The sequence below is a fragment of the Pezoporus flaviventris genome, unplaced genomic scaffold, assembly GCF_033815535.1.
Source record: "Pezoporus flaviventris isolate CSIRO_AGI_PZ_B2104156 unplaced genomic scaffold, CSIRO_AGI_Pfla_v1 ptg000025l, whole genome shotgun sequence".
NCBI classification, from domain to species: Eukaryota; Metazoa; Chordata; class Aves; order Psittaciformes; family Psittacidae; genus Pezoporus; species Pezoporus flaviventris.
The window spans coordinates 1010075-1082163 of record NW_026892573.1 but is presented as its reverse complement, the minus strand read 5'-3'; the positions used below and the strand labels follow the sequence as shown (position 1 = coordinate 1082163).

Sequence of the window (72089 nt, the reverse complement as noted above, 5' to 3'; positions counted from 1 at the left end):
ATTACTAATCACAGTATGTCTGCTTACATACTTCCATATACATTTGAAGTACTATGTATACAAAGCCCCTGAACGCTTTCTAGCTCCTAAGTAGCATAATCCTGATCACAAGATGGATTGTTTGCAGAACACTAGGGTTGGAAATCATCATGGATTACAGTGAATCGTTCATGGCCAATGCAAGAACTGAAATGAGTGGTTAAAAATTAAGCAGTTAATAATCAACAACTGCCTGAAATGCTATTTTGAAGTGAACAATTGTATGCTATTGATTCATTTAAAACACTTGGGACTAAGAAAAGAATACTTTTCTCAAATAGTTGAACTTTTGTCAATGTACTGGTTTGCCTTGTTTCTCACATTTGGCTGATATATGGTTTCTTTTAATACAAGGATTTTTCTTGTCTGGGCATATCATAATAGAAAACTAAAAGCTGACTAAAGCTCTGAAGAACTCTTGAATAAGGTCTTTCTAAAAGCAGGCTATTTTATAAAAAAAACTGAGTAGAATTTTCATACCAGATGTATCATACATGCACAATCAGAAGGAACACAGAACAGAGACAAATTTGAATAAGAGACATGAAATCAATGAAGAAAATTGTGCTCCTTGACCAAGAAGCCAAAATATTATTACAATAAAGGTAACACCGTATGTAATAACAAGTAGATCCTAATTGCATATAACTCCAAAGATTTTTATATCACATCTGCCATTGGGTTGCAGGACAACATTCTTGGGGTCAGATGGATGTTATCAGGACATGATGTGGTCCGCTGAGTTCAAGTGGAAAAATATTGCAAACCCATTGCTGTAAATTGGCAATAAAAGCAGCAGACCTGTCCAGACTAGAGAAGAAATTACCTATAAAAGTCTACTAAAATGTCTGGAAAACACAGAACTACATTTTTCAAAGTAAAGGAAATGCAATTAAATATAAGCAAAATGTCCTGAAAGTATAATCAGAAATGTGTTTTGAATGCCACAAGATTGCACTTTGGGGCAATTAATTATTTATTAAGAGTAACTAACAATAAATGAACATGGAATATCTGATACTGAAGCCGCTCTCTGGTGGTATCATAGTACCAAATGTTTCCCATAACAGCAACCCAGCCACATCATTTAGTGGTGTTTCTAGACAGTGGCTGTCTAGATAAATAGGATCTAGGTTAAAATTCTCCTTTTGCTCTGGTGAAATGCAGAAGTCTACACAAACCCTATACTTTGAGCTCTTCATTAGTGCATTGGCTTCATGCAGAGCCACTAGGTCCTGAACTTCACCCCTGAAGTACTGAATTAAAACAAGATATTTTTTGCAGTGTTTCCTTAAAATGAAACAAAAGTATCAGTCCATTAGCCTTAGGCATTAACTAATGTCATCACCTGCCAGATGATTCTGTACAACTTTTTAATCACTGCTATAATTAGTGATGTTTTTTTTTTGTCTACTGCACAGTTCAATTAGCACACACTGCAAAGGAAATACTGCACTTTCACTTGCAAGACATGCCATTTTTATACTTGATTAAACTTTTGTGTAATGTGGAAAAATATATATCCTTTATTTTCTAGTTTCTATGCTAAGGACAGTTTTCAAGTGGAGAAGGTTTTTCGCTTTGCCTAAATAAAGCCTTGATCAAGGGCATCTAACTGGTGTTTTCAGAAGACAAGCATGATGGACTAAAACAATTAATATATAAGGAGCAATAAATTCAAGAAAAAACCTTTTGACATCAGCATGCTAATAAGCAGGCAGGTTCTGAAAACCTGCCTGAAAACGCCCTATCTCATCTGATCTTGGAAGCTAAACAGGGTCAGGCTTGGTTAGTGCTTGGATGGGAGACTGCCTGGAAATCCCAGGTGCTGTAGCACTTTTATAGCCCACCAACTAGATGTCTTCAGGTCACCAGTGACTAGCCCTTACTTCCCTCCGACCATCACCCAACAAAGAATGACAAAATCAGACGAGCTCAGCAGTGACCAGACAAGTTCCGTGGTGTCATCAGCAGGCAACAATCCTACACTGCTCACCTTCGGCCCTGCTCTGAAAGACTGTTCAAGAGATGGAGCCCAACATCATGGACCGGATAAACTCAGTAGCTTTATAGAGGTTGGTCCATGCACTAAGGATGATCACCCCTTGAAAGCTGCGGCTTCAGTCTCTGGTGATCAGCTTGGCTGATGGAGTGCAAGAGTTGATTTTACTCCAGCTCCTGTGATAAAGAAGACACTCTTGAGCTAGACTCTAGTCTGCTGCTGTGAGGAGACATGAGAGGTGTAGAATAAGCAGGAGGCCAAGCCCACGCTTGGCAGCACGGGAAGACATGCCCGCCGGCATCCCAGCCGTCGGTGAAATACCACTACTCTTGTCATTTTTTCACTTACTTGGAAGACCCAGATCGCTGCTTGGGTCGGGCTGGGTGTGGTTCGGCTGGTGCTGAGCAGTTATATTCTCTTCCCTTGTTATTTCCCTTATCACTATTATCATTGGTGGCAGCAGTAGTGGTTTGTGTTATCTGTAGTTACTGGACTGTTCTTATCTCAACCCGTGGGAGTTACATTCTTTCTATTCTCTTCCCCATCCCTCTGGGAGCGGGGGGAGGAAGAAGGCTGCGAGTGAGTGAGCGGCTGCATGGTTCTGGGTTACTGGCTGGACTTAAACCATGACAGTTCTTTGTGGACATACTGCGAAATATTTTGACTCTGCATCTAAAGACAGGTACTTACGCTAAATGTATGCCTGATTCACCCAGGGATATATTTCCCCAAGGGAAAAGGGTTAAACCCTTTTGTGACTTGCACCTTCAGTTCACAATGAGTAAATTCATTCCCCTGTCCTGAGATAACAAAGATTTTCTGCTACACAATGTGAAGCAGAGTTACTGAAACTATTTGCAGTAACATCAAGGTCTAGTTTACTGTTCATTTGGCTCAGGACTTTGTAGATATGTCTGAAGTAAAACATGCCGGAAGAGGTAGTAAGTTTAAGTCAACAAATGTAGCTGTTCCAAAGCATCACTCAATTCACAAAATGCACTGTGTGAGCACTATAACCTAAACCAAAAAACTCTAAACAGCCTCTTCTGCTTTCTGTGAAGTGCTCAGTAGAAGTGACGTTCATTAAAGTCTGTAATTCTCAACAGTTTTGAGATTCATAATGCTGACTTAACATAGTACAGAAGCCATTACTGTACAAACTTACATAGCGTATTATATTGTGTTACATTTGTTGTCTATACATGTATTTATGTTTGCTTTCTGTTTCATAACTGAATAGTACTACTGCAGTATTAAAGATCTGAATTATTTTTTTCTGCTACAGTAATGATATTTGCTGTAAATGTGAATTTTTATAGTGGTGTTTTATCTAAACACATGTGCATTTATATAGCTGCTTTATTTAAGTTACTCCTGGGGTAAGTGTTCATTAAAAAGAGCATTCAGAGTGGAAGAGAGATATCTAGTCTTGCTAGGAAAAAGCTAGTCTGCTGCAGGTATTTTTTCGTAACATTGATAGGCTAGAGGTATTCTACTGGTTTAGAAGTAGAAAGCGTATCTCATTATTTAACCAATGACCAAGCCAACTCTGTTAGATATTGTGTAAAACTTTCAAAAACTTCTGCTATAATTTCTGGTTATCATCTGTCCTGAAGCCAAAAGCACCTGTGATTAAAGAAGACTTGTGGCTTTTACTGAATTTAAAATAAAGCTAAAATCTAGAAATCAGTGAGAGCAATAGTCACTGTTCCAGCTGTTGAAAGGTAATTGGATTAGAATAATGAGCACATATTTCTGTTTGGTAATTACTGTACTTCCCTCAAAAGACTATTGTGCAAAGGTAATTGTACTGAAGAGTTTCAAAGATGTGCTTTTATTTCCACAGCTACTGTATTTTACAAAATGCAGTGATGATATCAGTTTAATTTATTACAAGGGGATAGAGGTATTTTTTATAAAATATTATATACGTTCCAACATCTGATCTATGAAGTGATATATTGGGATCTTTTAATGGAAAAGTTAAAATGGGTATACAAAAGTGCCCTGGACCTACACCATGTGGGTGTCACTGACCTAAATAAGCCATGTTTTTTGACTTGGAGACCCTACTGAAGCTTGCTTGTAAGTCTGGGGTATAAGCAGCAGCACCCTCCAATGTATGACAGTAGGCTCTAGATTTGCAGCCTCAAGAGTTGCTATCACATGAGCATGACCAGAGCTGTAGAAGCTTCTTATCTACTACCTTCTACCATAATGTCAAACAAGTAATGAAGTGGTCTAAGTCAATCTATGCAACTGAGGCTTTGAAATCCTGGATGGGAAGATCTATAATCTAGATTTAGGATGCTTCAGTTTTGACCTGCAGGTGAAATAGGACACAAACAATTCTCATACTCAGGCTTGGGCTGAGTTTGACTATGCACTGCAGAGATATTTATAGTCTATGTGTATACTAGGGGACCTGAGTCTGGATGTTCACCTGAGCTGTCCCCAGTGCCTTCATGGCTTGAGGTCCACGCAGACCCCCAGCTCCAATCCACCACCCTTCACTGTCATGGTTGTGATAACTTCAAGTTCTAATTTACCCAGAACACAAAATATAAGTGAGCAGAGAAATGAGAACTGTAGAAAGATACAAGCATGTGCCTGATGTGGAGACTAAGTATCCCACTGCCATGTGTCCCAATGCACTCTGGTAACTCGGTTCAGACTGGCTGTAGTGTCCTTGCATTGTAGTAAACTCTGCTGATTAAATCCCTGTTGAGGCTATAAGCAAGCTGTCATTTCTAAAACGGCCATCAGCCTCTTTAGCATTATCCAAAACTAACAGCTTAGAAGCCCCAGGAGCGGTGAGCAATTAAGCACTACTGAAATTCACCTTTAGATATCCTCCTGAGTTGTGTCAAATTCAGATTGCCTTAATCTGTATATACAAATCCAAGGACCGTTTTTTTCTCTGTCATACATTAAGGAGAATATATAAACTATAGGAGAAAGAGGAGATACTGTTCTCCAAGTTATAGCTTTAACTGTCCTTGTAATGGCTTGTTTCCTGTTAGATATGGCTGCTTTCTCAGTTGCTGTTGGATATAAATGTAGAAAAAACGGGGGGGGGGAATTTGTGTTTTTGAACTTCTCATCAATCTGATACTGATTCTGCAGTTAATTAGGAGGTTCAAAGTTTACATCAAAGTCATCAATTATGTCTTGCAGTATCAAAAAATTATATTGTAATAGGGAGACAGCGAAGTATAACAAGTTTATGCTGCTTTTACTTTCAGATCACATAATTCCTTGCTTGAGTACATAGTTAGCAACACTTAGTAAATTTCTTTGCAAATCCCACTGATCTTGGGAACAGTAGCACACATGATTTTCTACTAGATATTTTGAATATTTTTAATAATAATATTTTAATATTATTAACTTCTTTTTATTTTTTTTTAGTTAGAAAATTGCATTTCATCTACTCAATGAACTGACTTGACAAGTGACCAGTGATGTAACCTAGATAGCATATGGTAGTTACAGTTCGCAATCCAGAGAAATATATATGTCTTGATTGCACAGGGACATGATACATTAGAAATTAGCAGCTGTTTGGCTAACTATAATGCCCTGGTTTTTCCTGTTCCTTTAGGCATGCTACAATGTAGGTATCAACATCTGTTTCCTTTTATAGCCAATGACAGAGAAATGGTGGTTTAGGGTGCAGTACAACAGTCCTGTTTTAGCCATCTACCTCAGGATAATGCTTTGGACTGCTCCTTAGATGCATCCATTTCTCCTGCGTGATTCACTGTATCTTGCACGTTTCTGCATATAATCGTGGATTTCACTCCCAGTCATTGCTCAAGCAGTGTCTCCAGAGCAAAGCAGCCATAAACTGTAAAGCAGGCATACTCAGAATAATCACCCTTTTCCCAAGTAGTACAGAAGTATACAACTTCTCCATAATTTTCTTAGCATCAGCAGAATGGCTAAATGAAACAGATGTGGCTAGTCTATGACCAAACTAACAGTATTTTGTTCACTACAGATCACAGAACCCAGGAAGTGTTCAAGGCCAGGTTGGATGGGCTTTGAGCAACCTGGTCTAGTGGAAGGTGTCCCTGCCAATGGCAGGGGGGTTGGATCTAGGTGATCTTCAAGGTACCTTCCAACTCTAAACACTCTATGATTCTATGATAGGACTTTTAACAACTTGTTTTGTTTTTTAGCCACCATAAACTTAGTCTTTCTATATTAATTTGCATGATAACAACTGGTAAACTTTTAACCTGCCACACAAGAACACCAAACACTACAGTCTACAGGATGCTACCGCTTCTCATACATTTCTATTTCTACTTCCATAAATCTTGAAAACACTTTAATGTGTCAGGGAAGGAATCTTGATAAACTCACTGTATATGAAAGCCTGATGAGAAGAGATGTGAGTCTGTCTCTTTCAGGCTCAAAAAAAACCCTTCTGAATCTAGAGAATTCCTGATTTATAAATGTCTATTAGACAATCCTACCAAATTGGACAATTGCTGCACCCTTTTCATTACCACAGGGGAAAATCTTGTTTCATTCTTTGGAAGAGGACCTGTAAGTAAGCAACTTACCTCCCAGGCAGGGTACTGTGTCAGGGATTGTAAGTGGCTGGAGGCATCTTCTGATGAGCTTTCAGCCGGCCAGCAGACTTCAGAGATGGTCAGGTTGTTAGATATGCATCTGTCATCAGTGATTCCCAAGCTTACATCAAGGTAGCTCCTCAGGCAGCCCAGAGGTTTCTTGGATTTATTACAAGTTGCTTAGCTCTCTTCAGGCCCTATGGGGGAAAACATAAGTCTAACTCTGAGTTCTGAATCCCACCATGTGCTTGGGAAGAGAAGTTGAAGTTGAAATTTATCAAATCTTTATTTTTGATCAAGCTCATTTTTTCTCTTTCTGTGGCTCAATGCACTCTAAATTATTCCCTACAACAGCCTCAACAAAAGATAATCATTGGCAATGTTGGCTGAGTCATGTAAACACTTATTCCCACCCATGTGAGAATATCTGTAAAATCAGGAGATCCAGACAGAACCTGCCTTTACTCCTGGTTAGCCAGGTCTCCTTAAAATTGGATAATGTGGTGTATAGCCTTGACAGAAGACCTCAAATATTTGAATTATGAAGAATTATATAATATATATTCAATATATTGAATTGTGTTAAGAAATAGGATGAAATCCCAAGGATCTCAATGATCATTTTCCAAGATGAGGTAAGGGGAATAATACTGATGGATAAAAGAAGAAAATTATGAAATTTGCTAAGGTCAATTCTGTAGAGAAATGTTTTTGAGGGAAAAAAAAAGATCAGATCAAAATGGGGAGGGAAATGTTGTTGGTTTTGATAATTTATGTATTCATTTATATAGGTAAGAAAGCAGAAGAATAGGTGCCCGTAGAACTGAGCAAAAGCATGTAGTGGTCCATGGTGTTGAAAGGTCATATAGAGTCTAGGAGAAAAGGGGAAATGAAGAATGTTTTTAGCTAGATGAAGGAAAGCAATTTTTGCACTATGGAAAGAACTGTGCTGAAATTAAAATCAGTTGAAATGGCATTGTGAGCAATGATTAGACAGACAACAGCTATTGGTTGCTGATTGGAGAGATAGCAAATAAGGCAGGAGTGATGAAAGAAATACTTTGATTGGTAACTGGAGAAATGAGGTTTTGGGTTGTTTTTTTTTAAGCCTCTGATGAGAAAATAAAGATCAGATATTAGGTAGCACAGTTTCTCCTGAAAATTTTTTAGGAAGAGAGCTGGAGTACAGTATTTTTAGAACTGCCAGATATTATGAACTATTTTCAGTGCACTAAGCAAAGGTAGGACAGCTGGGCCAAATGGCGGCAGTTAGATTAGGAGGGTAGACTTTTTCTTTAGATCATGAAGCAAAATATGTGAGAGACTGCAGTAGTAAGTAAATAAAGAAACTGTATGGTATAGATAAAATGGAGAAAGTATTATTATTAAGGAAACTGATACAGCTAGAGATTATATCATTGCTACTTCAGAGAGAAGTTTATTATATTAAGAGAGTAAAACTGCTTTGTTACCTCAAAAGAAATTGAAAATAAAAATGTAGCCATTTATGTTGAAGTAATAATTAATGTCATGGGACATTAATTATTAAGGACTGCTAGTGGCCTCAAAAATTAAAGATAAGTAGGAATTGGATTCTGTATTCTATGGTAATGATTGGTGGAGAATCACAGATACATCTCTGCTATAGAGGGACCAAAGATAATGCCAGCAACAATTTTCATGTATTTTCTTTAATAACAATGTCAGTTCCACATTTTTCAACAGTACTTTCTCATGCTATCAATCTGTGGATGTTCATCAGTAATACACATTCACTAAACTCAAAGTAAATAAATGTCCTGGTACTGAAACGTATCTATTCCAAATTTTACCATGAATGAATAAAATCATAGAATGGCTTGGGTTGTAAGGGACCTTGAAAGTTCACCTAGCCCACCCCTCTGTTCAAGGACATTTCTCATTAGATAAAGTTGCTCAAGCTGTCCAATGTCACCTTGAACACTTCTATAGGGATGAGGTATCCACATCTCTAAGCAACTTGTTCCAGTTCTTCAGCACGCTCAACATAAAAAAATTCTTTCTTTATATCCAGTCTAAATCTACCCTTTTTCAGTTTAAAACCACTGTTCCTTGTCCTGTAACTACAGGTCCTGGTACAAATATTTTTTCCATCTTTCTTATAAACCCCCTTTATATATTGAGAGGCTGCAATAAGGTCCCCCCAGAGCCTTCTGTTTTCCAGGCTGTATAACTCCAGCTCTCTCAGCCTGTTGTCACAGGACAGGTGCTCCAGCTCTCTGACCATTTTCATGGCCCTCTCTGGACCTGCTCTAAAAGGTCCATCTCCTTGTTTTGTGAGGGGCTTCAGAGCTGAACACATTACTGCAGATGGGGTCTCATGAGCGTGGAGTGGGAGAATCACCTCCCTTGATCTGCTGATCATGCCCCTTTTGATGCAGCCCAGGATACAATCAGCTTTCTGGGCTGTGAGTCCACATTGGACTCTGCAGGACTGCTCTCAATCTACTCTTCCCCTAGTCTGTACTGGTACTAGGGATTGCCTGACGAAGGTACAGGTCCTTGCACTTGGCCTTGTTGAACCTCATGAGGTTCACAGGGGCCTGCTCCTTGAGCCAGTGAAAGTCTCCCTGGATGGTACCCCTGTACCTACAGAACTCATATGTAACCTTTTATATGTAACCTTTTTTAACAGGTATTTTATCAAGAGCAACAACAAAAAAGAATTTGCTCAAAATATATTTGAGAGGTTAAGCAAAATACTTAATGTCCTTACAGAAAAAAGGAAGTCTACCTGAAGGTTCTTAACTGCTAAATCTGTGTCCTCATTTGGACTGAAGAGACAGAATGTATGCTTTAATAGTAGCAGTGGCTAGACCGAAAAAAAATAAAAATCAACAAGTCATTTAATCCAGTAAATTCTGCCAAATATTTAACAAGATGGCAAGAATTCTTCATAATTAGAACAGATGTAAAGAAAACCATTTAAACTGACTTTTTGGCAGAACAAGAGATTTAGGATAGAAAGTGTTGAAAGACAAAGGGAAATTAAACACAAAGCACCTGGTGCTTTGTACATTTCAAGTAGACAAATCTCATTCAATTTGACCTAAAATAAAATAAGTTTCACCTACCTAAAACACAGTAACAGCTTGTGTTCCTCCTTCTCTTATTCCCTCACCTTACCGATTAATGGCGCACCATAGTCAAGCTCCCTGAAATTCAGAGAATTCTCCAGAATGCATTCTGGGAACTGTAGTCCAGATGGGGAGTATATGCCACAGGGTAATGGAAACACTAGGGAGAACAAAGTACCATCCCTATGACCTTACACAAAGTAAAATAAATATAACCTGAGATTCATTTTTCATCTTTATTTTCCAGGCAGAAAAAAAAAAACAAATGACAAAAAACAACAAACCCCAACTCACAACACAATCTTTTCTGCAATTTTTTTTTTTTTAATTTAAGCAAAAATCCTTGCTCTATTTATAACTTCTATTTATAACATTTTTGGGAAAACTTGTATGGTAATATGAAAGTGATGGAACATCAGGTTAGGCATATGCACGTCATTTAGTCCAATCTCCTACTTAAAAACACAAAAGGTCAACTAACATAAGAAAGCTTTCGTACTCCACTTATACAGCCTTTTTTGCCATAACATGAAATTATCTGCCAGTTTTACAATATATCTCTTATTTTGATTTGACATATTGGGGTTATTTTAAATTTCATAAAAGAAAAGAAATTGCAGGCATTAGTAATTGTAATGCTTCACAAATGTACAAAAGGATACAAAATGGCACAATATATGTGCTTTTAATATTTCCTACCCTTACAAACTGGCCATGCAGTATGCTGACCCATCCAGATACTTCCCAATCCTGAAATAATAATTCTAAGTTGACTTGCATAAGAATGGAAACAGCCAGTGTAAATATTTTTTTACTCCCAGTCTCATCATTTTTCTTAGTTGCTGTAATGTGCTATCCAGATTGAGGTCATATATCCTAAGGAATTACTGCAGCATGGTAACAGCTTTTGTCAGCTAATTTCTATTTTCATAACCCATTGTGTTATCAGTTTTATTAGGGTAACCCTAAAGAAAATTACTGAAGTGGAAGCCAGTGAAATAGAAGAGTTTTTATCTTTCTTCTTCTGGAAGAAGCACTCTTAACAGACTTCTCTATAAATTGTCTTGAAGTTGCTAAGTCTACATAAACTCATCTGAGAGGATTTTGCTACATCAGGAAAAAGGTGAATCCTTTGGCCCTGAAATGTTCCTTTTTTTTTTTTTTTCTGGTTGTTTTTAATGTTTTTTTTCTTTCTTGTTTGCTTGAAGAGAGAATAGTGTCACTTTGTGAAGAAACTACAAAAGAAATAATTTCAGGAAGCATCTTGTCATCTACAAGTAGAAGGGTTCCCAACTATTTTAGCTGCAGATCAGTGTCTTTTTCGAACCCCCTAACACATTGAATACCAAAGAACCTCTCCATAAATTACTTTTGTAATTTATGTAATTGTAGTCAGAATACTACATGCATTTCTTCAGCATCAGCAGCAGACAACCTGAAAACTTTTCTGCTGTTAAAATAATTTGCCAATTATTCAGTTTAAAAGGAAAGTGACATACATGGTAACACTTATTTTACATTAGCGCAATTTTCCTTGAAGGCAGTGGAAGTTATGCCCACCTACACCAAAGCTGAATTTGACCCATAGTCTTTAGAAATACTGTCTCTTAAAATATTGTTGTCAGCAACCAGAGATCCTCAAATCAATGTTCTTAGATTTCTACATTTGCTTTTTTAAAGCCACAAATGCAGTATTATTGAAATTTACTGTTTTAAGCAAATTTTCTTTTTTTTTTCTGGTTTTCAGCAGGACCGTTCATGTGTGCTTTCAGCAAAACCTTGTCAAAATTAAGAATATTTTTCACCTATAGAGGAGGTCTTAAACTGGGCAGAAAGGGAAATACTTTATTTAATAATGAATTCATCTCCTGTCAATTCTTACTAAACCTGGTCTGTAGGCAAGGCTTGTCTGTTGAGCAGCCAAGGATTTCCTAGACAAGCCAGCCTTTTTGTGGAGCAGTAAAACTGGTCCATTTCTCCCAAATGCAAATGAACACTGTCTTTGTTTGACAATGTCTTTCGTTATCTCTTCCTGTTTCTATTCATGTGAAGCTCAAGAGGTACAAACCCAGAAGTTTTACTAGATCCTACTTCCCAGTGTTTCATGGGATCTGCAAGGTATTTTAGCTGCAGAACCTGGAATCATGGCATTTGTAAGCTTTCCTGCTTTAAAAAGGCAAATATAAGCCCTTGGTTTGTAAAAGTCTCTCTATGCAATTTGAAAAGCAGGAAAGACAGCAATACTTAGCTTTCCTCTAGGGAACAAGTGAACAACCCCTTCTCCAGCGATACGAATCATGACAGACAAGTTGACAGTGTCATCCTGGTTTTTGTCATGCCCCAGGTTTACTGTTTTAATTCCTTCTACTGCAAATGGACAGAAAAGCATTTTTGACACTTGCACTCCTTGAAAGTATCAGTTCTGTTCACAAATGCATTCCAGGTGCCTTGTGGGGCTTGTACTACCTATCACTGTCAGTACAACAAAGAGAAACAAGGAAGGCATATAAAACCAAGATGAAGATTTCTAGTGTATGGATAATAAGGTTTAGCTAAAGCCAGAACTTTTCATTTTTACAAAATGATTGAAGTGCACGTTTGTTGGTTCTCGGAATGATTAAAACACAAGAGAATGATGAGCCTGTATCTCACAAATGGTGGTGTTTGTTAGAGCAGGAGAGGAGTCACATAATCTCATAAAGGGGTTTGCAGACTGTTCTAGTCTCTCTGTTTGTTCCCTGTGCTTCAAGCCACTGCTCTCCTCAGTCAAGCTAGGATTTGGGCCAGGTAATAGAAATTAGTGGCAAAATAACCCCTCAAAAAGAACAAGCAGGGAAGACTGAAGGAGGGACTAGAAGCAATTTTTGAAAGCATTACTAATGAAGAACATCAAATTACAACTTAAAACAAGACAGGAGAAGAACATTTTCAAATCAATCCTACAGAGAAAAAACAGGTGTATGTTTGTGTATCTGCAAGACCAACTAGGCTGAAGAAACTCTGTTGATCTCCAGCTGTTGTCTACTGTCACTGGGAATGTGGCCAGAGAGGGAATTTTTATCCACACTGAAACAAATCCTGGTTGTTATAATGAGATAGCAAAATCCTTTCCCAGAAAGTACCAATGTGATATGAAAATACAGAAAGTACAGACGTAATTTCCCAGTTTTTTTAAGACATCCTAAGATACAAGTTATATTTATTATGTATTTCTTTTAGCTAGAGCTGGCACCATTTGGGCATTTCGCTTGTCAGACTTTTGCATCACAGTTAAAATAGAAGATCAAATGAAGAGACCTTTCATCAGTTTTGAATCCTCTCTCATACAGGCACATATCCACTGGTATCAGGGATTTTGTTCTAAGCAGGGAATGAAAGTAAACATGTAATAACTTGGCTTAAGCCTAAGTGAAGGGGCTTTTTTTCTACTTCCCTTATGATCGTTTTATGTATTTGATTTTCCTCCTTTCTCTTAGAACTTATTCTGCAGAAGCTGAAGGAAGGTATTTTTTAGTGGGATGCTTAAATGATTCCTATACTCCTTAGGCAGATAATGAAAAATTTAATGGAATTTCTACAAAACTGCTGAGTTTTTTTCCGTGTTATACACCCCACTGTCATATTACTGGGGATCAACCTTTTTCTGCTTTGGTACATAAATAATTGCATTATTACTTCACTATCAGGCAAAGAAGCAGCTAACAGTTTAAAGTTTGGAGTTAAGTGAAATCTATCTGTAGCTTTATAGGTAATTGGGTTAGGTTACAAAGGTCAAGTGAATATTCATTAGTTGCAGGATGAATACTCAGCATGTAGTAGGAATTTGCATTTCTACATGCTTCCAAATCTAATTCATAACTAATATGGACATAGCAATCACATTACAGGAACTATTGTTTTTTCCATACAAAGGGATAATTGATTTGTAATAATCCTTAAAGTATGCCGTCAAAACTTTTTAATAGCGACTCCTTTAGGAATCTGGTAGAATTAATGCTACTTCCTGCCTCTGTTATTGCTGGTTGTGCTGGTTTTGCCTGGGGTAGAATTAATTTTCTTCGTAGTAACTCATATAGGACTATGTTTTTGATTTCTGGTGGAAACAGTGTTGATAACTCAGGGATGTTTCTGTTACTGCTGATCAGTGCTTACACAGAGTCAAGGCCTTTTCTGTTTCTCATACCATGCCACCAGTGAGTAAGCTGGGGGTGCACGAGACGGCAGTGAGTGCTCGTAGCCCAGAAAGCCAACTGTATCCTGGGCTGCATCAAAAGGACCGTGACCTGAGGTGATCCTGCCCCTCTACTCTGCTCATGTGGGACCTCACCTGGAGTATTGTGTGCAGTTCTGGTGTCCTCTACATCAAAAGGACATGGAACTGTTGGAACAAGTCCAGAGAAGGGCCACGAGGATGATCAGGGGACTGGAGCACCTCCCAGATGAAGACAGGCTGAGGAAGTTGGGGCTGTTCAGCCTGGAGAAGAGAAGGCTGTGTGGAGACCTCATAGCAGCCTTCCAGTATCTGAAGGGGGCTCATAAGGGTGCTACGGAGGGACTCTTCATTAGGGACTGTAGTGACAGGACAAGGGGTAATGGGTTAAAATCTAAGCAGGGGAAGTTTAGATTAGATATAAGGAAGAAATTCTTTCCTGTTAGGGTGGTGAGGCACTGGAATGGGTTGGCCAAGGAAGTCGTGAATGCTCCATCCCTTGTGGTGTTCAAGGCCAGGTTGCACAGAGCCTTGGGTGACATGGTTTAGTGGGAGGTGTCCCTGCCCATGGGAGGGGGGTTGGAACTAGATGATCTTAAGGTCCTTTCCAACCCTAACTATTCTATGATTCTATGATTCTAAGAAGCTGGAAGGGGACACAGCCAGGACAGCTGACCCCACCTAACCACAGAGATATTCAATACCATATGGCATCATGCTCAGCATATAAAACTGGGAAGAAAGAGGAAGTAAGGAACATTTGGAGTGATGGCCTTTCTCTTGACAAGTAAGAGAAAGAAGAGCTCTATCAGTTACATCTGATAGAGCCTGGCTTTCCTGGAGGTGAATGAGCACCTGCCTGACAATGGGAAGTGGTGAATGAATTCCTTATTTTGCTTTGCTTGCATGCACAGCTTTTGTTTTACTTATTGAACTGTCATAATCTTAATCCATGATTTTTCTCACTCTTCTGACTCTCTACGCTATTCCACTGGGGACACTGGCTGCATTTAAACCACAGCACTGACCTTTCTCTACAGTTTTTAAACAGGATTTACATGAAATAGTGGAAGTTATAGTAATTGACATCATTTCATTAAATAACATCATTCCATTTTGTACAGTATTTGGTTGACATACCCATGTCTGCAATATTTATGTCAGAACAGTGAATTGTAAGACTTTTAAAAGTCTGAAAAACTTTGCCCCAATCATTAAATAATACAAAAATGGATCTTAAATACATAACTTCTATTAAAAATTTCATTGTATTTGTTTAGCATCAGACACTCTTTATCTCTTTCAACCATTATAATTTTTACCAAATGTTTACCCAGATTTAATTAGTACACCCCCTAAGTTACATAGCAAAATTTTGCTCCTCTTATTGAAAGCATTAGGCAAGAAACCACTAAACAGTATAGAGGTAGCTACATAAAACTAATTTGCAATGATTGTATAGATAAGAAAAGTCTTCCTTTTTCAGGAAGTAGAAATAGATTCATCAGCATCTGTAGTAGTTGCTGACTTTGGCAGTCTCTCATCTTTGAGTTCCAATCATGTCTATAGGCTCTCTAACTCTTCACATATCCCAAGCCAATGTGGTAAGTCTTTTAGTGCTGAATAGTCAAGTAGAGCTCCTTTCTATTCTTACCACTCTATAAAATAGAATGAAAAAGTCAATAAAGCCAGACCTTTCTCCTTGTCTTTCGAGAGGAAAAAATAGAACAAGTGGGTTTCTTTCCATTTCTTATTATAAGTTCTAATTTAAGTGTTCAGAAATACTCTAGTACAAAGTAGACAGCAAACTATTTTTAAATTCAAATAAGCATGTGATCAACATACACTTTTGGCTACTGAAATCAACGAAGGGCTACTCACTGAGTTCCATGAGACCAGAATTTTGCCAATTATGTTTCCTTTTATTTTAACAACAAAGGATTAATAAAATTCCAGTGAATATGTAGGAAAACCTCTTCAAAGATTTGATCAAAGTCTTTTTTTAAAAAGCTACCAATGTAAGATGCAGGTGTACTTGCATAATATTTTCCTGTATATATTTTATTCCAGGCCCCTTTTATTTGTCTTTTCAGATTTGTATTACTGAGAGCATTAGTGACAGAAGAAATATTTTGGGGAATTTTTTTTTCATCTGGATGAAAATAATGGCCAGAAATGTTCACTCAGACACTTTGTCTGCATCTCCCCAGAAGGTTTGGATGACAAAAGATATTTGAGGCAGAAAGACAAAAAATAAATGAGAAGTTATTTTTCAATCGTGTATATAAGTTTCATTAAGTGAGCACCTTGCATAAGCAATAGTAAGTGGAGAAGACTAAAGAACACTTTGGAATACAAAAAAAAAAAAAGGGTTCCTTTCTCTAAGAAATATAGGTAATTGCAAAACACCTGGTTCACACACTGTAGAGGAAATTCACTATACATCCCACTGGAAAGGTTCATACCTGGGAATATCTATGCTTTTGACAACATACCTGGTTATGGACATGATCCTGTGACCATTTGGCCTGTGTCCTGTGACTACAGAGTTAGAAATAAAGTGCCTTGGCAACAACCATAGCAAATTTCAGCAGCTTGGCTCCAGCTGATTCCTTGCAAAATATGCTTAGAAGTTACTACATCTATTGCATATTTTTTCTTTCTCACCATTGGGAAAGAACACAGATTCATATAATCATAGAATCACAGAATAGTTAGGGTTGGAAAGGACCTAAAGATCATCCTGTTCCAAACCCCCTGCCATGGGTAGGGACACCTCTCACTAAACCATGTCACCCAAGTCTCTGTCCAACCTGGCCTTGAGCACCGCCAGGGATGGAGCATTCACAACTTCCTTGGCCAACCCATTCCAGTGCCTCACCACCCTTACAGTAAAGAACTTCTTTCAGTAAATTTCAGTAAATTCTTTCCAAAACTGACTTAATGTACATTTTCTAATGCAGAGGTTGTGAAGAAATTAAGCTACCATATAAGTTCCTTCATTAACTTATCAGTTTAAAGCTTTAGCATTGTCTCATAAGACAATTTATCACTCCAATGGCTTCACCATATTCTGCTTCAGCTACCTAAACTGAGGTGATCCACTGTACAAATTGCCGGCCAGATATAGAACTCAATTAGTAAATTTTAAATATTGAACATGCATATCAGTTCATGTCAACACCCATCACTTAAGTATCTAAGTACCCCAAATGTAATTATTTATTCTCAGAAGTTACCAACCCAACCTATAGAAGCAGCACTGACACCATTCTACTGACATACAGAGAAAATTCACATAAATCTCACCCTGGGTCACAGAAACAATTTACTTCACAGCAGTTTACTCCCTGACCAGCTTTCTTTTTTCTTCTTTTTTTTCTTTTTTTCCCAAAGAATTGAGAGCCATAAATATAAATGTGGCCAAAGCACAAGATGATTTTTTTTCATTTTGCTCAATTTTATTTTCTTTCTGTTCCCCAAAACCAGGCCAGATGAGTGGTCAATTTTTGGTATCTGAATCAAGTTTCCAAAGAGTGCTTATTAAGAGACAGCTTATCAAGAGACAGCTTCTCCTAAACTGTCCACTTCCCATGCAGGAGCCTAGCAAAGCCACTGTAGAAACCCTCTCAGAGAGGAAGCTACTCAGCAGCTCCTCAGGCTTCCTACTGGAGTTAATAACTCAAGACAGCATGTGCAGCTGTCACGAGAGAACTACACAGTTTAGATACATAGTGAGGCATAAGAAATCTGGTATTCTCAAAGCAGCTGAAAGGCCTAGAGTGTGTTATTCCCCTTAAGGCCAATTAGAACATTTTTAGGATAGAAAATGAAGATTTTACACTAATTTTAAATTATTTATTAAAATCAATATTTGAACTTTCACAAACTTTTGTTTATACCGTTTGATTTTTGAAAGGTTTTTCCTCGAATCTTACTTTAATTTTACACTGGTGAAATACAGTGGAGCTTCTTGAGTTTTACATAACTGATACCAGCATCAGGCTCATTGTCTTCATTGTAAGCAAGTCATAAGTAGCCATTCATCATGGTCATATAAAATGATACATAGATATTGATATAAAAAGAGGTCTCCTGGCACAATCATTACTTTTTCCATTTTCTGTAGACAAACAAATCTATAAAACAGAACTGACAGATGCTATAGCCCAAGAAAATGAAACGGAAAATCTCAGAGTACAGAAGGACTAAAGAAATTCCAAATAAAATCATACTGTGACAACCTCCTGGAATACACCTGTTAGTATTCTAAGATCTGGAAAACATAAAAGACATACAAAAAGGTTACTGTAAATACTGTCTTAGCTAGATCAGGGTGCTGCCAGGTGTAGGGAAAAGATCCCAAGGCATTTGTTTGACTTGTTTGGGTTGTTCACTAAGGAGTTTCCTTCTGTTTGAAATACAGTAGGTTTGCTTAAATAAGTCCATGTTTATGTCTTAAGTTGCAGTTTAATTTGGGGTTTTTTTTTTGAAAAAAAATACTGATTTCCTAATTTTTGCAATACCTTACTCTGTGTGTTAATTACACTCACTATTCTAAACGCACAAAATAAAAATGTATACTTTTTCACACATTTCCCAGAGCACATTGTGATTTAAACTTACATTTAAAATAACTAAAAGTCTCAGGAACTGGAAGTTTTATTTGGTGTTTAAATTATGACCTCAAATTCAGCCTCAGCCATATCTAACTGTAGTCGAAAGCATCTGAAGTATCAGCACTCAAGTTGAAGCCACCCTCAACCTAGAGTTAAAAAAATGCAGTTCTTTGAAAATAAGCCTTTTCTCAGACGTATGCACAGGCTAGAGGGATTTACCAGATTCTCTGATTTGAGAGTGATTTCAAATGTAGAGATTTCAAAGGCCTTACTTAATAGATACTATGGCTCTGGCTGAAGTTGAAAGTGCTCGTTTCAACTTTGCTGGAGGTTTTAGGAATATAGGAATGAATAATAGATTGCATTGAATAAAACACAAACAGCACATTAAGTTGCTCACACTGACAAAGAGGTTCTCCTACTTTTCCCCTATCCTAGGGCACCTACAGCTAAGGGAGACAAATGTAAATCATATTCCCACCAACAAATTAGTGTCTCATAATTTAACAGTATTAAACCTCGTTAGTAAAGCTAAAAGCTGGCTTTCAGCGCTTTAAGCTGGATCCTGCTCCAAGTTCTGCTGTTCTACAATTTTCTGACTCCAGATTCTACCATTGAATCTGATATTTTGAAAGGGAAATATATGCACTTACCTATGTATGCACATTTCTATTTACCTGTGCATAGCTCTCTTCTCCAGTCCTTTTGTCTATTTAGCTGTTTATTTGAGTAGCAACAGTAATTGGAAATAGATCATATAGAAATATAATTGTGAATTCAGATCTAACTGATCAAGCTGTCTCATCCTCCTCACTCAAGCATAAAACAGACATAAAGCCCTCCCAGGTAAAATGCATGCAGAACCATTGTAAGGGTCAAATAATGTTTTTTAAGTGGTTTAGGATTCTGAATAATCTGAAGATAAGCACAGGAGAAATGACACATACATACTTGCATGTTTTTAAAATCTGCTTCTGTAGCTTTTAGAATTCTTGATATATTTTTGGATCATTTGCAATACTTGAACAACACAAAGGAGCCATAAACCTGAATTAACCAACCAGTTAAGGTACATTAGCGGGTAGTATGTATCCCTGTAGTGGATGCCTTGGGTCACTGGATTAATTCAAAGGAGTTGGAGTAAAGGAGGGAAGGCAACCTATGAAGTAGGTGAGATACCTTAGAAATTGACCCACAGCCAATTGACATCAGTAATAAGATTCCCATTTGTCTTAAATTGTTGTTCATGATTAGTCTAAGTTAGCTGATTGCATCAGCCATTTCCCTTTGCACTTTAGTCTATAGTGCTGATTGAAAAAGTATGTGTTAGCTCTTTTTCTATTTAAGAAGGAACTTCTGTGTGACTGTTCCATGCAACCAGTTCTCTTGAATGATTATTTTTCCCTTTAAATTACTAAAACAGACAGCATTAGCTGCAGTGATTTTTAAAGGTAAATACAAAACTATACATGTGCTGTTGAGGGTATTTCTGCAATAAGATTCTGAGCAATATCATCAGTTGCTTTCAATGACTGATGTTGCCTGAGTAATTCTCTGTTGCTGATGATAAACCTCAACTTATATGGCTTTTGCAGCAGTTTCAATGGTGAATGTCTAATCTCTTCACTGTAGCTTATGTTCTTTTTTATTCTGTCTTATGTCTGCCACAGTGTCCTTTGAACAGGCCAGCCAAAAACTTAGTGAAGCTGACACTGCTCTCCCCTCCTCTTCCTCTTCCAAATCACTAGAATCCAGAAAGCTTATTCAAAATAACATAAATATTCAGAGATAAGCAAGCAGAAATGATGAGACTTTTATTCTGGTCAAGTTTCTATAAACTAAAAAATCCCTATGGTGTGTTTTGCTGGGGATTTTCCATGCTAATACCCAGTCTCTACAAAATCATGTCTAATGTGTTTTTCTTAAACACATCGCCTTAATTCCCCTCAGCCTTTTCACTTTCTTCTTGCTGTTTTGATATCCCGTATGTCTGCACTGAAATTGAAGCTGCCAAACATGGTTTTCTATAGCATTTTTTAACATAGCTACACTAGCTCTTATCTTTAAAATTGAATGAAGAAGCTAAATTCAATCTTTGTAATATTACCAATTTGAATTTTTTTTTAATACAAAAAATTAAAGATACGAGACACTGCAGATGTGGGTAAATGCTACAGAAAAGACAGACAACTGGCTGGCAGTGTTAGCTTTTAAAAACTGTGGGGTTTTGCTTTAGTTCAGGGCAGTTGCTTAACTGTCAGTCAAACCTCCTGTTATACATGAATCTGATGTCAAATCAATATTTGACAAGATTTTTGACTGGCAGGACAAATTGTTAGACACGGATGTAGTGCCACATCCATGTATAACAAGACCCATGTAGAACAGCTGCCAGTGATAGAATCCTGTCATTCATACATTATTGTAACAGTTAGAGCAGCTTCTTGAGACCTCATGTGTTAAGTAGCTACATCAGTGCCTGAATTTCATCTGTAACCCTAACCAAAACTCATTAAAATTACAGGTTTCAATTGAAGAAGAATCCTGGAGCGATTGTGCTTTTTGGTTCAATGTCACTATAAATGTTGCGTGTTTGTTCTTTTTTCTCTCCTACGATGTTTGCAATACAGTAATATTCATGTTCTCTTTCTTCCTGGTGCTTACTCGCTGGAACTGTCTATGAATTACACTGACAGCTGGTAAAATACGAGGGGTGGTAGCAAGAACTGAAAGGAGGAAGAATGGAATGTATGTTACTCACTTTAAAATCCCAAGTAAGGTTACCATGAAAGCATGGGCAAAGCACATTTAAAATTCATCATCTGTACAAAAGCACTAACTTATGCCACATTTACTTGGAGTTCTAGGTTATTCTCTAGATTCAGCTCTAAAAACACCAATTTGGTAAACATTTCTGAAAAGATGACAGAGGTATAGCTTTGAGGCACTGTCTGGTAATAATGTCCACAGTTTTATAGCAGATTATTATGGATACAAAGCAATTCAAAATCTTGGTCTGCACAGAGCTGCAAGTCTTTCAACTGAAAAGCAATGAGTGATGCTGGAGGAAACAGCATTTCAGAAACACATTCACTGTGAAGAGAGAAACTGAGCTATAAAGAGAAGAACAGTCATATCTAGATGTGAAAGATAGAAGTAAAGGAGGCTGATGGAGTGATTATTTTGCCTCCTTAGGTTATTTCATGTTTTCTGAGATACTTTAATGCACCAGAAGTATAAATGTGGAGCTGTGAGCCAAAACACATGGAAATCATATGCCTTTCTGAAGCAACAGGTGGAGACTAAGGGGAGTACTTTATGCACCTAGGATGGCTATAGTGAGTCAGGTGAATCACACCCTGACTCTCCTTTAATTTGTTTACCTGAGGCTTTTCTGCACTACCTATTATCATGGCACTTGATCAAGAACTGTTTCGTTTCTCTGAACATGTATCATAAAGTGCCATTATCAAACCCAGACTAAGTCCAAGCTGCCCACATTTGCATCAAACTATTAATGTCTGAACCCTACAGTGTTACTGTGTTCAAGAAGGATGCTTTCCCAGTATGTGTGCATCCTACATATACACAATCTTTTTTCTAGCCTTAAGGTTTCATTAGGTACAATAGTTTTTAATCTGGTAGCCTTAAATTAGGTATCCTGGATCTGTCACTGAATCAGGACTAGTTATTTCATGTTTCAGGTATTTTTTTTTTAATATCCCATGAAAATATTTTTTTTCTGCTGGTGAAGTGCAGTGACTTTTGGACTTAAAAAAAAAGGGAAATCTTTACTATGTTACAACAATACTACAAACTCAGCTTTGGATAAGAAATGAAGTATGCTTTATGCAAGCAGTATTGTGAAACATCTTTAAGTGCATAAATGTTGATGTTAGAAATAAGACAATTTATAAGAGGTAATACTTCTTCTGTGTTAAAGGGTGTCATTATGAAGGTAATGAATTTGAACTTACATGTACCTGTATTCTATGTCTTTGTACTAGATTCAACACTAGATCTAATCTGTGCTTCTTTACACTTAGAAGACCACTGACTACACCATGTTTCTTGGTACCAATTGTTTTCACAAAAACTGAATTGTAATATAGGCCTTTTTTTGGTCAACAGCATCAGGATGTTCTCTGGAGCATTCCTGAATAATCACTGATACAGTCAAACTTATGAAGTCCCTCACTAAAACAAACAAGCATAGCTAAGGAAGACCTATACTGTAACGAACAAGTTCAGAAGGGATGGCATGATCCATGGACATTTGATGACTGAACATTACGACATGACTGAAGGAGCACTAGGCAATGAAAATGTTGTTATTCCATAAAGACAAAACACAAACATGTGTGGGGCCCTTCCTTTGTAACTTTTAATATCAAGCATTTGTTCTCAAATCTATAAAACAAAAAGGGATGGAATTTGACCTGGTGAACACAATTTTACTTACAAGAGAGATACATTTCTTTACAGGATTACTTTTCAGTAATAACATATTCCCAGTTTTGCTTTACCTGTATTTCTGAATACTATACAGTTTAACACATTCATTTTTATTACCCTACTGAATTGTGCAAGATGATACATTGACAAACTTGTTTTAAGTTACCATACTTTATACTTCTTCTGTTTGCTGACAGTATGTTCTATTTCAGTAGTTGGTTATGAATTGCCCTAAGTCATCTGAGCTGCATGATCCGAACATGTTCATATTTCTTTCCTTCCCTGATGGCAAAGAACTACTCTTATTTCACAGGCTTTTTTAAAAAATTATCATTAGTCTAGAGCCTTGCCTCTAACTCATTCATCATTTTCTCCTATTAGTCTTATCACTCCGTAGGGCTTGAGAGACTTGGCTAGTAAAATCACAGGTAACTCAAGTTTCAAATAAGGCTATCAAAACAGATAGGCTTACATGCCAACTCCTTGGACTAAGTGTAATTTTAAAGAATGGGGTAAAGTGATAATGAGAGGAAAAGCTCCCACCTTTGAGAATCCTGATGTGCTTCTCTCATTTCTCTATACTTCTACTAGTAATTTTCTGTTGTTCAACAAGTAGAAGGCAAAACTAATGTTAAGAAATTTCAGTTAATAATTTAATTTATGTTAATGTTGTCCTGTGTTGGTTATTATACTAAATATTCATTTCATATTTTTGAAGTAAGCATCACTTTTGCAGTTCCAAGCTCTGATACATGAAAATGATTTTTAGATGACTTTAAAGAGCCTCTTCTGCAAATAAATTGTCACTATCTATATTTTTTCCCATATGATTTATTCTGTTGTCATAATCTGCAGCTTTTAAAGCACCAAAGAACAAAGCAATAAGAATGGGGAAATTAGGAAGTTTTTCACTCTGATCTAGTAGTAAAAAAAATGCAAGAAGCAAATTGCTCTAAAATACATTATTCTTTTGTGCTGGTTTTTAAACATGTTCGAGTGCATTAAGAGTGCCTTTAAGCAACTAAATCCCTATTAAAGATCATGAAGAAAATTATGAAATCACAGGTGTTTACAAACAAATAAGATATAACTACATCAAAGTATAGTATTGAACAGGCTTAGAAAACCTATAAATCTTAGAAAACAGGTGAAGTTCCTGACGACTGGAAAAAGGGAAATATAACCACCATTTTCAAGAAGGGGAAAATGCATGACCCGGGGAATTACAGACCAGTCAGTCTCACCTCTGTGCCTGACAAAATCTTCTCCTGGAAGGCACGCTAAGGCACATGAAAAACAACAAGGTGCTTGGTGACAGCCAGCATGGCTTCACTAAGGGGAAATCCTGCCTGACCAATTTGGTGGCCTTCTATGATGGGGCTACAGAACTGATGGACAGGGGTAGAGCAGCTGATGTCACCTACCTGGACTTGTGCAAAGCACTTGACACTGTCCCACACGACATCCTTGTCTCTAAATTGGAGAGACTTCAATTTGATGGATGGACCACTCGGTGAATAAAGAACTGGCTGGATGGCCTCACACAAAGAGTTGTGGTCAATGGCTCAATGTCCGGCTGGAGACCAGTAACGAGTGGTCTCCCTCAAGGATCAGTGTTGGGACCAGTCTTGCTCAACATCTTTGTCGGTGACATGGACAGTGAGATTGAGAGAGCCCTCAGCAAGTTTGCTGATGACACCGAGCTGTGTGGTTCTGTTGATACGCTGGAGGGAAGGAATGCCATCCAGAGGGACCTTGACACACTTGTGAGGTGCACTGATGCCAGCCTTATTAAGTTTAACCATAACAAGTGCAAGGTCTCCTACACCTGGGTGGGAGCAATCCCAGGCACAGCTACAGGTTGGGCAGAGAAGAGATTCAGAGCAGCCCTGCGGAGAAGGACTTGAGGGTGTTGGTTGATGAGAAAATGAACATGAGCCGGCTTCAGTGTGCGCTTGCAGCCCAGAAAGCCAACCGTATCCTGGGCTGCATCAAAAGGAGCGTGACTAGCAGATCAAAGGAGGTGATCCTGCCCCTCTACTCTGCTCTCGGGAGACCTCACCTGGAGTATTGTGTGCAGTTCTGGTGTCCTCAGCATAAAAAGGACATGGAACTGTTGGAACAAGTCCAGAGGAGGGCCACGAGGATGATCAGGGGACTGGAGCACCTCCCATATGAAGACTGTTCAGCCTGGAGAAGAGAAGGCTGTGTGGAGACCTCATAGCAGCCTTCCAATATCTGAAGGGGGGCTATACAGTTGCTGGGGAGGGACTCTTCATTAGGGACTGTAGAAATAGGACAAAAGGTAATAGGTTCAAACTTAAACAGGGGAAGTTTAGATTGGACATAAGGAAGAATTCTTTACTGTGAGGGTTGTGAGGCACTGGAATGGGTTGCCTGGGGAACTTGTGAATGCTCCATCCCTGGCGGTGTTCAAGGCCAGGTTGGATAGAGCCTTGGGTGACATGGTTTAGTGTGAGGTGTCCCTGCTCATGGCAGGGGGGTTGGAACTAGATGGTCCTAAGGTCCTTTCCAACCTTAACTATTCTATGATTCTATGATGCTTCTATTCTATGAAAACCAACTTCCAGTTCATTAAACAATCTCAGATCTTCTGAAATTTATGCAAATTAATGTAACACGAATTTCCACTTCTTAGTTGCTTGATCATGAGTAATTAAAGTATCTGAACCTTTCTGAAGGTTGAAGGAACACACACAGTTGCAGAAAATGAATGTGTCAACTTATCCAACGTGTTCATAGCCTGTATCTTCCTAAAAGACACAGAAGGCTCAAGAAATTAATTTTCTTATTTGCATTTTAAGGTCATATTTTTAGACATCTGTAGCCATATTGAAAGGAATTCACATCATTTAAAATATGTAAATTTCAATGGTTAAATCTAAGATAGATTTCCCTTAGAAGTAGTAAAGAAAACTGTAATTTCTGAGGTGTGAATCCTCTAAGCAAAGGCAGACAAGCTAAGATAAATGCACCTTGAATGTAATTATTTCTCTCTGTTGACTTTACAGAGATGCTAAGCTGACTGGTCAAGATGACCAAATTAATTTTTCCCAGAATCAGAGCACTGTAATGCACTGAAAACTAAAAGCTTCACCTCCACAGGGTCACATAACATGTTAGAATTAGGTATTTAGGCTTGTTGTAGTCAGTACTAAGAGAACGCTTACGGTTATGCTGATCAAGACAATTCCCAGAAACAATCATTTATGAACAAGATACGTTTGAACATATGCTTTTTTGTGGGCTACAAGCACCTCATTCAATGTTCCTCATTAAGTCTGGGTTATGCTTTCCTCCAAACCATGGACTTTTGTATTTTTATTGGACCCTAACAATCATTCTTACATTCACAATAGCTTGTCCTCAGTAGATTCATTCAGAAACTTCTCACACACACTTGGAAATACCTAGTGGAATGGAAATGCAAACTTTAGAAGGTCTCTAGAACTTGCCTCTTGCTCAGTGGTTACTGCTTCAGCCACTTCTTTACTATGCAGAAATTAGGCAAAAGTAAGCAGATGTTCCAGCTGTGTTTTGAAAAACTGGACTGTTGCGTTGTTTTTGTGTTCTGGGCATGTTCTTTGTCCATCAGACATGCTCCAAGAACTTAGGCAAATAGACCTTAGAAGGAAATTAGACATCTAATTATACCTTAACAATAAATCTCTGCATATGAATGAAAACCACAGGTTATTTCACATGGGTCATACCTCTATTAACCAACTAAATGAGCGCAGCTCTGTTCTCTGACACTTGAGTTTGAGTAAGTACAGGAATATTAGCTAAAATCTTAAATCAGCCAAAAGAGGACGTTTGACTTCATACTGCCTGTTAGGAAAAGTGTCCAGCCTTTTATAAATCCTAAACAAGCCTGGGAATTTTCTGGAGAGTGATAATTTAATACCATTGAGGTACCTTTTTATTTAAACAATAATAATTCATTAATAATAAGTAATTTAAACAAATATATTGTGCCTAAATACTAAATCAACATAATCCAAAATAAATTTTTGTAAATTAAAGAAACCATCAAACATGGGTACTTGTGTAATTAGGTAGCTCCTAAAAGCAATTTTATGAGCTATTCTTTTACATTTTAAAATAGTCTTTTTGAATGACTTTCCTGGACAGAAAGCTATCTCTTCCATAACTTGAAAAAAATCATATTTCACTAGTAAATCTCGATTTCTGAATTGAATTTATCCAGCCCCGAAGGAGATATTAAGACACACTTATCAAGCAGCATGAGACTGAAGAATAGCCAAGAAGGACTTATTAAAAGACATGAGCTTAAGTCTTATTGAAAGTCAATTGTTCTTTGACTGCTAAGTCATTCTGCTTGTCAACAGCATAGATAAATGTGGTTTTTATCTTATACCTCTTCAAGAAGGAGAATGTAGAAAAACGAAGGAGACATCAGTAGGTGCAGGGGAAGAAAAATGAAATGTCAAGATTAGAACTATTATGATAGTCATTACCCGTGAAGTATAGAGAGCCTTAATTAACAAGTCACCTGCAGCAGCCCATAAAGCATAGTTTTAAAGGAGTATGAGATGCCTATATTTGTTATTCCCTATTCTGTGTCTGGGTTTTTAACTTAGATAGCAAGTTCTTCACTGGCTTTTGGTGCTATCATGGTGAACACAAATAACAGTGTTTTCATATATGAGCTTTCCAGGACAATACATTGGGCATTGGTATCATTACATATTAAAGAGAGAAAACATTGTTAAAATAATCCAAACACAAGTATTTATTTTAGATCTCTCACCCATCACTATCAGGGAAGATTTCAGACACATAAAAATCTTTTTTTTTTAGTTCCCAGTTAAATCTTTGGTCAAATTTACTGTCATTCACGCCAAAAAAAAAATCATCATGGGTGGTGTTACTCCAAACACTCTTTATGCCAGAACAGAGATATAGGATATTTTATACCACTCAGAATGATCAATATACAATTGGGAAGCATTTCCAAGTTACAGAACCTAAGACATCATCCTTCAAAAACTGAGGAGTTTGTGATAAGCTAGATACTCCAAAAATATATGAATTATATTGGAGGTCTTTCAAACCCTGAAGTAGGAAGGCATAAGAATAACCTAAAATATCTTTGTTTCTTCTTCCAGCCTCAGGCTGAGTAAGGAACTTCCTACAAACATTGCACTGAATTTCATGTGAGAATTCTGAGAAGATAAATATAGCATAAATTTATCTTGAAAGATAAAAAATAAGGCAAATTTATTTTTTCTTTAATGATTATGAAATACATTATATAAAATAAATCCTTATTAGAGTTGTGTAAAACCTTAGAGAAAGTGTGACAATACCATCCTTTTTCCTTTATCTTCAGTGTTGTAAATATTTTTCAGAAATAATATTCCACTGACATGGGAAATAGCAACATATCCAAGTGGAACTCATCCAAGTCTACTCTACACTAGGCTCTCACAGGAGCTTTAATGACCTCCATTTATACAAATGGACTGCTTAATGCAGAAGAAATTATTGTTAATATGAATGAAAAGGAGCCTTTGACAGGCACAACCATTCACAGATTCACCAAGTGACTAATAAAAATCACCTTTGTGTCTGCTGTCTTCTGTGAATTACTGATGTTGCTGGAGACAGAACAAATTAGCAGGTCATGAGGAGAGAAATTCAAGCTCTAATAAATAAATTGAGTTAGCCCTAATATCCTGTTGGGCTCAAGTATTTTTCTCATCTGTTTTTTCTGTGTAGCAACGCTAGCATCAAGAGACTAAACATAAAGAATTTTCTTGAGGAATTCCTCCTAACCTTTCTTACCTTCAAACAGTTCTTATCAATAATTACTGAGCCAGGAGTCAGGTAACTTCATTGGAGGTAAGAAGAAAATAAAATAGGAAATGAAATGGGAACAAGCCTTCCTAAACTATGAATTTTTGAAGTACTTTACATCAAACAGTTTTTGGACATACATAGGCCTACGAACTGGGAAGAGAGGTGGGCAGCAAATGAAGGAGGAGGGAGAATAAGAAACAGAGAGTGAGAAGAGAAACCAGGGAAAGAAAGGTCTGAGTCAAAGAGTGAGGGGAGGAGTGAAGGAAGAAAGAAAAAAAAGAGGAAGGGAAAGAAAAAGAAATACAAAGAAAGGAGAGAGAAGACAGAAAAAAGAAGAAAGAGAAAGTTGCAGAGAGAGGCAACAGGCAGATTTAGCACAAAACGGTGGTGCAATCATAATGTCCCCAGGTACACAGGATTTTTTATCAAGTTAAAAAAATTGCAGTTAAACATGGAAAATTCAAATTAAATATTTAATGAAAAGAATATTACTTTGCTGACTGAAACAAACTAGACAGCACAGCTAAAAATCAAAGTCTCGCTGCCTACTTAAGCTTTGTCATTGCCTTAAGACTACTCACAGAGAGCACTGCTGAACTCAGGTTTTATAGGTTTTATCTTTTACTGTGAGTTTCCATCCTTTAGTAATTCAAGGCCAGCCAGTAGAGTTCTTTTTATGTTAGTTTCTAGGTGAATATTTCTAAGGCCAAAGTTGCTTTTTAATGGAAAATAAAATACTGTTTCTGCAGCAGAAAACAAAATGTTGTAGATAGCAGAGCACCTTCTTAAGCCTGACCAGAACACATGGAAAGCAGACAACTCAACGATCCACATACACCTGTTAAAACTGCTGAAGTAGGATAAAAGATAAGCAGGGGAGCACAGCAGGGTATGGAAAATCAGCAGGCTACCAAGAAGGCTAAAAAATACAGGTATTTTTTTCTTCTCTGTCTTTCTTTTTTTTTTATTCTCTCTCAACTACTAACAATAACTTCAGGGAGAAAAATAATAAACGGAATCTAAAGATTGATTAGATTCCACTCAGCTGGATATTTTACCCAAGGCAATGTGTTTGGCGTGTGTCTTGAAAGAGGCTATGATTCGACATAAGAGTTGGGATTGTCCCATAACATCCCCTTTCTGATATATGTTTTTTTTAGAAGAACTGCCTTGACATATGAAGCTAACAACTTTTATTCCTGCTGTATCCTATACCAGTGGGACTAAAGACGCTTCTCTGTGTTCAGAACACCAAGCACTACTAAGCCTTGAGTCTCATCAGAGACTGGGAATTTTTGCTATTCAAACAGTAAACACAGAAGCAACAGGCTGATGTGGTAAAAAAGTAAATTAACTCCTTAAATAGGTGGATATACACAAATCTACCGGAAATAACCACAAGCAAAGTGGCTTTTATTCTTTTAATAGAAGATTATATAAGTCTATCCAGAAACTCTTTCTAATGGATATGATCTTTGTGAGGAATTAAGTTCAAAAGCCCTTCCTCTCCATTCTTTTTTCTCATTCATTTTTCTTTTTCTCTTTTTTTTTAATTAACTTAATTGTAAATGGTTTTAAAATCATACTCACATCTATTTTCTGCATCCTGCTTTTGGCCTTTGGGTAGGTTATGGGTAATAACATGACAACCATTGCGTTTCTGTACTGTTTTATAGTTTTTTACCCCTCAAGTATATAAGTAAGAATGGTCACTCTACTTAACAGCTAAACATGAATTATTATTTTTAATGAAGAAAATTAAATGGAAAGGCACTTAAAATGAGACTGAAATTATTTTAATTTTGTAATGGTTACCCAAAAATAAATGTTCAAGCAATTAGGAAAAGAGCAAGTATACCCATCTAATTGATTGGAATGCACCTGTCAATTTTGTTTACAATTATATATTTCTTAAATCTTTGTTCCTAAGAAAAACAAAGAAAAAACTAAACAAACAAGCAAACAAACAAACCAAGCATACACACAGAAATGCTGAGTAATCAGATGTAAAAAACATGGAGGTTTTGGTTGTATCCACCCTGGTAAGCAAAACTGTGTCAGTGCATTAGTTCAAAGAGTAGCCTTCAGTCATTCTTATTCTTTCAGTATAAGCATCCTCCTGGCAATGCTGACTCTGTCAATTCAGTGTTCAGGCGCACGGAAGGGAACAGCACATACCAATAATAGTTTTCATTGTGGATCTGAATAGGATCTCTGTTTTGTCTTGTCAATCTAAGTAACATAAGTAGTGTCATCCCTTTCTTTCCCTGCTTTACTTACTAAGAGGCAATAAATGTTCCTGCACTGCCAAAATCAGGTACTGGTCCCATAATCTCATGTCATCATCACTGCACAAATGTTAATTCATTTGATCACCACCTACCAAATCATCTAGTTCCCTTCAGAAAATTATTCTGTGTGGTTTCTGAGAGACTGTTTTGTTCCAGGAACAACTCCCAGAAGGTACAATGGACTAAGCTTTAAATTTCTCCCCACCAAAAAATCTTCTGGCACTATGCCAGAAGGTTTATACCCTCCAAATAATCTCATATTTTATGTGTCATAAGGTATGCGTAACTTGCATCAGTTTCATGTCATGAAAAAAACTTGTTCTACAAGTTGAAGCATAGCCGCTATGATTTCTATCACCCATGCATACATACATGCACACACACAAACATATGGAAGTTTTATCTTAGGTTCAAAGAAGCCAAGGACCAAGTGCTTCACATAAAGGGTGCACTATTCCGCTCAGGAAAAGGTGAGATGTGGAGAGAGTGGATGCATCACTGAGTACCACTTGGCACAGAAGTCAGGAGTCACTCCTTGAGACTAATGGTTTTAATATTGCAGTTGTAGCCCATGTTCCATCTGTGACTTCCTGCTGCCATAATGGGTAAGGATCCCATGGCAGCAGGTGGAATTATACTCCCTTTTTCTGAAAAGAAGGCTTAGTTTATCAAAGCAAGCAAAAAAATTTATGTCAGATGGAAATTAATTTAATTCACTACTAGTCCAAATTCAAACTATGGTCCTAGCATGAGCTGATAAGTGATAAGGAATGAGAATGAACAAGTTCATTAAAGTTTTTTTTTGTTGGTTTGTTTGTTTGTTGTTTTTTTTTTAATAAGCAGAGAGTTAGATCTGTGTTGGATATTTTTAAAATACTGTCAGGAAGATTATGACCCATTATCAGTCTTCTGAGAATTGAACTTCTCACAGCTTTCCTAATATAGAGCAGAATGTGATAATGCAATCTAACCCATCACCAGCTGCCTCATTGAGACAACAAGAAACTTCATAAACAGAAGAACTAATGAAACCTGGCTATTAATGAATTTGTGTCTCAACTTTGTTTGAATTTTTAACTTGTACTACAGATATAGGGCTCAAACCTGATCTTTGTTAGAATTCTTAGACTTCTTCAGGAGAGAACTTTTGATTAAAGTGTAGAATTTCTGATGCTTATGAATGCACAATCTTTGATTAATTATTTTCCCATAGATTAGGACAGTTACAGTACCTCTCTGTGCTAAATATATACTAAGAAAAGTTGCAACCCTGAATAGTTTCCCTCAGGGACAAATGAAGTAGAGACTATTTCCTCAACCCAACTGTTAGTGAAAAAAACCACCAAAACCAACCCGAAGCGAACAACCACATGAACACACACTAAGAACACCCCACACCAAAAAGAAACAACCTCTTTCTTTTTATGTAAAACCTGCTTAAAACAGGACAAGAGTTCATCATGTATTAGGGCAGAACGCATATTATCTCCTTGTCCTATCCATTCCTCCTGCCTTACTCATCTAAAGGGCTGGATCACACAAGATTCACACATTAGGTAGAAGTTTGCTACCATGAGTGTGGTGAGATGCTGAGACAGGTTGCCCATAGAAGCTGTAGATACCCCATCCCTGGAAGTTTTTAAGGCAAGGTTTGAAAGGGTTTTGAGCAACCTGGTCCAAGTGGAAGGTGTCCCTGCCCATAGCAGTGGATTGAAATCAGGTGACGTTTAAGGTTCCTTCCAACCCAACCCATTCTATGATTCTATGAAATACAGAAAAAAAAAACCAACTCATTCTCCATTTCATGAATCCAAGAAAATGCATTAAAGACTTCACTCAAGAAAAAGAAGTATGAAGACTATTTATGCTTGTGTTAAACAATACCTTGAGAAAGTAGTAGATGTCTCACTATGCTATCCAAGATAATATAAAAGTATTGATCCAGCCCTTGATAAGACCATTAAATGGTGTTTGTACATATATACACACACACAAAAAAAATATTTTCAGGGACTCTACCATGACTGGATGCTCAGACATGAACATGAGAATCCAGAGACATTAAAGCTCTCTATCCAGTTCCCCACTCCACAGAGTTCAAAATATAACCCTGGGAAAGAAGATCAGATATTGTGGTGGAAGGAAGCCTGAGAAGGATTAAATCAACTTCACTCAAATGCTTCAGCTGAAATGCTAAAACGGATTAGCAGAGACCCATAACCAACATGTTTTGATCTGTATCCTACCTAAGCTGCTTTATCTTCACCTTATATACCAGTGTTCTATAAATCCATCGTTTGTCCTCTTAAAACTCTCCCAAGATATAAGTTAGAATAATTAATACACCCAGTGTTTTAATTTTACTTAAACTAGCAAAAAATGTATTAAATTAATCAACTCATTGGTCTCTCCACTATAACCAGTTCTATCTGTGGGCAGTTTTCTCTAAGGCTGTGAAATCCCATGCACTGCTATGATAGTATAAAAATGAGACTCATTTGCCTTACTGTGTCTATTGTTTCAACTCCTTGCAGACAAGAGTGCTTTGCACTTTTGTGTTCCTATCGTTTGTTCAGTGTGCACCACCTATGATGTTTCTGCCTTTCAGAGACTCAACAAATCTCCAGATGAACATTTTCTTTCACATCAAGAGTGGTTGCTGACCCTCAAAATTTTTTTTTCCTTTTTATTCATTCTTATACATGTTCTTTTTCTTCAATGTCAGTAATCTGAAATTCCCTGTATTTCATCTTTTCATATTATATTCATGATTTCTTCTCTGCCTAGCTGACATTCTTTGTACCCTTCATTGTCTATTCTCAGTGCTATCGAATATTTTAACAGTTCTTAGAATCTACTCTCCATCATTTTCATTGAAAAGGATCTCTACCTCCATTCTTGTCTTTTATCTTGGAAGATATCAATCTGTTCAATTCGACTGAGAGGCAAGGCAGAATAAAGGTGAAGGGTTTACCCAAACTGACAGGGTACTGACTATTTGGAACCTTTGCTCATTGCCAGACCCACAGAAGCAGTGAGATAAGAAGCAGTACTGAATACAATCTTTCCGGTGTTTCAAGTAGGTGACAGATACAACTGTTTTCCCTCTTCCTTTTCAATGATCCTAATCAACACTAGCATGTTAGTTTATTTCTTTAAGATTGGAGACCAGATTGGGGGCAGTTAAGATGATATAAACCTGGAAAAATAATGACAGAGTTAGGCATTCATTTTATATTCATGCATATTAAGACTGAGAACTGAACATATGAATATTGTGATAAATATTCATATTCTGAATAGAAACTGTCTACAATTTAAGCACAAATGTGGCTGTTTATTATATAGATGTATTTGATCTGGGTTTAAATACATCTAGGTTTAAATACATTTAATCTGGCTACCTTCAGTATTAATGTTTATCTGTGTCCATATAGTTCAAAGGATACCCAGCTACTTGTCCCATATAATATTTGTGTTCTGCATTACTTTGCTGAGCTCTGCATTGTCACAGCTATCCCACTAGCAGCATGGGTGAGAGCTAGGCTGCAAAAAGGCTGATCTTGTCTGTATGAGTTGCTGTCGCACTAGTGATCACATCCTGTAATCTTATTATCTTCACTATCTCAGCAGTGACTCCAAACTGAGACAAAGCTCAGAACTGTTACACTGGTTCCCTTCTAAGCACAAGCTCCCACTTGCCTACAAAAACAGCAGGATGGAGGGATTCTAGGCCACAGCATTCAATTCTTCTTAAAAATTAAAAAAAGATAAAAATTATCCTGATTGATGACACAAACCTCTACCTTCTTACAATTTTAGTCAATGAAAAATTAAATGAATGTAAAATTAAATCAAGATAATCAAAATCAGGCCTGATTTTTTTAAATGTTAACATAATAAACATAGGATTGTACTCAAACATCAGTACTCTGACTCTAGGATTGTACTTATTAGAGAAAAATGTTACATAGTGATACAAAGCAAGAGGCAGGCAACAAGGTAATGAATATTGTCACAGCTAACTTTGTTACGAATTGCAAGGGAAGAATTCCGCACCTCAGACTGGGATAGCCAAAACCCACGACCTGTAACACAGAGTTAGAAAACTAACTGGTTTTAAACAACATGAGACATGTATTCAAATCCAGTCCATTCCTTGGAGTCTCAGTGACCAAGAGGGGGTCTGGAGAAGACCCCTGTCTGCTCATAATTGTCATTTTGGAGTACTTGCTTTGGTCGTTCTGTTTAAAAACAAGCAGACAGATGGAAGCAGAAGACAAACAAAAGGCAGATGGAAGAGCTAGTCATGGTAACCCTGCCCTTTACATGAAAAAGGTCAAAAAAATGCAAGACTGGTTATGAACCCTGTTTGGCTTGGTAGAGTATACACTGGTATCTTTTGCCTTTTCACAGGTTCATACTGTTTGCAGTGAGGAAACTAATGCTCTAATAATTGAAGCTGTTCATCTTTTAAAAAAAATAAATAATCATGATTCACTGAACTCTAAAGAGGGAGTAATGCTTCAGCCTATGATTAGCGCACTAAGGCGCGAGGAGAGTCACGAGTTCTGATCCTTGGTCTGAGGACTGGGCCTTTATTTTAACCTGTGTGTATGTAACATTAGAAGCACAAGTGTGGCCAGTGCTGGGATTTGTTACATTCATTCTGGGAGTACGAAATCTCTGAAAAAAATATCCCTAATTATACGGGTGCTCCCAAATTACATGGGAAATCACAACAAGGATTAAGTTCTGTTCTTCTTATTGTGTCTTTAACTAGGTGAAGAGAAGCAAAGAAAAAGTAAAAAATACAAGAATCTAATTAATAGGACTAAATTCTTAAGCAGAATAAAACCAGTTTATTTCAGCCATATAACTGGTTCATCATTTTCAATTCTTGAAATGCTTCACCCACCTCCGTTTAAACCTGGCAGATATGTCATTGCCTAAAATTAGACATTAGAAAGAGCTGTCTCTTCTCCTAGGTCAGATTCTGAAACTCTATCTCAGACAAGTATTTTTATTTTTAAGAAATGGACTGCAAAAAAACTGCTTCTAGTTCTGTGGGTCTCTTTCCCTCTCCCAGAATTTAAATTGGTCTGAAGAAGGTTGACATAATTACAAATAATTCCCACTGGGAGAACACCTGACACTCATTATGGTTTTCTGTTCTGAGACTGCTTCCTTTTTCTTTTTATTGTTAAAAAAATGTACTTTTTTTGTCCTGAGAAATGCTAATTTGATTGGTGTATTCAAGAAAGGGTCACCGATAATTGCTCATAGAAGCTCCATATCTCACAAATGAGTGTTACATGAGAGATTTTTATGTTATGCAAGTATGCAGCATGACATTGAATCTTATTTGTGATTGGATACTGCCAACTGTTATGAAACTTCAAGTTTTGTTGAAATAATCTCCCAGAGGTTACAGTTTTGTAGATACAGTGGCAATGAATTTCGACAGATTTGTGGTTGCAAAGGACTGCATTTCCCTTTTTGATGAAGGAAGGCTTTAAGGGTTAAATGTGAAGGAAAAAAACACAAAACCAACCTGTGCAAAAGAATGACAGACAGTAACAGAAAAAGTAACTTGTGCTATAACATGAGAAACTGAGTGTGGCCATAGCAACATGACTGGGTTTTTTTTTTTCAAACAGCTTTTCCTATCAGTGGATACTATTTTATTTACAAATTAGTGTTCATTTTGAGATACACGTGCTCTTCTCCAGGTGCACAGGAAAAACTAGCTACTGGCAGTTTGGGTAACAGCCAAAGGACACACAAATGAGAAGAATAATCAAATATGCCATCATTCTAATGACAGTAAATACAGAATGATTCTACAGTACAGAAGAGTTGGAGTTAACTTTCTGGAAAGCTTAAAAAAATGCAGTCAATTTAACTTTATCAGGAACTAATACATGCATTCACTCTAGCTGCATCAATACTAGTAAATTAAATATGATCAGAAATATTCTCTTTCACTGAGGGCAAGTAGCATGAAATAGTTCACAACCACACCATTAAACTTGCCTATTCACCAAAGTAGGGTAACCATATCCAAACTTTTTTGGAGTTTGGGTCCCTGGCTTGTGACTCCCCTTATCTAAAAACTGTCAGCACAGGCCAAAACTATGCCAAGACTTCTTCTTAACGAAGAGGTCTGCATTAGAGAACTGCATGAAGATAGTCAAGTTTCTGCACTTAGGAGTATTTTCCTGAAATGGCTTTATTTACTGGTATAGACGTAACCCAGTTAGACAAAAGCCTGGAAGCCGTCTTGGTGAAGGAAATAACAAGCTTTTTTATTTTTTATGTTTAATGTCTGTCACTCTTCTGGACTAAATTCAATGTTTAATCCAGCCTTCGCTTCTCCTTCCTGTTAATACTGTCTAGGTAATCAGTTTCTAGGGTATCAGTTCCTGGCAGCAGTCCCCTATGAGCCTCCCAAGTCACCCAGAATGGTCTAAGTAATAACCCACTGAGGAAGCTTCACCAGTATAAAAGTAAATTTTTACTAAGCAGAAGTCCTTATTGAAGCTCCTAAACCCACACAGTCTACAGGTAGAAATAAGCACTTTAAGTGTACAAATCATCCTTCTGGAAGACAACTAAAGTCAAACAGCAATGTGTCCTATGAATAGTGATGGGCTCAAAGGTAGATGTCTGTGATGTAGGTATCTAAAATTGAGATCAGCCTTATTGAGTTTAGTTTATAGCAGAGGCATTGCTGAGGAATAACACTGTGTAACATCCATCTACCTGCCAGCACAACTGTCATGCAGAAGCTTTAACCAAACACAGAATTAAGGTTTGTAAAAAGCAGAAAACATCACATGTAACAAAGTATTCAAAGACAGGCAATAAGGTAGTGGAGTTTTCAATCCACTAGGTGTAAAGAGTGACACCAGTTTATACTCATCAATGCTGACCTATCCATAGGCACCTTATAGTGCTGTGTATGTCATTTTAACCTGCTTCTACATGAAAAATCATACTGATAAACAACAACTAAACTAGCAAATTAAAACCAATACATGTAAGGGTTTGTCTGTCCTTTAAAGCATCTCTGATGTTTCTTGGTTTATTTTGCATGGGCTTTCTTCAGACAGAACCATGGATCAACAATCCTCCATTGCCTGTAAAAATCTATTGATTTAATAACTTAGCTATGGAAAGGATAAAACCATTTAAGGGATTTACTTCTTTGTCAAAATGACTAACATGTATAAACAACAAGATAACAAAAAAGACTTCAGGAAACTGTATTGGCATTATGATAGTAGTTATTATATGCTATCCTATTTTCAGCATGCAATTATTCAGGGAAAAGAGAGCAAAGCAATGTTCCGTTAATGTACAGTAGCAGAAGAACTACACCTTATTATGTGTGATGATACCATACATCATGAAGTTAAACTATTTCACCAGTTCTTTCCTAACTGCAAGTAGGACAGCCCAAATCTGTAACATCATATTATTCAATCCTTAATTATTCACATTTTCATTCTAAAAGTATCGCCTGCTTTAGCTTTGAGTAGGAAACAATAATTTTTCATCATATAACAAAGAGCAGATGTGATTCACTGTATGCCACCAGTGGTTTGAAATACCTTTATAAGCTTAATAATAATAGGAATAGAGCAATTACAGTTTTTTGTAGTGCAAAACAGTTGTTTCAGCATACGTAAAACCGATGAACTGGCAAGCTTAGCCCTTAAAATAATTAATGATGGATTTAAAATTAAATCCATCAGCCATGAAAACCTTAAGTCATTCACCATTGGGCATATCATACATCAGGTGTCAGGAGAGGGAAAAAGAGATCTTATATCACAGAAGTGCTGCAAGTTTCCCTCTCACCAGTATGACACAGTCTTGCTGTCTTCTGTCTCCATTTCTACCTTGCTTAATGATCTTGCATTACACAGTACATTGGGAGGACAGCATCACTGGAGCTATCTCAACCAACTGAATGTCCACTGTTGATTACCATGGCTACTAGGCTGTTATGAAATGTGACACAAAAGACACTAACTAGAGCTTTCTTTCAAAGCAAGTGGCAGCCTTAGCCGCATTTATGCAATAGCTGGTCTTTTCAGTCTGCTATGCATGCTCTGAGAATACACCCAATGTTTACTCCCCAGGGAGGTAGAGGGAAGAATATGAAAAGATCAGTTTCATCTTAACAAACTTCTGATGTTATCATCTGAGATATTTGTTTAGATTCCCTGTGCAGTTAATGGAGAGAAGGAGACACTTTTGTGGCATGATTCATCTGAACTATGTCAGTTTAGTTTAGTTAAAATGAGATTAATCCCACCCTAGAATTGCCTACGTTATTACAGTCATCACATACAAAATCTGTTATTATTAGTTCAGAAGCTGACTATGCACTATAGACAACTAATGCTCATTGAAAACTAACTTTGTTACACTTTCTAAATTCTATTCAGGTGGTACTTCACTGATCAACCAGGTCGAGGTGCTCTTAAGCACCCACAAATGAATGGACTCAGCATCTGTACAGTTCAAAAATAATAAAACTGTGTATATGTATTGCAACTCTCAAGCAGCAGTTGACCATGAATTGGTCCTGCTTTCTGATATCTATTTTCTGCCTAAGTCATAGACTCATAGAATCATAGAGTGGTTTGGGTTGGAAGGGAACTTAAAGATCACCTAGTTCCAAACCCCCTGCCATGGGCAGTGATGCCTTCCACTGGACCAGGTTGCTCAAAACCCCATCCTGTTTAATGAGTTAGCAGTTGAATTTTCTTCCAGATTCTTCCAGAATGCCATGTACTGTTGTACTCAAGAGAAAGTCTTAGAAAGTCAGATGGAAATGTTCTAATCTTCTCTGTGGAGTACAAATGTTAAAGTAATTTCAAATCAAAGATACAACTGAAGGTAATACAGTGCTGAATAAATGATGGAAACTGTACAGCACCTGATCACTGAGCCTTCAGCTAACAAGAATAATAGGAGAATATGGTTTATCCCTGTCACAAACCTCTGTAAAAGAGAAAAGGATCTGACACATACTTATTAGTTTTTTACAGCAAACCAAAGGAGAATTGGAAGCGAAGGCCTTAATCCAAGTACCAAATGTAATCTTACGTTACACTGTAATTCAAATCCCCATACTATATATATTGTACAAGATTGTCTGCTGAAAAAACAGCTTGTGCAGAGGTGACAGGCTCAAGACAATGTTACTTGGCATAATCTCACTGTGTCTTTAACATTGCTTAATGTCCATAAAGAGGTAATTTTAAACCTAATCTGTCTGCTTCTGTTAATTTAATTTTAACAACAAAAGCTCAGGATCCTTTGCCATAAGCTTAGAAAGATATACTCAGACGGGCACTTAAGAAGATAAGGTATGAAACACAAATCCGAGTCTCTTTTCCTCACCTGAGAATACTATCAAAGTGGGAGCTCCCCCAGGAAAGTCAGGCAATTTTCAAGACCTAGTATTTCAATGAGCACTTTTCCCATCGTGCTGGACATGCTTGTTTGACCATGCCGAGTATTCTTCCTTGTTACTGTGTATTTTTCAGAATGCTTCCAAGGAATTCTTTAGCTTATTTTTTATAATATTATTTTCTGACATAAAAATGACAGTAGGCAGCTAATTAGAAAATTTCATACGTTAGCTGTTAATTTAAGAAGAGAATAAAAGATGAAGGTATGTCACAAAGCCTCTATACATAGTTACAATAAGGTAAGATCTCCTTGATTTATATTCTATTCCAGCAGGTTGCACTTGTCTTTCCTGAGTTAACAGAACCAAGAAGAGTTGAGGTTTTATGTTATTTTATTTTATTATAAATGGCTAAGTCAAATCCACAAATGGATGAGTTAGGCTAGCTGGAGTTCTAGAAATGAGACAAAATTCTTGCTTTTGATGAGTCACAATTTTCAAGGGAATAGGGTGTCTGAAGCTGGAATGGACTAGTTCTTGAACGTATCCTACAATCCTTTTAGTTTATGGCTTACATCCCTTTTGAAACCTGGAAAAATGATTTGACCTCTGAAAAGCACATTTTCAATGCATCCCATAAAACAGCAGGAAAGAATGCAGATTGAGAGTGCAGTTCCAGCACTTTGCTCTTTAAAAAGCTTTTAAAGATTGTCTTATTCATTCATCTTTGTTAAAAGATGAATGAACATGAGATTTTATCCTAGTCTGCCTGGTAAGGCAAGAATTATATTAAATCAGTGCCAAAGTGATCAGGGATGAGATCAGGATCAAAGTTCTGATCAGCTCACAATGGATTATTCTGTTTGAAATATTAAAAGGAAATTGTTTGGGGGGGGGGAATGGAAAAATAGAAATATGTTGCTGAATCAGTTAATAAATCTCACTGCCAGCATCGATCAAATTTTATTCACTGATGAAATGACATTGGAAAGAAAAAAGCTAAACATAAACATAGTTGAGGATATGACCACTGAGGAATTAAAAGACAATTAAAGTTCTTGGAATACAAAATAGTACCTAAAGAGTTCAGATCCCTATAAGAAAGACACTGGAGTGGGGGAAACAAACATTCTAAGATAATGAACATTTATAGCTCCAAAGTGCCACCTCTTAAATTGCTGTGAATGCCTTACATTTGACACAAAAGATCAGTGGAGATGGTAGCACACAGATCGTCAGAAATTTCATCAGACTTTAAACCTCCTGTTGATTTCAATGGTCTTTCAAGACCTTGCAGTAGTTGGACAACCATCCACAATAGATCTTTGATGTCTCTTTGAGAAAACAGCAAAGTAATATTTTCAGGGAAAATCTGTGTTTAACAGATTTTAACTCTGACATTGATGGTTCATGCATGAGGATTGAGTCCTTCTTCTTGCCCTGTTTGAGGAAGTCAGTATGCATAACTCAACTAGCTTGTCATGTAGTATCTAAACTCATAGGCATAAGGCTTCTGTGAGCATGAAAACGTCTTCACATTTTTGGAATATTCCATGTAAGTGAAAATAATTTGACATTGGCAGTGGAGGAATTAATCTCCAACAGAAAATGGAGTTGTTCTTCAGGACCTGCACTCTGATGCAAATGAAGCTACTAAAATGCATGAAGACAAGAAAGTTTTCTGGAGGAGCGTCTCCCCTTACATTTACAGAACCCTTTTCTTCTGGTACGCATATACAAGAATTTATATACTTGTTGTGTAGGTCCAGATACATATGCTCTGACTGATCTTTTTCTCCTTTATGTCACCCTATTCTCTCCTCATAAGTTACTGAATTTCATGAATCATACATGTTCTCTTTTTCTTTTCAGAAAACCTTTCATGTATTCGCTAACAATCCTAGAAGTCATGCTCAAACCAGCAATCTATCCAGAAGTAATTGGGATGGAAAGGCCACATTTAAAAAAAATATTAGACCGTGCTGCAGAACATCTCCTGGTACTGGGAGACTATAATTTATGCCATCATTTTTTTTAATTAGACCTTGGCACAGCTCTAGACTGGGATCCTGCTAGCACTCTCCCAAATCAGTCCTGGACATGGAATGTATCACAGGGACCATTCCCAGCAGACAGACTGCATGCACTCTCTGTTCTGGAAGCTATCATAGGCAGGTGCCATTTCTTAGCAGCTGATCTCAGTGCCCAAGAAAGTGTCAAGTTTAACTTGTATAGATACAGTCAATATGTTCTGCAGTTGATGCCTGTGCAGAGCTTGTTACTTTAATAATTTACATTAATTTAATAATTTACACTGGTGTGACAGTTAACTGACTATCCCCAAAATTACACCAGAATATTGAAATGCTCCCAAAATACTTTGAAATAAGATTTATATAGATTTTAAAGGGTACCATCTACTAGCTGGGTTAATCATTAGCAGTCAAAAAGAAAATTTAGATTCAGAGTTGCCCATGGTACACACCATCCGCAAGCCTTATCTTTATATGCTGTATCAACATGACAACAATGAAATGCCATGTTCCTTGCACCACTTACCTGAATAACACTTGCATAAATCCCTGTAATATCACTGAAGGTCATCGTCAAGTATCAGAGATTCTCATATTTTTTAGATTCATCAGTAGAGATACCTAAAGAATATTAAACATCCAAACCCTTCAACAACAATTATCATTATTAAATAAAATCCTTATCAGCTATATCTTTAGTACAAAAGAAATTACAAGCCCCAAAACACATCTGTAGCATAAATCCATAGCAGTACCTGATTTCTACAAGAGAATATTAATCAAGAAAATGTTTTTACTTTATCAACTACACTAGTGAAAAGGCATTTTCCATTACTTACAATTGCTTATTATACAAAGCTCAATGGGGTGAAGCAGAGGAAATCTTAAACCTTCAGATTTTAGCTGTTGTATTATTTCTCCAGCTTCACAATACGCTTGAAGTACCTTAGATTTCAAATCAAGGGATGTACACTGTGTGAGGGATTTACATAATAAAATTCACATCTGCCTGAGTTTTCCATGTGGACATTGCTTGTCTTAAAATATGAATTAGTATATTTACGAAACAAGTTCCATTTTATGTAATGATTATGATGCTGTTGATATTCATTAAATCAAGGTATTTTTACAATGAAATTGTGAGGCAAGAGCAATGATCAATATTTAATTAGAATTATGTGGAGTGCAGTATAATGATTCAATTGTTATAAAAGCAGAACTAAAAAAAAAAAAAAAAAATGCACGCATGTATGCAAACAGGATTTAGGCCTAACAGTTGAAACAAAAGAAAACAAGCCCAAAATTCAAGCTGATTTAAATTTTACAAAATTTCTGACATACTACAGATCTTTTAACATAACCCCATTCATTTTGTTAATATGATTCTTAAAGCAGTTTTACGGGCACATTATAGTAATGACTGTTTCTAAACCAATAATCTTTCTAAAGTATAAAAAAAGATGTCCAACTCAAACTACAACCCAGAAAGCTTTATGCCACACTGTTGCCTGACCCATTATGAGTGCATACTTTACATGCACAATATGAATGTTACATGGCTAAAGGCGAGTTATACAATGTCTTTTTCTGCGTCACAGAACACTTAACAAAATACCTTGACACTACTATACAACAATGAAGAGAAATCCATACTACATGCCACATCTGGAAAAGCACAAGAGTGTCAAATAAGACTCACTAGTACTCATTGCATGCTCCTTCCTGGTCTCCTGTAATTCTGTGTCATGTTTTGAACATACATTTTCTTCTTGAACCTAGTTTTTGAATTTGATATTTAAATATAGAGGCAGGTCAAAGAATATAATATCTCAGAAATGTGAGTTTTCACCAAGCATAAATGATTATTCAGTAATAAGGAAAAAATAAAAAATCTTATTGTTTCCTAAGATCACTCAAATTTCTTTGAAGAAGAACAGATCTTCTTCACAAAGGCAGGCAGACCCCTTTTGTAATACATTTCTACTCACAAATATTTTCAATAGCTCTAGCATTGACATGCTGCGTAAAGTAGTCTGGAGACAGGATCAGGGGTGGAGCACTAGCTAATCTGTGATGCTACTGGTACCACAGCTAATCTGCAAGAGAGTGAACGTCCTTCGAAATTTCAGTCAAAAATGGTGCGTGTTTTATCCCATTACCACGGAAGAGATAAAGATAAAATCTGGCCACAATTCCTTGCATAATAAGCAATATCTTGGCTACCCAGAGAGGAAATTGATAGCTGTAAAATCAGTGTGCTAGAAACAAAATGGAAATATGAAGTGGTGTACAGATGATTCTAAAACAAGATGCATTGCTAAAGGCACTGGTCTCAAATATCTCCCAAGCTTTGGAAATGGGCAACTTCCGTACCTCAGGCATAAGACCCAAACCAACTGGCATGAGTGTTTGTGAGTCAGCACAGGATTCCTGCACTGAGGATGAAGGTAAGGAAAATAAAGCTAGAGATTCCACTCATTCAGGAAAGGATCTCACTAAATGGTGCAACTTAATGTGTCCAATGCAGCTAGGCTTTCAGAGTTTCTTGTTATGGCAAAAGAACAGCACAGAAAACCCTTATATTGCCTGGAGCAGAAATGGACAAAATGTCATGGTAACTGTGTCTATGGCAACTTTTGACAAGGATAAAAGTAAGTGCTCAATTAACAAAAGTAAAACCATGGCATCTGTGACTTCTAAGAATGTGTTTACCTTGATTTGGCAAGTCACTGCAAAAATAATCATTAAACCTCCAGTCTTAGCAGCTATTCTGGCTTGTTTTACAAAGGTTAATAATGCTTTCTACATGGCACTGGCTTTCTGATGACACAGATTTAACATAGATTACAGTCCAGGGTCAAAAAAGAGTTTCTTTAAGACTTACCTTAAAGCTACTCTCTTTTTAAATCATGAAAGTGTTCCAGTCTCCAAACACTCCCTACATGTTTGACACTAACCTACTTCCTTCATTTCCTGTACAAACACTAAAAGAATGAGACTGAGTATAATGTCCTCTACTGCACCGATTAGCTGGAGAACAGCATAATGTAGTCAGTCTTTAATCCTGGCTCCAGACGTTGCTGTCAAGCTTTCCTTCAAGAATGAACAAGCAGTAAGAAGGAGAATTATTCAGGAAAAGTCAGGCTCTTTAGAAAAACAGGCCCGGCAGGCGGGGAGGGGGAGTTGCCCTTTATGTTAGGGATAGGCTGGAGAGTATGGAATTCTGTCTGGGGAGTCAGGGTTAAAGGGAAAACAGCTATGGGAGACATTACTATGGGAATCTATTACAAACCACCTGATTAAGAAGAGCCTGCAGATGAAGCACTCTACAGACAGATAGGAACAGCTTCACGTTCACAGGTCCTTGTCCTCATGGGGGATTTCAACCACCATGACATCTGTTGGAAGGACGGTACGGCCCAGCACAAGCAATCCAGAAGGTTCTTCAGTTGTGTAGAAGACAACTTCCTTCTGCAAGAAACAGAGGAGCCTACAAGGAGAGGTGCCATGCTTGGCCTTGTGCTCACCAACAGGGAAGGGCTCTTTGGAAATGTGATGCTCCAGGGCAGCCTTGGATGCAGCGATCACGAGATGGACGAACTTGAGATCCCCAGGACAGTGAGAAGAGCGTGCAGCAAGCTCACTGCCCTGGACTTCAAAAGAGTGGACTTTGGCCTCTTCAGGAACCTGCTTAGTAAGGTTCCATGGGATATAGACCTAGAGGGCAGGGGGACCCAAGAGTGTCAGTTAATATTCAAGGATCACCTGCTACAAGCTCAGGAGTGTTGCATCCCAACTAGAAGGAAGTGCAGCAGGAGGGCCAGGAGAACTCCTTGGGTGGATAAAGAGCTGCTGAGGAAAATTCAAATGAAAAAAAGAGTGGAAATAAAATAAAAAGTGGAAGCAAAGACAGGCAGCCTGGGAAGAATACAGGAATGTTGTCCGGGAAACTAGGGACCAGTTTAGGAAAGCCAAGGCCCAGTTAGAATTAAACTTGGCTAGGATTATTAAGTATAACAGGAAGGGATTCTACAGGTACGTAGTGAATAAAAAACAGACTAGGGACAGCACAGGCCCCCTCAGGAAGCTCTCAGGAGAACTAGCTACACAGGATTTGGAGAAGGATGAGGTTCATTAATGACCTCTTTGCCTTGGTCTTCACTGGCAAAGGCTCTGACCACACCGCCCATGTCTTGAAAGGCAGATGCAGGGACTGTGAAAATGAAGACCTTGGGCCCACTGTAGGAGAGGATCTGGTTCAACACCATCTTAAAAATCTGAACGTGCACAAGTCCATGGGTCCTGATGAAACCCATCTGTGGGTCTTGAAGGAGCTGGCAAATGAAGTTGCTAAGCCGCTGGCCATCATATTTGAAAAGTTATGGCAGTCAGGTGAAGTTCCTGACGACTGGCAAAAGGGAAATATAACCACCATTTTCAAGAAGGGGAAAATGGATGACCCAGGGAACTACAGACCAGTCAGTCTCATCTCTGTGCCTGACAAAATCTTGGAGCCGATTCTCCTGGAAGGCATGCTAAGGCACATGAAAAACAACAAGGTGCTTGGTGACAGCCAGCATGGCTTCACTAAGGGGAAATCCTGCCTGACCAAGTTGGTGGCCTTCGATGATGGGGCTACAGAACTGATGGACAGGGGTAGAGCAGTTGATGTCACCTACCTGGACTTCTGCAAAGCTTTCGACACTGTCCCACATGACATCCTTGTCTCTGAATTGGAGAGACATCAATTTGATGGATGGACCACTCGGTGAATAAAGAACTGGCTGGATGGCCACACGCAAAGAGTTGTGGTTAATGGCTCAATGTCCGGCTGGAGACCAGTAACGAGCGGTGTCCCTCAGGGTTCAGTGTTGGGACCAGTCTTGTTCAAGATCTTTGTCAATGACACAGACAGTGGGATTGAGTGCGCCCTCAGCAAGTTTGCCGATGACACCAAGATGTGTGGTTCAGTTGATATGCTGGAGGGAAGGAATGCCATCCAGAGGGACCTGGACACGCTTGTGAGGTGCGCTGATGCCAACCTCATGAAGTTTAACCATGCCAAGTGCAAGGTCCTACACCTGGGTGGGAGCAATCCCAGGCACAGCTACAGGCTGGGCAGAGAAGAGATTCAGAGCAGCCCTGAGGAGAAGGACTTGGGGTGTTGGTCGATGAGAAAATGAACGTGAGCTGGCGGTGTGTGCTTGCAGCCCAGAAAGCCAACTGTATCCTGGGCTGCATCAAAAGGAGTGTGACCAGCAGGTCGAAGGAGGTGATCCTGCCCTTCTACTCTGCTCTCGGGAGACCTCACTTGGTGTATTATGTGCAGTTCCGTTGTCCTCAACATAAAAAGGACACGGAACTGTTGGAACAAGTCAAGGGCAGGTTGGACAAAGCCTTGGGTGAGATGGTTTAGTGTGAGATGTCCCCGCCCATGGCAGGGGGGTTGGAACTAGATGATCTTAAGGTCCTTTCCAACCTTAACTATTCTATGATTCTATAATTCTAAGTAAAGATTATTGCCAGTTCTCTGTTCATTCTGTTCTCTCTTCCTGATTTGTCTTCATATGTTCTTCCCATTTCTTCCAGCTGTTATTCAGCAGTAGTCAAGTTTTATTAATGATGTTTACCTACCCCACTGTTTAGCAATCTTTTTTTTCCCATGAGATAGTGAGCATCCATTAACAAGGAAGTCCTTGTGACTTTGATTCCTAGTAATGAAGAATAGAAACTATGGTTTTGTCTGCTAGGTAGGATCCTTTTCCGAAAACATTATCTGCCTGAAAATTAAGCAGCTGTTCTCGGTGCACTATTTTACAAGAGGATGGTTTCAGCAGTTAAGGGATTTAAGGGGTCTTTTTTTTTTTTTTTCAATTTAAATGCTCACAATATTTTTGTTTGAGGAAAGTGAAAGCTTTGCATAGTGTAAAAATAAAAGCTGACACTGTTCTGTGCCCTACACTTGACTAGTTGAAAACATCAGCACCTTGCATAGATAAAACACTATTATACACAGGCTAGGAAAAATAAGATATTTCTACCCAAAACTTTGATTGTGAGATGAAATGGAACAGCTCATTATTCCATTTCCCTAAGCTATCACCAAAACTGAGGTTTGGCGACTGGGCCTAAGAGGCCGTAAAAGTAAATGAAGTACCCTATCAGAGAAGCCTGAACATAAAAGCACAGACAAATGCGTCAAGCTATGGCTCTCCAAGTTCTCCAGCTTCCATACTGTAGGGTACATCACACAGCAACACTGCCCTGCAGACAGAGACCATTGGTACCCTGAGGTCCCCAGCAGCCCCAAAGTCAAAGCTTTCAATGAAAACATGACTACTTATTTAGTGGTGCAAGTGTACAAAATAATAAAAGTTTTAGTAAACATTCCAGTTTTGGTTGACTGCCCAGTTCTAACAAAAAATCCAGGTAAAGCAAAGAGTAGTGACAAGCTCACCAACTACTGCCAATTAGCAACCAGAAGGTGAGAATCAGGGATGACTTGGCTCACTTGGAGCTAGATGGAAATAAGAAACGAGCACAACTGAAGTATTTCATCAGACCTAGTGTGCTAGCCACAGATTAATAATTTAATTTCCTTCTGGCTTTCTGTCTCCAAAGAACTGATGAGTTTTTGACACTATTCTTTTACCAGAATTGCAAACCTCTCAGCTCTAGAAGTGAGAGTCAAGAGCTGCTTCAGTTCTAACTCATTTGAACAGTCTCTTGCACATAATGTATTTTTCAGCAAGAAGAGCTAAAGTTACTGTCATCTAATGCTATTAAGTCATTTACATGATTAAAAAGTAATTATGAATACGTATTGTTGGATTTGATGAAAATACCCTGTATCACTTGTCATGTATAATACACCGTACCCTTGATACATATGGAGTTGTGAAAGGTGAGATAAAATGCAGTCATTTATGTAATTCAATGTAGACAGGAACACAAAAATAGTGTGGAGGTGGCTAAGGTTTGTGATAGGCAGTTTGTATATCAGCAGACAGAAAAAAATTAAGCCATGCTTAATTACCAATTGTTGGAAGTTCTCATTTGCTTTTCAGAGAAATTATTATCATACCCTACTAAATAGTATTCGTTAATGCAATTCGAAAAACAGACTGTGGTAAATAGAACTTAAACAGTGCTTGTAAAGCTCAGCTATACAGTGACTATACACTGGGCTCTAGGGGAAAAAAGAAAAAAGATTTTACATTAATTACAATGTTTTAACCAAGAGTTTTTAGAATGAAGGCAGCTGAGAAGAGATTCAGAGCAGCCCTGAGAAGGAATTTGGTCAATTAGAAACTTAACATGAGCTGGCAGTGTGCACTCACAGCCCAGAAAGCCAACAGTAACCTGGGCTGCATCAAAAGGACCGTGACCAGCAGGTCAAAGGAGGTGATCCTGCCCATCTACTCTGCTCATGTGAGACCTCACCTGGAGTATTGTGTGCAGTTCTGGTGTCCTCAACATAAAAAGGACATGGAACTGTTGGAACAAGTCCAGAGAAGGGCCACGAGGATGATCAGGGGACTGGAGCACCTCCCGTATGAAGACAGGCTGAGGAAGTTGGGGCTGTTCAGCCTGGAGAAGAGAAGGCTGCGTGGAGACCTCATAGCAGCCTTCCAGTATCTGAAGGGGGCCTATAGGGATGCTGGGGGGCAACTCATTAGGGACTGTAGTGATAAAACAAGGGGTAACAGGTTAAAACTTAAACAGGGGAAGTTGAGATTGGACATAAAGAGGAAATTCTTCCCTGTAAGGGTTGTGAGGCACTGGAATGGGTTGCCCAAGGAAGCTGTGAATGCTCCATCCCTGGCAGTGTTCAAGACCAAGTTGGACAAGGCCTTTGGTAATATGGTTTAGTGTGAGGTGTCCCTGCCCATGGCAGGGGGGTTGGAACCAGATGATCTTAAGGTCCTTTGCAACCCTAACTATTCTATGATCCTATGATATTTGATTTCCATGCACAAAAGCCTTTGCATTTTGCAAATCCTGACCCAGCAGCGACCCATACCTCCTCCAACCCTGCAGTCTCCCAGCCCTTCCGGCTAACTCCCAGTTACATCCTGGGCATGACGTGCTGTGGTATGGAATACCTCTTTGGTCAGTTTGGGTCAGGTGTCCTGTCTCTGCTTCCTCCTGGCTTCCCCTCCTCCCTGGCAGAGCATGAGGCTCACAAAGTCCTTGGCCAAACCACAACATCATTGTTATCAGCTCTGTTCCCGAGCCGAAAGTCAAAACACTGCACTGCACCAGCTACCAAGAAGGAGAAACATGACTGCTACTGCTGAACCCAGGACAATGTGTAACTATGACAAGGTCGGTGCTGTGCCTAAAATAGGAAGTGTAATGAAGTAGACTGATGAGATACATCAGTTCCATCAACTCTTCCTTTTTTTGCTGAGTCCTGCAGGTCTTAATGTTACCCTCCTCTCTTCTTTTGCCCCCCTGGTCTAGCCAGGGAAGCCAACTGATAAAAGTGGTTTCATCCCATAGTCAAAGTCTATTGCACAAATTCTACAGGCTCTCCAGGATCATACCAAACGTTAGCAAATGATCTGGTTTTAATACTTAAATTAAATGATTATTTATTCATTTATGTGAAATCTATCCCATTATATTTGAGATATAAGCACTAAATTTACTTAAGTAATGTTTTATTAATTTTTAAAAATTACTTGAAAGAGTAACAAATTCCACTTGTAATTTAAATAATTTAATTCCTTAACCAAGTAATTGTTTTACGTTACATTTCAAAAAGTATAACAGACTCACTATTATGTCATTCTGGGAAACAATTTTTACCTTTTTAAAGAAATACCTGTGCTTCAGAAATGATTAAATATCAAATGTTAAAGTCACTCTGCTGTCATGCTCTCCTCAAAACAGAGAATAATAACGTATATAAAATACATATTACCTCATAAACCTCGAATTTTAATAATTGTTCAAGTATCAAATTTTATTTGATTTATATGCTATGCTAATAATTAAGTTACAGTTTATTTTATGTTCTATATATAGTAAAACTATAACATGGAGAAGTCAGGTGATATCCTTACCTTGGAAAACAGAAGGCAGAACTCTTAACTCCATGTTCAGTTCATAAATAAAGGTTGTCTACAGGCAAAAACAAGGAAAAAAACTAGAGAACATGTCTTCTTTCCTTAGAAAAGCTTGGCACCTCACATACTGTTTGGAAAACCTGTCTTCCCCATTCCCTATTCATGCACCCTCTCCATGCTCACAGCCACACTCCCATTTTGAAAACAGGATTCTGAAACAGGTAAGGTGAAGGTCACCAAGGATAGAATCATTCTTCTTGGAATTAATTGAGTTAAATAGTCATTCTCAGCCTGGAATGAAGTGAGTGGATGCAAGTGTTAATGGGGGGCAAAATCACAAACGTCACAGAGGAGGTGATTACTGCAGTGGAGGGGCTTCAGGGTGACCTCTGTGAGGAGAAGCCAGGTCTGCCTTGTGTCAGACACAGTTCCAGCCAGCTCCAGCCAACCCACCACAGGGCACAGTTGAGCCCTCAGACAAGAGCTGGCACCTCAGGGGAAGTGTGTTTAAGGAAGGGTAAAAAATGCTGCCTGACAGGAGGGAGTGAGGAAACATGAGAGAAGCATCTCTGCAGACACCTAGCCCAGTGCAGATGGAGGGGAGGAGGTGCTCCAGCCACAGGAGCAGAGATTCCCCTGCAGCCAGTGGTGCAGCCCATGGTGAGGCAGCTGTGCCCCTGCAGCCCATGGAGGACCACTTCAGAGCAGATACACACCAGCAGCACAGGGAGGACCCCACGGCAGAGCTACAAGTTTTTTAATCTCATATTCTGCCTGTCTTGTTGAGGAGGAGGAGTGAGAGAGTGGATGAGTGTGTGGCTGCTGGCCAAGGTCAGTCCACCAAAGGGACTCAGGAGGTCCCGGGGTCACTGATCACTAGTGTAGAATTACAGAGCTATTTGAATCTGCTGAAGGCATCTCCTGCGGTTCGCTGTCAGACCACTGGTCTGATCTGCACAGCCGTCCATCTGGAACATGAGAACAAGTCCACATCCCGTCAGTACTGCACTTAATGGTGATATGACATACAGACCTAGTGTCAGTTGTTAGTAGGAAGAGATGTGAAGATTTACCTCAGAAGAAACGAAGTAGATCCCAGAAGTGGTTTATTTTTACAATGCATTGCATGAGCCCATATGCAAAGTCAATTTTTAAATGAAAGTTGTATTGAAACAACCAAACTGGAACAACAACAGTTTTATCTGACAAAATAATCTGTCTTTCTCTCCCTGTACAAAGACTAAAACCCCTTTTTGGGTTAACAGTGCTTTTAGTCCAAGCCAGCAAGTGTGTCTGGAGATATAAACAAGAGCCCACATGCTGCTTTTACTCAAAACAGTAGCTTCAATATTTGAAGTAAGATTACAGGCTAAATTACTCAAGTCCTACTATTTTACCAGTACCTTCCAGTAATTCCTCTTGTGTTTTCAGAACACCCACATAACTTCTCAATGTACAGTGCAAAGAAATCAACAAGAATGAAGACTCACAGGATATACCACTGAAAAACATACTGGTACAGATGAAATAAAGAGAGAGGAAGTGCAAAAGATAACATAAGGATGCCAAAATGGCTTGCACATCTTTGCTAGTCAGATTAGACTAATGTGGAAATTGCTACAGGGATGTCAAGTACTGAGACTCAATATAATATAAGAATTATAACTACATTAGTTCTTAACACAGGAAAATATTATTGACTACATGTAGTTTTCTGCTAGTTCTGGAAAGCCAAAAGCTAAAGGCTATCAGGTTTGATCCTGAAGATTTCATCAAATTAAAACAGGCAGAACTCATTTGCTTAAGAACTAGAGTGTGCACTGGCGTAAGAAAAATAGCATTGAAGAGCAGGTTAAATAAAGACAAATAATGTAAGGCTTGAATTATGAATGTAGTTCAAGGTGGCAATGTCATGCATACTTTCCAGCCTGTTTTTTGAACTGCAGGTGCAGCTCCACCCTGAATGCAAGTAAGAACTTTAGTAAGGTCTAACTTACCGAGAAAAGAAAGCACCCATCATTTTAGGAACTATGCTAAGGCAAAACCTGTTGTCCTGGGTTCAGCAGTAGCAGTCATGTTTTTCCTTTGTGTTAACTGGTGCAGTGCTGTGTTTTGACTTCTAGCTTGAGAACAGTGTTGGTGAAGCCGATGTTGTCGGCTGTTGCTAAGTGATGTTTACCCTGACCAAGGACTCTGTGAGGCTCATGCTCTGCCAGGGAGGAGGGAAAGCTGTGAGGAAGCAGAGACGGGGCGCCTGACCCGGGCTAGCCAGGGAGGTATTCCATACCACAGCACGTCATGCCCGGGGTGGGGGGGGTAACTGGGAGTTACCCGGAAGGACAGGGGCTTCCGGGTGGAACTTGCTTTCTTAGCCGGTGGTATTGTATTCTCTTCCCTTGTTATTTTCCCTTATCATTGTTTTAGCTGATAGTAGCGGTGGTGATTTGTTGCTGGACTGTTCTTGTCTCAACCCGTAGGAGTTGCACTCTCTCGATCCTCCTCCCCGTTCCTCCAGGAGTGGGGAAGGGGAGAGCCCCGGTGCAGGGGGGGGGGAGACGGACACGGACCTTGATTGTTGTCAGCTCGGCACCACTCACTGGGGTGAGTGAACAAGTTACCTGACTGGGTTTAAACCACGACAGTTCTTTTTGGCGCCCAACGTGGGGCCCGAGGGGTTGAGATAAGAACAGATCTGACTGGACTGATAGTCACTCGTCACAATGCTGATTTATTGGCTCTCAAGGTTGTTCCTCTTGATCTCACAGTTTCAGTATATCATAACTTACGTCCATTCGGTATTTGCTGTATTAGTGTTTTTCAAGTGTGGGGCTTGGGCTAAGGTTTTTATCCCATTGTACTTTATGGTAATGACTTGTAATACAATAGAATCATTGATCATGAAACTGATCTGGCTTATGTTCCCAGTGTGATCACCACCTTTATACTTTGGGAGGTATATGATGGAGGTGCTTAGCAATTACACATCTTTTTTCTCCTCCTCAGGTGCTCAACCTGTGAAGGAGACATCCTTTTACCCTCCTAGTCGTCCCCCCAGACCATTTACATTTGAGAGTTTTGAAGCTTTTGAATGGCCTTTTAATGCTGTTGAGACTTGTTTGCTGATGGTGATGGGAATCAGCATGCTAACACGCATACAGAGTGTGTTTTGCCCACTACTGATTTCAAGAGTTAAGCAGAGTCAGGTTTGGGTCTTGTCTGGGGTCAAGTGATGATGTAGGAGGACCGAGAGATTTTCCCTGAGGCTGGACAGCCATGAGTGGCAGGGTGTGTGGGATAGTATGGGCAAGTATCTAGGTCAGTGGGCCCCTCCAGTACTTTGGAATTTCACAACCGAACAACTGCAAAATCCAGAAGAATTAGTAAAACACTTAAATGAGGTGTGTGGTCATTCTGGCCATACCAGAGATGGACAAATCACGGCAACGTGCTGGGGCTTGGCCTATGCTTACAGGGCCTTGTTCAACACTATCCAGCACCTTCAAAAGGAAAAGAATGTCGGTGGATCTGAGGGCAAAGCAACAGTCGCTACTCAAACTTTGGCTGCAATGAACAGCACAGCTACCCCAGCGGCAAGTACAGCAGCTGCTCAAACTTCAACTGCAACAGACAGCGCGGTTACCCCAGCTCCAAGCACAGCAGCTGCACCAACCCCAGCGACAAGCACAGTCGCTACTCAAACTTTGGCTGCAATGAACTGCGCAGCTACCCCAGTGGCAAGTACAGCAGCTGCTCAAACTTCAACTGCAACAGACAGCACGGTTACCCCAGCTCCAAGCACAGTAGCTACACCACCCCCAGCAACAAGTACAGTTGCTACTCAAACCACAGTGATAATCACTGCAGCCAAACCAGAGGACCAATTTGTACCAATATCGGTTGCCCCTGTACGCAAGAGAGCAAGCAAAAAGGAGGCAAAAAGGGTGAAGCGAGATGAAGAACCAATGAATTCACCACCCTGTCCAGAATCTGATCAGGAGTCATCATCACATGACGAAGAAGAAGAAGAAGAGGTAACTTCTCGACCTTGGACCTCAACCGAGCTGCGGAATATGCGAAAAGATTTTACCCGTCAACCAGGGGAGCACATCATCACCTGGTTACTCCGATGCTGGGACAATGGGGCCGATGGTCACGAACTAGAAGGTACAGAAGCCAAGCAGCTGGGATCACTTGCTAGAGAAGGGGGAATTGACAAAGCAATTGCAAGAGAGAAAAAGTCCCTCAGCCTTTGGAGGCGGCTCTTGGCAGCTGTGAAAGAAAGGTTTCCGTACAAGGACGATGTTACGAGTCGTTCGGCCAAGTGGACTACTATAGACAAAGGCATCCAGTCTCTGAGGGAATCAGCCATCGTCGAGATGATCTATCACATCAAGCCGAATAACGGGGATACACCTATAGATCCAGATGAAGTTGAATGTACACGGCCCATGTGGCGAAAACTTACACGGAATGCACCGTCATCATATGCCCATTCCTTGGCAACAGTGACCTGGAATGACATAGTACCACTAACAGTGGATGAAATGGTTCATAAACTCCGAGAGTTCGAAGACAATCTCACCCCTTCCATCATCTCAGCTGTGGAAAAACTGTCCCAGGACCTCGACAAATTGAGGGACGATGTATCTGATTTATCCAGCTCCTCACGTGTACCAACACACGTCTCCGCTATTAACAAAAGGTGCCCTATTGTTCAAGAGAGGAGATACAGAAGGTATACGCCACGGGGTACCCTATGGTTTTACCTGCTGGATCACAGAGAAGACATGACAAAGTGGGATGGAAAACCTACTTCAGCTTTGGAGGAACGGGTGAGTGAACTGAAGAGGGGAGCAAGGGCCAAGACTGATCGTCCCATGAGAGCTACGGCTTCAGTCTCTGGTGAGCAGTTTCCCAGATGGAGTGGAAGGGCTGATTTTACTCCAGCTCCTGTAGTAATGAAGAATAATCCCTTTCAACATGACTTAAGTGTCCAATGCTGTGACAATCATTAGAGGGGCCCTGCCTCCAGCCAGGTGGAGGTAGGGGACAATCGGATTTACTGGACTGTGTGGATCAGATGGCCTGGCACATCAGTCCCACACAAGTATAAGGCTCTAGTAGATACCGGTACACAGTGTACCTTGATGCCATCAAGCTGTCAAGGGGTGGAACCCATCTATATTTCTGGAGTAACAGGAGGAACCCAAGAGTTGACTGTGCTGGAGGCTGAAATCAGCCTGACTGGGAGGGAATGGCAAAAGCACCCTATTGTGACTGGTCCAGAGGCTCCATGCATTCTCGGCATAAACTACCTCAAGAGAGGGTACTTCAAAGACCCAAAAGGGTACCGGTGGGCTTTTGGTATTGCTGCTTTGGAGACTGAGGAAATTGAGCAGCTGTCCACCTTGCCTGGTCTCTTAGAAGATCCCTCTGCTGTGGGGTTGCTGAAAGTTGAAGAACAACAAGTGCCAATTGCAACCACAACAGTGCACCGGCGGCAATATCACACTAACCGAGACTCCCTGATTCCCATCCATCAGCTGATCCGTAGACTGGAGAGTCAGGGGGTGATCAGCAGGACCCGCTCACCCTTCAATAGCCCCATATGGCCAGTGCAAAAGTCTAATGGAGAATGGAGACTAACAGTAGACTGTCGTGGCCTGAATGAAGTCACACCACCATTGAGTGCTGCCGTACCGGACATGCTAGAACTTCAGTATGAACTAGAGTCAAAGGCAGCCAAGTGGTATGCCACGATTGATATTGCCAATGCATTTTTCTCCATTCCTTTGGCAGCAGAGTGCAGGCCACAGTTTGCTTTTACTTGGAGAGGTGTCCAGTTCACTTGGAACCGACTGCCGCAGGGGTGGAAACACAGCCCTACCATTTGCCATGGACTGATCCAGACTGCACTGGAACAGGGGCAAGCTCCAGAACACCTGCAATACATTGATGACATTATTGTGTGGGGCGATACAGCGGAAGAAGTCTTTGAGAAAGGGAGGAAAATAATCCAAATCCTGCTGAAAGCCGGTTTTGCCATAAAACGGAGTAAGGTCAAGGGACCTGCACAGGAGATTCAATTTTTGGGAATAAAATGGCAAGATGGACGTAGACAGATCCCCACAGATGTGATCAACAAGATAACAGCAATGTCTCCACCAACTAATAAGAAAGAAACGCAAGCTTTCTTGGGTGCAGTGGGGTTCTGGAGAATGCACATCCCAAATTACAGTTCGATTGTAAGCCCTCTCTATCATGTGACCCGGAAGAAGAATGATTTTAAATGGGGCCCTGAGCAGCAACAAGCCTTTGAGCAAATTAAACACGAGATAGTTCATGCAGTAGCCCTTGGACCAGTCCGGACCGGACCAGATGTAAAAAATGTGCTGTACACTGCAGCTGGGGAGAACGGTCCTACCTGGAGCCTCTGGCAGAAAGCTCCAGGGGAGACTCGAGGTCGACCTCGGCTTTTGGAGTCGGGGATATAAAGGATCTGAGGCCAGCTATACCCCAACTGAGAAAGAGATACTGGCAGCCTATGAAGGGGTTCGAGCTGCTTCGGAAGTGATTGGCACTGAAGCACAGCTCCTCCTGGCACCCCGGCTGCCTGTGCTGGGCTGGATGTTCAAAGGCAGGGTCTCCTCTACACATCATGCAACTGATGCTACATGGAGTAAATGGGCTGCACTAATTACACAACGAACTCGAATAGGAAATCCCAGTCGTCTAGGCATTCTAGAAGTCATCATGGACTGGCCAGAGGGCAAAGATTTCGGAATGTCACCAGAGGAGGAGGTGATGCGTGCTGAAGAGGCCCCACCATATAATAAACTGTCAGAAAGTGAAAAGCAGTATGCCTTGTTTACTGATGGCTCTTGCCGTATTGTGGGAAAGCATCGGAGATGGAAGGCAGCTGTATGGAGTCCTGGACGACAAGTTGCAGAAACTGCTGACGGAGAGGGTGAATCGAGTCAGTTTGCCGAGGTGAAAGCCATCCAGCTGGCCCTGGACATTGCTGAACGAGAAAAGTGGCCAGTACTTTATCTCTATACTGACTCATGGATGGTGGCAAATGCCCTGTGGGGTGGTTGAAACAATGGAAGCAGAGCAACTGGCAACGCAGAGGTAAACCCATCTGGGCTGCTGCACTGTGGAAAGATATTGCTGCCCGGGTGCAGAACCTGGTGGTGAAGGTACGTCATGTAGATGCCCATGTACCCAAGAGTCTGGCCACTGAGGAACACCAGAACAACCAACAAGTGGATAAAGCGGCTAAGATTGAAGTGGCTCAGATGGACTTAGATTGGCAACATAAAGGTGAATTATTTTTGGCCCGGTGGGCCCATGACACTACAGGCCATCAGGGCAGAGATGCAACATATAGATGGGCCCGTGACCGAGGGGTGGACTTAACAACGGACACTATTGCCCAGGTTATTCATGAGTGTGAAACATGTGCTGCAATTAAACAAGCCAAGCGGTTAAAGCCTCTTTGGTATGGAGGACGATGGTTGAAGTATAAATATGGGGAGGCCTGGCAGATTGACTATATCACACTGCCACCAACCCGCCAAGGCAAGCGCCATGTGCTTACCATGGTGGAAGCAACCACCAGGTGGCTGGAAACATACGCTGTGCCCCATGCCGCTGCCCGGAACACCATCCTGGGCCTTGAGAAACAGATTTTGTGGCGACACGGCACCCCAGAGAGAATTGAGTCAGACAATGGGACTCATTTCCGGAATAACCTTATAGATATTTGGGCCAAAGAGCATGGCATTGAGTGGGTATATCACATCCCCTACCATGCACCAGCCTCTGGGAAAATCGAACGGTACAATGGGCTGTTAAAAACTACACTGAGAGCAATGGGTGGGGGAACTTTCAAACATTGGGATACACATTTACCAAAGGCCACCTGGTTGCTCAACACCAGAGGATCTGCCAACAGGGCCAGCCCAGCCCAGTCAGAACTTTTACATATTGTAGAGGGGGACAAAGTTCCCGTGGTGCATATGAAGAATTTGCTGGGGAAGACAGTCTGGGTTATTCCTGCTTCAGGTAAAGGCAAACCCACTCGTGGGATTGCTTTTGCTCAGGGACCTGGATACACTTGGTGGGTAATGCGGGAAGATGGGGAAGTCCAATGTATACCTCAAGGGGATTTGATTTTAGGGGAAAACAGCCAGTGAACTCAATTGTATGCTGTTGCCTGCTGTGTAATGCTTTTATAGCCCATCAACTAGATGTCTCCAGGTCACCAGCGACTGGCGCTGACTTCCCTCCAGCCATCATCCCAACAGAGAATGAACTTGGAACATCATGGACCGAATGGACTCGGCAGCATTATAGGGATTGGTCCATGCACTAAGAAAATGATTTTTTCCTCTTGGTCTGTATGTATATGGATGTATATATGTGGGAGAACGATGGTGTATTGAAAATGTGGGATCTGAGCACGACGTGAATGGTATGGAATAAGGGGTGGATAATGTCCTGGGTTCAGCAGTAGCAGTCATGTTTTTCCTTTGTGTTAACTGGTGCAGTGCTGTGTTTTGACTTCTAGCTTGAGAACAGTGTTGGTGAAGCCGATGTTTTCGGCTGTTGCTAAGTGATGTTTACCCTGACCAAGGACTCTGTGAGGCTCATGCTCTGCCAGGGAGGAGGGGAAGCTGTGAGGAAGCAGAGACGGGGCGCCTGACCCCGGCTAGCCGGGGAGGTATTCCATACCACAGCATGTCATGCCCGGGGTGGGGGGGGTAACTGGGAGTTACCCGGAAGGACAGGGGCTTCCGGGTGGAACTCGCTTTCTTGGCCGGTGGTATCGTATTCTCTTCCCTTGTTATTTTCCCTTATCATTGTTTTAGCTGATAGTAGCGGTGGTGATTTGTTGCTGGACTGTTCTTGTCTCAACCCGTAGGAGTTGCACTCTCTCGATCCTCCTCCCCGTTCCTCCGGGAGCGGGGAAGGGGAGAGCCCCGGTGCAGGGAGGGGGGGGAGACGGACACGGACCTCGATTGTTGTCAGCTCGGCACCACTCACTGGGGTGAGTGAACGAGTTACCTGACTGGGTTTAAACCACGACACCTGTGTTATATGATTTCCAGGAAAAAAAAAAAAAATCCCACTATAATATAAGAAAACTGGTGGAATTCTATCTTCCTCATGTCACAGCTCCTGGGCAAAAGAAAACTCCCATTCTTCACTTTGAACGGAAGTCAAAGGATTAATGTTAATACCATAACAACAGATACCCATGAAAAATGTGTGCATTACCACTCTGTCCACTCCTCTCAATAAACTCCTAAAGCAGCAGTCAAGAAAGCACCAGCTTGAAAAGAATGAATGGCATATGTTCTGTGTTTCTGGCTGATAGCAGCATGTCCAGTTAGCAAGACAATGACAAATTCCATCACCTGCTGCTAAGAAAGAATTATACACATGGAAGCAAATTAGGACTAGAGTTCCATTTTCTAACAACCTGCAGATCCTGTGTCTATCAATTTTAATTGTGGGTGCCTTTTGCCAGCAGGAACAAGCAGGTTGTGTTGCTGACCCTGTTGCTGGTGTCCCAGACTGCTGACCAATATGGTCGCTTCCAGAAAGAGAGCTTGCAGTAAGAAGACTGCAGCAACTCAGACAGAGACCCCATCCCAAACCGTGGCTGTTCAGGTCTCTGGATGCAGGGAGTGCCAGAGCCTGCTGCTGCCGGGGGAGGGAGGACAGCATTCCACCTGTGTGAGGTGTGAGCAGGTAGAAGATCTGCTTAGCCTGGTGGCAAAACTTAAGGCGGAGGTTGAGATGCTGAGGACCATCAGGGAGGGTGAAAGGGAGATCAACTGGTGGAGTAACTCCCTGGCGTGCCAGTTGGAACGGTTCCAGGGAGATACCCCCCAGAAGGGGAAGGACCCCCTGCCTTCTCACACAGAGGGGGATGGCCCGAGACAGCCCCTGCCCTGTAGCTGTTACGCAGAGGTAGGGGACCAAAAAGACGACAAGGGTTGGAAGCGAGTTCCAGTTCGGCGTCGTGGGAAACCCTCCCCCCTTCCTGCCCTGCTTCCCCAGGTGTCCCTCCGTAATAGGTTTGAGGCCCTGGATCTTGAAGGAGAGGTAGGTGAGAATGTGGGGCAAGGCCAGCCTACAAGGCTACACAGGAAAAGGGGGTCGACTTTGCACCTCAAGACTGCCTCTGATAAGAAAGAAAGAAGGGCCATTGTAGTAGGCGATTCCCTTCTGAGAGGAACAGAGGGCCCTATATGCAGAGCAGACCCTCATCATAGGGAAGTGTGTAGTCTGCCTGGAGCCTGGATCAGGGATATCACCGCGGTGCTCCCCAACCTGGTGCACCCGACAGACTACTACCCGCTGCTGGTCTTCCAGACAGGTGAGGGGTAAGCTGCTTCCCACAGTCTGAGGGGGATGAAGAAAGACTACAGGGCCTTGGGGTGGATGGTGAAAGAGTCTGGGGCTCAAGTGATCTTCTCCTCACTCCTTCCATCTTCCACTGAGGATGTGGGAAGGAATGGGAAGAGTCAGTTCATAAATGATTGGCTTCGAGACTGGTGCTACAGGCAGGGCTTTGGATTCTTTGATAACAGCTGGTTTTATAGGGCACCAGTCTGGACAATGACAAGTGGGAAAGGTTTATCTCACAGAGGCAAAAGGATGCTGGGTCACGAATTAGCAGGGCTCATTTGGAGAGCTTTAAACTAGATTCAAAGGGGGATGGGGTTGTAGCTGGGCTTGCCCCAGTGGGGCAGCACTCCAGAATTGATGAAGACTGGGAGGCCTCCTATAATCCTAGGGTGAAATCGGTGTGCTCAGCTCGCTCCCTGGAATGTCTGTACACCAATGCGCGCAGCATGGGAAATAAGCAGGAGGAGTTGGAAACCTGTGTTAAGTCAGGAGACTATGATCTGGTGGCAATTACAGAGACGTGGTGGGACAGCTCACATGACTGGAATATAGTCATGGAGGGCTATGTCCTTTTCAGGAAAGACAGGCCAGCCAGGCGGGGTGGTGGGGTTGCTCTTTATGTACGGGAGCAACTACAATGCACTGAGTTCTGTCCAGGGACAGATGACGAGCGAGTTGAGAGTCTGTGGGTGAGAATTAAGGGGCAGGCTGGCAGGGGCGATACTGTTGTGAGTGTCTGTTACAGACCACCGGATCAGGGTGAGGAAGTTGACGAGGCCTTCTACAGGCAGCTGAGAGCGGCCTCACAGTCACAGGCTGTGGTCATCATGGGGGGTTTTAACTTCCCTGATGTTTGCTGGAAGGACCACTCAGCAACCCAGCCGCAGTCCAGGAGGTTCCTCCAGTGTATGGATGATAACTTCCTCCTGCAAATGGTGGATGAGCCGACCAGGAGAGGAGCGCTGCTGGATCTCATCCTCACTAACAAGGAGGGTCTGGTCGAAGCAGTAAGGGTTGAGGGCTGCCTTGGTTGCAGCGACCACGAGATGGTGGAGTTCAGGATCTTGTGTGGTAGGACTAGTAGAATAGCAAGTAGAATTGCAACCCTGGACTTTAGCAGGGCAAACTTTGGCCTTTTCAAGCAATTGCTAGAGGAAATCCCATGGGCAAGGCTGCTTGAAGGTAAAGGGGCCCAAGATAGTTGGTTGGCATTCAAGGATTGCTTTTTCCGTGCTCAAGATCGGAGCATCCCGACATGAGGGAAGTCAAGGAAGAGGGCCAGGAGATCTGCGTGGCTAAATAGGGAATTGCTGGGTATGCTCAAGTAGAAAAGGAGAGTTTACAGGTCATGGAAGGAGGGGCTGGCCACTTGGGAGGAATATAAGGCTGCTGCTAGAGGATGTAGGAAGGCAGCTAGGAGGACTAAAGCCTCCTTAGAATTAAACCTGGCGAGAAGGGTCAAGGACAGCAAAAAGAGCTTTTTCAAATACATGGCAGACAAAACTAACACCAGAGGCAATGTAGGCCCACTGATGAACGGGATGGGTGCCCTGGTGACAGAAGATACAGAGATGGCAGAGTTACTGAATGCCTTGTCTCTGTCTACTCTGCTGCAGGCAGTCCTGAAGAGCCCTGTACCCCTGAGACCTTAGATGAAGTCAGGTCGACGGAGCGGTTTGCCTTAGTCGATGAGGAATGGGTTAGAGACCAGTTGAGCAATCTGGACATCCATAAATCCATGGGTCCAGATGGGATGCACCCGCGGGTGCTGAGGGAACTGGCGGAAGTCATTGCTGGACCACTCGCCATCATCTTTACCAAGTCTTGGGAAACGGGAGAGGTGCCTGAGGACTGGAGGAAAGCAAATGTCACTCCAGTCTTCAAAAAGGGCAAGAAGGAGGACCCGGGTAACTATAGACCGGTCAGCCTCACCTCCATCCCTGGGAAAGTGATGGAACACCTTATCCTTGGTGACATCTTAAGGCATATCAAGGATAAGAGGGTTATGAGCGGCAGTCAACATGGCTTCACCAGGGGGAAATCATGTTTGACCAATCTCTTAGCCTTTTATGAGGAAATAACACGGTGGATGGATGATGGCAGAGCGGTGGATGTGGTCTACCTTGACTTCAGCAAAGCATTTGACACAGTCTCTCACGGCATCCTCAGAGCTAAATTGAGGAAGTGTGGTCTGGATGATCAGGTAGTGAGGTGGACTGCGAACTGGCTGAAGGAGAGAAGCCAGAGAGTTGTAGTCTATGGGGCGGAGTCTAGTTGGAGGCCTGTAACTAGTGGAGTGCCTCAAGGGTAAGTACTGGGACCAGTATTATTTAATATATTCATCAATGATTTAGATGAGGGAATTGAGTGTACTATCAGCAAGTTTGCTGATGACACTGAGCTGGGAGGAGTGGCTGACACGCCAGAAGGCTGTGCTGCCATCCAGCGAGACCTGGACAGGCTGGAGAGTTGGGCAGGGAATAACTTGATGAAATATAACAAGGGAAAGTGTAGAGTCCTGCATCTGGGCAGGAACAACCCCAGGTTCCAGTATAGGTTGGGGAACGACCTGTTAGAGAGCAGTGTAGGGGAGAGGGAGCTGGGGGTCCTAGTGGACGACAGGATGACCATGAGCCAACACTGTGCCCTTGTGGCCAAGAAGGCCAATGGCATCCTGGGGTGTATTAGAAGGGGGGTGGTTAGTAGGTCGAGAGAGGTCCTCCTTCCTCTCTACTCTGCCCTGGTGAGACCCCATCTGGAATATTGTGTCCAGTTCTGGGCCCCTCAGTTCAAGAAGGACAGGGAGCTGCTGGAGAGAGTCCAGCGCAGGGCAACGAAGATGATTAAGGGAGTGGAGCATCTCCCTTATGAGGAAAGACTGAGGGAGCTGGGTCTCTATAGTTTGGAGAAGAGGAGACTGAGGGGTGACCTTATTAGTGTATATAAATACATAAAGGGGGAGTGTCACGAGGATGGAGCCAGGCTCTACTCAGTGGCAAACAATGATAGGACAAGGGGTAATGGGTACAAACTGGAACACAAGAGGTTCCACTTAAACTTGAGAAGAAACTTCTTCTCAGTGAGGGTGACTGAACACTGGAACAGGCTGCCCAGGGAGGTTGTGGAGTCTCCTTCCCTGGAGACATTCAAAACCTGCCTGGACACATTCCTGTGTAACATTATCTAGGTGTTCCTGCTCCGGCAGGGGGATTGGACTAGATGATCTTTCGAGGTCCCTTCCAATCTCTAGCATACTGTGATACTGTGATACTGTGAGTTTAAAACCAAACGATATGAACAAATTACATGGCATTATTTAACACTCATTCCCTCAGTAAGTATGGCTCACCATGATTCCAAAAGCAAACAAACAATTAACATGCTGAATTTTAAGTCAGTTATATCCAACTAATCTTCAATTACCTATATTTTTCTAGTTTAGTTTGGTGAAGTATATGAAATGTAAAGAGCACTAGGAAAAATATGAGGAACACTGAAGAGAAGTTTGCTTTTATGTTAAAGTCATTCCTGTGAACACCTGTGAACTGTTGAGTTTAATTGAGCTACATCTGCTGATTTTGTGAGTTCTGACTGATTCTCTGTCCTTATACTGTCCTGAGTTGTCTCTTCCTTCTTCCTTTCCATGTCTTTTTGGGGTACTGTCTTGAGTTGCCTCTTTCTTCTTCCTTTCCATGTCTTTTTAGGGTACAGTAATACAGAATGACACACCTGAGAAATTAGCACCTAAAAATCTGCAAGTTGTGTAATGGGTGGTAGTTGCAAAGACATTTAAAAAGCAGACAAATTCACAGATATAGTTGTTACAGTTTTAAAACTAATAAATTTGGCAAGGATGTGGCCTTATACTGATCTCCCAGAAACCAATAGTCACAGAGACTTGACAGGAAACGTACAGAGAAATGAATTTCCAGGTGAAAAGTTTCTGCCCTACAATAGCAAAACAAAGCTGTAGTTGCTTTCTTCAGGGGAATTACATGCTCCATCACAGGGAGCAGTACAAGACCATACCATGACCTGAAATGCACTTTGTGTCTGCTCATTTTAGGTTATACTGATTCATTGTGCTGAAAATCCTACTGACTTCCTGGATCAGGCTCTTAGTGCATCTTTATGAGCCAGAGCAGCAGTAAATCACTGTTATCTCAATGGATTTGGAATAGAAAAGGATGAGAGGGAATATCACAAAGCTTAACATAAGCAAGACTGCAGAAAAGATCAAGATTTCAGTCCAAAACCCCTATTCTGCTACTGCTGGCCCTGTTAAATATTCTCCTGTTTAAATGAAAAGATATCTGAGCCCCTAGTTTTGCTTCTGCTAATCTCAGAACCTCCGCTTACTGGGATTTCTTGCCTCAGTCCTATTACAAATGCTTCATTCCTATAGGAGACACATCCTAATCCATATTCCCAGAACACACATCTGGAAAACAGACAGCTCATGAAATGTTTCCAATTTTATTTAGAGAGGGAGATCAAGTTGTATCTACATATACTGTTACAGCCTAGTAGATTGCACAGTGCAGTAGATGGGAAATTCAAGTTCATTATCTTGCTCAGCATCAGGCAGTTCAAACTCTCATAGAATCATAGAATCATCGAGTGGTTTGGATTGGAAGGAACCTTAAAGATCATCTGGTTCCAACCCCCCTGCCATGGGCAGTGACACCTTCCACTGGACCAGGTTGCTCAAAGCCCAATCCAACCTTGCTTTCAACACTTCCAGGAATGGGGCAGCCACAGCTTCTCTGGGCAACCTGATCCAATGTCTCACTTCTTATAGTAAAGAGCTTCTTCCTTACATGTAATCTAAATCTCCCTTCTGTCAGTTTAAAGCCACTACCCCTTGTCCTATCACTACATCACTTTGTAAAAAGTCCCTCTCCAGCTTTCTTTTAGGCTCGTGGTGGTATTGGAAAGCTGCTACAGGGTCTCCCCAGAGCCTTCTCCTCTGCAGGCTGAACAAGCCCAACTCTTGATGTTCCCAGTTTTTTATAAAGTATCCTGACCAGCAGGATGAGAGCTATATCAGATGTAGTATCTGATGTGCTTCTCAAATTCGTGCTATGGATGGACACATCAGAATGATGCTATGAATTTAAATTGAATTGTTTAAATATTTAAATGCATTGTCTCCCCAGACCAGGAAAAGAGTAACTCATGGAACTCAGAAAAAAAGAAAAAGCATATAATAAGAAACTCAAAAGTGGAGGTTCATATAAATAATAAGAACGAGAGTTTGTGTCCACTGCTACTTAATATGGTATTGAATGTTTTTAAAAGGCCCACTTTAACTATAGTATCTATTTATTTGAGGGAAAGTGATAGCAAGCCCTCAGGCAGATAGGAAAAGACAGACTGATTTAAAAGGCAGTAGGAAAGGAATGGGAAACAAAATACTGTTGCTCTTTCCAGACAACAGCAGATCTGCAGCTTGGAGAGAGTTCAAATTTCTTGTGAAAGGAGTTCAAAGGTAAGGTAGAAATTAGTGCTTTGAATGTAAAATTATTATATTAGCCTTTTGCTTGCAAAACATAGATGACTTTATCTGGAATACAGAAAAGCAAAAGTGGGCTATTTTTTTTCCTGGAAACCTCAACTAAAATTATTGTCCTCCAGAAGTTTTCTGACCCGTCAGCAAGAATTATCCATCTACTTAAATAAACTCTTTACTTCTCTTAAGTGCCTTTTCGTTATTGTTGAGAAACTTTCAATCTGAAGTTGATCTTTAAACAATGTATTGCCTTCGTATGTGGGCCATAGCTTTAAGATGTAAGGTGAGCACCATAGTTTTGAGAAAAATTTTGCGTATCAAAGTGAATATGAAAGTAAATACCCCAAACCTCAAAAGTTAGCTAGCCTGCTGAAATTCAGAAGGTTTATGGGAAAACTATGTGTTTAAAATCGCATGGACACCATAATGACTAGGTATAGGTAATGGAATGTCTCCCTCTTTTTCCGTCTATGGACAATATTATATACAATGTTTATATCTCATTATAGTCTTTACATTAATGTCATTTATCATAACCACAGATTTTCCACAATACAGAGAAAATATATCAGAAGTTTCCATGGCTGGAAACTCCTCAAGTTAAATGTGATCTGTTATCAAATTTTAAAATAAAATTTTACATTTTTTTCCTGAAAAAAATATTAAGGAATTTAATATAATACAAAGTTTAACTTTGGGGGCAATAAAAAAAAAGCCAAGAAAATTACCTTTTACTTGACTTGTGCACTGGGAAGTTGCTGAAAACACTAATTAGTCATTAACACAGCTCAATTTGTACTCTTAATGCCTCAGAGACAAAATGCTGTTAACTGTTGTCATGATGTGTATAACAGCAGAGTTACAAGTCCCCATTTCAGGCTCCCCTTGTGCTAGGAATTGCAGAAATACTTAATAATAAAAAACAATGGTACCTCAAAAAAATCTTATAAAATTAGACTGCAATAAATGACATCACTAACGCAATGAAAGAGACAGTCAGAGGAAAGCTGTGGTTTACAGCATTTTTCCTGAAATCAGTTGCTCGCATAAACACTGAATCCATTAATATCTCCAGACAGATGAGTGGGTTAGGTCAGTCAAAGGTTCTATGGCTTCTTTTCATTCAAAACATTTTCTATATTCCAGCAAGTAGGAAACTCTTAAGCAAGTGTAAGCAGCATGCTGACTGATTATAACCTGTCATAATGAACAACTGGATCTACTCAAATTCAAAACTCATGTAAAGGAAAAACTCCCAGCTGATTTGTGCACATGAAGGAAATGTTAGTTTTATTTAGTTTGTTTTCTGTTATTCAGTCATGTCCCTTCTTGCAGCCTAGTTTATCTATTACACAAGTCATATCTTCTAGGGATATATTTTTAGAAGTGTTAGTAGAAAAATAACCCTTATGCTTGAAAAGTTTCAAACAAATAAGGCATACTGACAAATTTGACAATCTGAATGAGACAAAGATGTATGGTGGGAAAAAAATACCAAACTGAAAGGAAAATAAAAATAGAATAGGTAATGTAAAGGAAGAGATTGTACAAGTTTCCTACAGCTCTAAACAGTAAAGCTTTTGGTGAAACAAGTACTTCTTTATTCCTTACAACAAAAATGCCAATTCTATGGTATTATGAAGCTAAATAAATGGTTTTTAACTAGCAAATAGACTGTGAAATAGAACTAAGAAAAGGAGTAGCTTTTGAGATTGGAACTTGCCTTTGTGTTTGATTCAGTATTATAGAATTATTTTCATTAAGTTCAAAATTTACAGTCTGCTAGAGCTGTTTGGGGATTTTTTCGTTCAAAGTACACTATTACCATCTGTAAGGATCAAAAAAGTGTAGTGAAATCTGCTGCCCCCCTCCCAGTTAATAAAGTTTTCTTGAGGCTATATTGTATGAGTTTTCCTGACTAGGTTTTTCAAAACAACGCTGGGACATCTTCAGACCATATGGAAGCCACAGCACTGCTCATTCTCTTCATATGTTAAAGAGAGTTAAACATTCACTGAACAAGATCAGATTCATTGCATCATATTTTAAAGCACCACCCAAGCCATTAACTGAAAGGAACCACAAGACTATATCTTCCCCAGCCTCCTCATATTTATTCAGTTCCTGCATCACCAGTATTCATCAAAGTCGCCATCTTTTCCCCATCTGAGCAGTGAAATACATACCTCTGGTTTCTCTCTTTCTTTTTCTTCTTTTTTAGCTTTTCCTCTGGAAGCTATTCACCTTTCTCTTCCAAACTAGTATTTCTGAAAAAGAAGAGAGAGAGAACAGAGAATAATATTAGGCAATTTCTCTCTCCCTTCCATTTTTCAAAGTTACCCCTCAAATGCTGAGGAAAAAAGGAAAATCTTGACTACTTTTCCAGCAAGATATAAAAACAACCATGAAGTACTCCCCTGAAAATAGCGCGTCCTGGCAATCAACTGTGTTGTGGTTTAACCCCCACCAGCAACTAAGTACCCACAGCTGAAACCAGGACAACTGTCAACAAACTGGTGATTTTTGTATGCTCTGGATGTGCACAGGTACAGTTCTCAGCTCAACACATCCTCACATGCATTTTTTTCATGTTTCTTCTTTTTTTGTCAAGAGCACTTCCAGAACACCCCCATAGCTCTTTTCAACCTTGGAGCTACTCTTGTATAAAGCATTTCCCTTAGCAGTACAAAAATATATCCTTCACAATAAACATATAACATAACAAACCACATAAAATCTGTTTGTCCCATGATGTTTCAGTTTTAAGAAGTCCCAGGTAAGACATTACACAGATGATATAGTTACTCTTTGACCAACTATACTTACATTTGATTTAACTTACCTCTCAGCCCTTTCTCTGGAGACCTTTGAGCAGGACTTACCCAGACGCTTTCTAAGATGATCATCACATCCACACATTAGGCTTGCTAGTTGCCGATACTCCCTCAGCTTCTTATCACCTGAACAAATTTCCCATACATTTCAGTCTCTCCATCCCTTGCTCTTCAGCACTTAGCTGGCACACAAGACTTGTTGTCTTAGCTCTCCTTTTCTCCAAAATTCAGCCCTGAAAATAGTTTCTGGTGTAACTCTAACCCTTTTCCTAGCCCTAACATCCTTCCACACATCAGAAGAAGTGCTCTATTTCTCCAGCTTTTTCCATGTAGGCAAACATCTCTGCTACTTTTTTTCAGTTCTGCCCAGAAATCTTGCTCTATCCTGTGTTTTACTAGTGATTTCTCACTAGGCCTCACTGTGCTCCTCGAATAAACAGTTTATTTAGTGCAGTAAAGGTTTTTCACTGCAAAAAGGGCAAACTGTTAGAGCTGGTAGTGAGAAAAGAAATTACAACCTGGGTTTCAGTGTGCACCTGTGACTGGACTTCAGAAAAGAAAGGAATTTTATTATCATATCTTAATAGAAAAGCTAATTACTCTAACAATGAATAATAGTTCCGACAAGGTATTCTGGTAAATAGAGTACATTAGAGCAGAAGATAATGGCCATCATAAAAGGAAACAGTTTTATTAACAGTTAAACAGATTTTTAACACTTCAAAGAGCAAATTTATTGTTAAGAGATTCTCCGGGAGTGGGGGAGAACCCTGGTGGGGGGGGGGGACACGGACCTCGATTGTTGTCAGCTCGGCACCACTCACTGGGAGTGAGTGAACAAGTTACCTGACTGGGTTTAAACCACAACAGAGACAAAAAAACTTTTCTGGCAAAACATATTTTGTTCTATTGCTTTAACTTTGATAGCATTTTTCACTAACTAATGAATGAATATTCATGAAAAACTGTCAGATTGACATGAAAGGTTATTGTTGATCGTAAGATTATTGTTGTCTCCTTTTATGTACATAGTCTATGCCATTGTGGTATTTTAGTGCATTACAAATGTTGATATAATCATCCTCAGAAATTTTTTTACAAATACAGAATATAGACTTGATGGTCCAAATAAGAGTGCAAGTTGGTAAATTTTGGGTGAGTCCACCAAGTGTGGAATTTAAGGCAGCCAAAATTATTTGCAGTTTTCTCAATATTTTCCAATAATTTACACAAAACTAAAGTGATAAAAAGAAGATCTGACATCTCTTACAAGTTCTTTTTGTCATTCTAAAAGTGCTAAATCACTCTGGAATACAAAAAAGTTGAACCTGAGTGTTCCCTTATATTGGATGAGTAAGTTCCCTTTGCTGCGCCACCACATGAAATGTGTATTTGGTAGGGAGAACAGGAAGTCCCACTGTTGCTTTTGTTTTCTGAGTCTGGATCATTTTGTATCTTAGCTTCTACAGAAAATACCCAAAGTAAATCTCTCAGTTCAGAAGAGACATTTTACACAGTCCTAAGTAATATACTGGAGATAAGCCCTAATGTTGTCCTTACTATGGTACTTGTATGATACAAAAGTACTTCTCTAATTCTGATGAAATATTTTAGCCTTCTTT

General features: G+C 39.9%; 1 long non-coding RNA gene across 2 annotated transcripts; it reads right to left on the bottom strand.

Moving 5' to 3' along the window:
• Window positions 1-41536: 41536 nt before the first annotated feature.
• LOC133271741 (uncharacterized) lies at window positions 41537-65576 on the bottom strand. Of its 2 annotated transcripts, none has more exons than XR_009744226.1 (3): window positions 65545-65576; window positions 43152-43246; window positions 41537-41926 (listed from the first exon to the last, which is right to left on the bottom strand). It is a non-coding gene; the product is annotated as an uncharacterized LOC133271741 (long non-coding RNA). The 2 variants fall into 2 exon arrangements; XR_009744227.1 differs by lacking the exon at window positions 65545-65576 and adding an exon at window positions 51440-51523.
• Window positions 65577-72089: the final 6513 nt, after the last annotated feature.